Here is a 72,089-nt window from a genome sequence, read left to right on the forward strand (position 1 = left end):
GTGTACAATTGAACGCAACACCATGAACGCCTTGGAGAAGAGCTGCAAGTGTGCGCCATTATCCACATTTTCAGATTCATGTGTGATGGCAGACAGACAGAGATGGCACCGTGTAGCCTTTAGATGCATGTGGACAAGACTTTGTGCATACTGTACTAGTTCATTTGAAGCACAACAAAACCTTTATTTACTACCGCAAAAGATTATAGGAGAGACAGACAGAGAAGAAATATAGAGGAAACTCTAAAATCAAGCAACAGAGTGTAAAATAGGAAACTGAAATGAAACTGCAAGTACATTCTTTTGCAATTCAGTTGAGTTCTATGGTTTGGCACTAAATACGAAGGAACTACAGCTTCAACCATCTCTTTCAGACACCCAAGGATTATCCTGTAATAATATACAGTATAAAAGGTAAAATGCGGGTTAAACTAACTTTCAGTAAAGCGCGTCATATGCGTGTCACCTGTAGGAACGAGCATTAATATTAATAGCTTAATGCAGTCAGATGGCGTTTTGTATGCTGTAACTAATGAACAGTTCAGAGGGCTTATGCATATTCATTCTTCAAAGGCATGCCTTTGAAGAATGAAAGAGACACATGTACTTAAAAATAGCATCAGTGCTGCTGTCTCAGCTTTCATACTATCATAGACAAAGACAAAGAGTTACTCAAACTGTGTTTTCTCTACTGCTGAACCACAGCAAAGGGAGGTAAACAATAAGGTGCTACTCCCCCTCTCCCTCTCCCCAACACAGTGAAGAGTTGAACAGTGTAAAGAAGAACAGAGGCACAGATTCAAATGGCAACATATAAAAAATGTATGTTGGAGACAAACAACAGGCAGGTAAAAAGTATCTGTGAAGGAAGTGACAGTTTGCTGCCGGAATAAAACTCTCGATGTATAAAAAAAAGTCAAAACTGATTTTTCCCCCCGACAGAGCTAATGGAGACAAATCTCACAGTCTGACTCCACGCGGTCCGTCTTCATGGCTTACATTTCTTCTAACAGTGTTACACATTTTTATTGTTCGAGGGAAGAAGTGAAATCTGAGAGTGTAGGAAAGGGAGGAAAAGAGAATTAAAAATGGGTTAAATAGCGTAGGCAGGAAGAGGCCTCCTCTCTCTTATTACCACCTGAAGAAAGGCCACTGCCATTAGATTGAAATTTAATTTACGAAATCGGGTTTTAATGCAACTGTTCACCAGCAGCCCATTCGAAATACGCTTTCTGTCAGTGCATTTCCTGAGGGCCTTTTAATTGGGCTAATGAAGAAAGCTGCTAATGGCTGGGTTTATCTCTGGCAGCACTGGTGACATTTTATCAAGGCATGGTGGTTTTGCAGGCATTGTTTAAGCTCAGTGTGTAGCACTGTGTAGTTGGCGAGGAAAAAGGGCAAACGATGAAAAAACGTGGTGGGAACAATGTGGGTTTGAGGATAATAGATGATTCAACTTCATTCGAGATCAAATTTAATTATTTTTGACACATAATTATATATTATATATATTCTTTTAAACACCGGGCTCATTGCTACTCTGCATTTTGTCTCAGGCTCTATAAGTGATGGAACACCTACATGACCTGAAGACTTCAGAGGAAGGTTCACTTCGTGAACAAAATATGCATACCATTTGAATAAACACACACACGCGCGCGCGCGGGCACACACACACACACACTGTATGCAGATAGAGACAGTGATGTGACATTTACCTTCATCAGTTATCATCATCTTGACATTGGTACATCAAACCTGCTGTTTAATAATGAGCTGCGGTCGCCTCCTGACTAATGAATGGTTCTGACACTCGTGTCATTCCCTCCTGTCAGAGATAAAGGTCAGAGGGAAAGTCAAAGAGGTTGGGGCCGATGTTTATACATGGATAGACTACACGATTATACCGAACAAAGCTGACATATTGAAATAGCAATACCAAATGAAGGGCATCGTTAAACTCTGACAAAACCCTATGACAACAGTCAAGTCAAAAGACGACTAAAGGTCCTCAGGGCCGTCATCTGACAGTATGACTTATGATTTATTTTGCTAAATGATTCAAGTACGGGTGGCATGGTGCCTCAGTGATTGTCAATATTGGACCAAAGCAAGAGGATAAGAAAGCTTTCATTACTGTTTGCACCCTGATGCACTGGGAACCTATCCAGTGTGTAAATACAATAATCTGTTGAACATATTCTCCGTTAATTGTGTGGTTTTAACACGCCCATTACAATTTCTTAAGTCCAAGATTACCTCATCAAAGTCCTTGATTTGTCAGACAAACAGTTGAAAACAAAAATGTTTAATTTTCCAAAACATAGGACAAAGAAAAGCTTCAAATCCTGATCTGAGTGTGAAGCTAAATCAGTAATGTTTGTCTTTTTTGCTTGAAAAAATTGAATTCATTGATTGCTAAAATAATTGCCAAGTACTTCAATCAACTATTCATTTCAGCTTTACTTCCAGTGCTGGATAAAAAACTTCCCAACAGACAGTTTCTGCTGTTTCTTTCCTTTAGAACGAGAACTACGAGAGACAACATGAAATTAGGTTTTTTCAAGCTATAATTGTGAAAGTATAATAGTGAAAACTACTATGAGTGATATCGTTGTCACTTCGAATCAATCCTTTGCTCTAAAACTTTCATTATCTTCCATCATAATTTCCCAGTTATCTAACACTGTTAATTGACAACACAATGATGCAGGACAGTTGTATGGCACAGGGACTTGTTGATGAAACGTTCGTTCAAACACAAGTCTCTAAAGGAGATGGCTGCAACACCTTTTAAATGAAGAATAACACTACAAACTGGGGCGATGTGTGGCACATACAAACACACACAATCCTACAGTTAATAGTCTTAATTACCTACAATTATATATCTAAGAATAATATGTAATCTGTGCTCCTCTTTCACATTTGCCTCAACGGTCCGTCTCTGCTCTGAGCACAGTTGAATGAAGTCCAGAATAAAAGGTTGAGAACGCACACCTTTATTCCGTTTCACCGAATTGAATTCATTTCCGTTGAATTCAAACCGTGCTGTCTGTTTGGGATAAATGACCTAACCGACATTTCAACCGTCTCCAGCCTGGCCCCTTTAATACGTCTCTGACGAAGCTGCCCAACGCACGGGTTCCCTTTATTGTAAACAACAATGAAGTGTGATATTTGAAAAAACACAGATGCACCACCGGTGAACTGCGAGCCACCAATCATTCGTAGTCTGTACCCGAAGCGGCTTTTGAATCCCTCCTTCTCATCCCACCTCTTCAAATCCATTGGCTGCCAGAGGAGCAGCGACAGTGTTGAATGCACCATGCGGTGTACGGACTTCAGTCAGTGAGAGGAAGCGTTCTGTGTGCTTAGGGCTGTGTTACGTGCAGGGAATACTAAATAACCACTGTGCGTATATATTGAAGAAAATCACCCTTTTTATTCTGACAGCTACAGACAGACTTGTGCCTGAATGCGGGGCTGTTTGCTGACCACCTCCTCAGCAGCTGTCTCTCCGTGAGGACTTTGACTGCGGGACGGCGGACAAGGACACAATGCCACTCCGGGAGTCAGTCACTCAGCGGTGTTTCGGGACAGGGTAGACAAACACTGTCCGCCTTTTTAAAATATCCACTTTGGATCTACCTTTCTACACATCTGGATTTTTTTCCCCCCTTCTTCTTCTCCTCCTCATAGAGTACAGTTTTCCGTTTCTGAAGAACGGTGACTCACTGCAGGCAGAAGGCGAGCCGCTGCATCCTAATCAGACAGCGGAGAAGACTTCAGCTCATTGACATTACAGTCATACTTTTCTGGAGCACTTTTTTTTATTTCCACTGCGCCGCACTGTAGCCTGTGCGTGCAGCAGCGGAGGCTTGTCGCTTTTTCCCTCCTGCGCGGCGAAGGGAAAGAGGAAACGGGCGGCTGCCCCACTGAAGTGGTTATATGGGATGAAACTCTCCCTGAGCCCCGGCTGCAACTGACTGTTTTGGGTTTTGACAGTTAACCTCATATATCTTTTTTTTTTTTTCATTTTGGACTATTTGGCACGCGGTAGTTTCTTTTGGTAAGTTTTCGTTTTGTCCTTTATGTTCTTTATGTGCTGTGTGATTCTTCACTCGAAGCCCCATCCGTCTGTTGCTCATTTCCAAACGGTTGTTATTTCGCATCCCTGTGCATGCGGAAGCAACAGCTTCTTCCAATGACAGTTGAATCTTGCAGCGAGAGCGAGAGAGACACGGAGGGCACCAGTGGCGAGAATTACACGGCTGTGCTGAGATGCTTGGCAGCTCATTTACGATTTTTTTTTACAAGGCTCATTGTAAATATCCGGATTATGCGGATTTGTTAATGCGTGTAAGAGGCTCATTTTATACACACTTATTCAAATAGCCGCCGCGATAGACCGTCTTCAGTTGTACGCCTGCAGTGTGACCACATTATTAAAGTTGCCCTGTTACATTTTCAGTCGACATTCTCGAAATGTGCCGTCATCAAGCCAGGGTCAGGTCGTGCATTGCACATCAGAGATAGCTTTTTAAAACGGCATCCTGTCTATAATGGTATGGTGTAAATAATCTACAAGGGGACTCATTATTTCCCTGATCTGTGCCGCGCCGAGTGTCTTCCCAAGGTTAACTAATTGACAAGCTTCCCCCATAATTGTGGAGATGAATTACACATGAGCACTGTTTCATTTTTGGCTCCGCGGTGGATCTGATTTCTCACTGGCAGTATGGTTGGTGTACCTTTTAGTGTGTTTTTATTTGGGTGACTAATTGACACATATATATATATTATAACAAATATATTTTTTCTGTTTTCCTTCTTAGGTGGCATGACTGAACACTTACAATGACTATTCTGTTTGGAGACTGGATCGCGTTTATTGCTCAGATGAGTCTGGGCGCTCAGCTGAATATAAATTAGGTGTTCAGCACCACAGATTGCTGGAAGAGAGAGACAGAGCAAAGACAATCCACAAAGACGAATGCCAAGGCCTCGCATGATGAACAGAACTCTTTATTTGATCCCGATTAATAGAAACACCAAATTTGAACAAAATATCAACAGGTCAAAGGAGGCGTAAACACAACACAGATTATAGCAGCTTTTACGGAGTGGGGATGTATCTTTCTATTTTCTTTTTCCTCCTGTTATGGGCTCAAGCCCTGACATTGAAAAACTTGAATTACTCTGTCCCGGAGGAACAGGGTCCGGGGACAGTGATTGGGAACATTGCCAAAGATGCCAGACTCGGACTCGATCAGGTTGGGCCGGGAGGACAGGGTAAGAAAGCCAACTTCAGGGTGCTGGAGAACTCAGCTCCGCATTTCATCGACGTGGACCCCCAAAGCGGACTGCTGTACACAAAGCAGCGCATCGACAGGGAAATCTTGTGTAAGACAAACCACAAGTGCCAGCTCTCCATGGAGGTGTTTGCCAATGACAAGGAGATCTGCATGATCAAAATAGATATTCAGGACATTAACGACAACTCACCCATCTTCCCCTCGGATCAGATTGATATTGAGATTTCTGAAAACGCAGTGCCAGGGACACGCTTTCCCCTGACCAGCGCCCATGACCCAGATGCAGGGGAGAACGGCCTGAAAACCTATCAAATAACACGCGATGACTACAATCTCTTTTCCTTGGAGGTAAAGTCCCGTGGGGACGGGACTAAATTCCCAGAATTAGTTATTCAACGGTCATTGGACCGAGAAGAACGAAACCATCACACCCTTATTCTGTCAGCCACAGATGGGGGGGAATATCCTCGGTCAGGTACCATGCAGATAAATGTTAAAGTTATTGATTCCAATGATAACAGCCCTGTGTTTGATCAGCCCACGTATGTTGTGGAAATTCCTGAAAATTCACCTCCAGGTAAAGTGGTGATCGATTTAAACGCCACTGATCCTGATGAGGGTAACAATGGACAAGTAGTCTATTCTTTTAGTGGCTATGCCCCAGAGAGAATCCGGGAGCTCTTTTCCATAGATTCCAGAACAGGGGTCATAAAGATTCAAGGTGAAATCGACTACGAAGAGAGCCCAGTTATTGAGATTGACGTCCAGGCAAAGGATCTAGGTCCCAATCCAATCCCAGGTCATTGTAAAGTCACTGTTAAAGTGCTGGACAGGAATGATAACTGGCCGTCTATAGGCTTTGTGTCTGTGAGACAGGGAGCCATCAGCGAGGCAGCACCTCCAGCCACCGTCATTGCTCTGGTCCGTGTCACAGACAAGGACTCAGGCAGGAATGGGCAGCTTCAGTGCAGAGTACTGGGTAATGTCCCTTTTAAACTTGAGGAGAATTATGAAAACTTCTATACTGTGGTGACAGACAGACCGTTGGACAGAGAGGTGCAGGATGAGTTCAATGTCACCATTGTGGCAAAAGACAATGGCATTCCTCCTCTAAACTCCACAAAGTCCTTCACTGTGAAGATTCTGGATGAGAATGACAACGTTCCTCGCTTTACCAAGTCCGTTTACCTTCTTCAAATACCTGAGAACAACATCCCTGGGGAGTACCTCGGTTCAGTTCTGGCACATGACCCAGACCTCGGCCAGAACGGCACAGTGTACTACAGCATAGTCAATTCCAATGTGAGTGGGGGTGATGTCAACACCTATGTCAATGTGAATGCTGCTAATGGAGCCATCTATGCAGTGAGATCTTTTAACTATGAGCAAATCAAATACTTTGACTTTAAGGTTCTTGCTCGAGATGCAGGATCTCCACACCTGGAGAGCAACGCTACAGTACGCATCAGTGTTCTGGATGTCAATGACAACATCCCCGTTATAGTTCTGCCCCTGCTCCTGAACGACACCGCTGAAATCCATGTGCCGCGCAACGTTGGTGTTGGCTACATTGTCACCACAGTGAGGGCGGTGGATAATGACTATGGCGAGAGTGGGAGGCTCACATATGAGATCTCTGATGGTAATGAGGAGCACCTCTTTGAGATTGATCCAGTGACCGGGGAGGTGCGAACAGCCCACCCATTCTGGGACGATGTGAATCCCATTGTGGAGCTGATCATCCGAGTATCTGACCATGGCAAGCCAACGCTCACTGCCGCCGCCAGGCTCTTCATCAAGGCGTCCAACGGACGTCCTCCAGATGGACTGCCTCGCACAATTGACAATCAGAACTGGGACATGTCCCTTCCTCTTATTGTAACTCTAAGCATCATATCCATCATGCTTCTGGCAGCCATGGTGACCATAGCAATCAAGTGCAAGCGAGAAAACAAGGAGATCCGTACCTACAATTGTCGCATTGCAGAGTACTCGCACCCTCAGCTCGGGAAAGGCAAGAAGAAGAAGATTAACAAGAACGACATCATGCTGGTGCAGAGCGAAGTGGAGGAGCGGGATGCCATGAATGTGATGAACGTGGTAAGCAGCCCTTCCTTGGCCACCTCTCCTATGTACTTTGACTACCAGACACGCCTGCCACTCAGCTCACCAAGGTCAGAGGTTATGTACCTCAAGCCCACTGCCAATAACCTCAGCGTGCCCCAAGGCCACGTGGGATGCCACACCAGCTTCACAGGCCCAGTCACCAGCACTACAGACACACCTACTAACCGCATGTCCATCATACAGGTAAGATAAATTGCACTCCTCTCCTTCACCGTTATGCCACCATTTCCACGTCACAACCCTCAGAAAGCTCCCATTTTCTATGTCAACATTTGACCCCTGTTTTGTAAAATGAAAGAAAAAGAAGATAAGGACAGGCAGAGGCAGAGAGGCCCAAGAGCATAGAGGGAAAAGAAGGGAGGGAGGGGTGAGCATTGGAAGGATTAAACCGTCATTCTGGTGCTCTCATAGAACAGAGCCAGTGACATCCACACAAATCAGTTGTGCTTGAAATATGTCAGGGCAGGCTTTTGAAATCCGTTTTCATGTAGAAATTTTTCATTCATCGCTCAATCACTGTCGTTTCAGTCTTGAGGAACAAAGAGTTTAGCCTGCGGTTATAATCAGGTACAAGTTGTTTTTTCGGACCAATTCCATTTTAAACTACATTAAAAAGCCCACATAATTATATGTATGAATTATATTTCATGTTAATGTGATAGGAACTAATAACATATTCAGATAGATTTGCACAACAGTTATCCAATGCAATGTTTCACTGCATTCATAGCTGCTGCTGATTTGAAATGCCCATCCCTAAAACGGCATTTAGAATAACAAATATAAAACATGTTCCCACAAAGTTAAACTACGTGGTATATTTTGTTGACCTCATAGAAACGGCAGTACGACCTGCTGGCATACTCGTGTATATATATCCAGTATAAACACAAACAGTGACAGATGCGTGTTTACTGTATGAAGCCACCATTCAAACTCATTTCACCATCGAAGTCTAGAGCTCCTCCTGGTTAATTCTGACGATTTTCTTTTTAATCCCAGAGATTAGCAGATTGTACCTATTTTCAAAGCTTCTTTACGTGTCTTTGTGTGGAGTACTTGGCTGTCTAAGCCTCGAACGTGATAACTTCTGTGTCTTCAGCCTTAAGCCCATTAAAAGTCTGTCGTGTCAGAGAAGGATTAAGGCCTGCTTAAGACAGTGGTATGTTACACGAGGGATAATGGGCAGCTGATGTTTACCTATTCACATGTAAAAATATATGTTCCAACTATATTTGCTAAAAATATGAAACAGTACGTGTTTTTAATTATCATTAGGTTCTGCATATGGCCTTTAACTCTTCGGCACAATTGGAGAATGACATTCCTTTCCGTTACATCCCAATGGACCGTAACTATCAGTCTCTCCATTCGGCTCTCTGCTGTGATCTCGATCCCACTCTTTGCGCTGGACGTGGATGTGACGATGACTGTGATCAGATGTGACGTGTTCCCACCAGGGAGGAAGGCCACTGTCTGTTGTTCCCACTCACGGTCTCAGCCATGCTTCTATTATTATGAGCCAGTTGCAAAGGGCAAGGGTGAAAGAAAAGACCGTTAAGGCTTCCTAATGAGAGGGACAATTTAATTGCTGGCCTATTCTGCAGGCTGTTTCCCTGCTAATGCAGTGATGATGCCTGATGATGTGTGAGGGTGTTGCACAGCCATTTTGTGCACTTACTTTTCTCACCCGCCCGTCAGACTGTCAAAGGGAAAACAAGCAAGAGCAGCAACAACACATCCCTTAGTGTCTTGTTTACAGAGGGACCCCTTGGCATGCAGGGTGCTCTATTGTATTATTCAACAGAAACCTGTGTAGAGGGAGATGGCCTGAGGCATTAAGTTTCCTCAGAATCTGAACAGAGGCATATCACTTTCCTACCCCCCCCTCCCATGCTTTTGCCTCCTCTCTCTGTTCGTGTCGACAGTAAGTAACCTGAGTCAGAGGAGAGTGGCTATGGGAAAAATGTCAGGAAACAAAGACAGAATTCCCCATCCATCGATCCCAAGGCCTCTCAGCCCATCTGTCACTACAGTTGCCACGAGGAGGAGAGGCTGAATAGGAAAAATAAATAAAGGGATGGATGAAGAGGGAGAGCATATCGCCCGCCCAGTCAGTCTCACAAGGGCACCTTAGCGCTGCTGTCTTCATCTGCATCTAGTGGGGCTACTGTAGCTGCCAGCAACTCCCAGACTCTGCACACTGCTGCTGGCCTCTAATGATGTTTTATAGTGGTGCACTGGTGGACAGTCTGGGCTTGGTCTCGAGCTGGGAGAGGGGAATGATATGAACATATCAGCAGAGCTCTGCTGGGCACCCGGCCCGGTGGTGAGCTTCATTTCATCTCTTAAGAGAGTTCCTGGGATAAGGGGATGGATGATACGTAAAGATGCCTAATTCCGCTTAAGGCGTTGGCTAAGGGAATTACTTAGTGTGGAATCAAGGTTAAAACCAATCTGCTGCAAAATTCCTCAATGCTCAGGAAGAAGGGATTTCAGTAAATTGCTCCAAAGAGCGAGCCTGCACCCACTCTGTCTTGAATACCTTTTAGGATTTTGTCCCACATTGTGTTTAGCTCCAGCAGCTGTGCCAGGCTGTAGCCCACCGACTGGTTCATAAGTTTCTCTGTCGCTTTCTTTCCCACCTTTTTTCAAGACGCTGCCCTCATTGTTACCAAACATGCACAGACTCCTGTGTTATTACTTTTAAATGGCCCACAATTTATCATATTGATTTGTTTTGATAAGTTTTGAGTGTGGTCATTTGAATCACCACGAAACTCTAATTAAACCGAATCCTGTCTCGGTGGGAGACCATCCGTGTTAATAAGGTGCAGGTGGTACAGAGACAAAGGGGGAAAGGCTATAAAAGCTGCCTTTAGGTGGCGGCATTCTGCCTTGTGTTGGGAGACATTGAGATGAGGGTGTCAAGGAGAAAGGGGGCTCTCGTCTCTGCTGACTAGACATTGTCACTTGGTAGGGAGGCTGCTGCTGCTCGAATGAAAAATGTCAGACATGAATACGTGGAATATAGATTACTTTTCTGGATTTGCCTGCATGACACTATTTCATTAGAAAGATTTTTAATGACAATCACTGAAGCAGACACGGAAATCCTTGATATGTAGAATGCGCACACATTTCTGCATATGAACTCGAAAAGCAAGGCGGATTTGTCTTGTAACAATTGATAACAAACCAAGGTCTTTGATGGCGTTCTGAAAATCTATGCCATATCATATTGAGTGACTTTAAGGTATGACCTTGATGATGTAAGTGGTGCGTATACAATCTGAGAGATAAAATGTTCACTCCTTTTGATCTGTTTAGGTTGAGCATGTGCATGCCAACAATGTAGCTGGAGCAGATGTTGAAAATGGGTGCTTCCAGGAATGGTCATACTCTGCATAATTTAGGGAGATTGTATGTATGTGTGTGTGTGTGGGTGTAACGTCATTGTGTATTCCAGGCATGTGATTTAAGCCTTTAGCTGGCAGGCTCCGTGACAGAGCCCCTCTCTTTTATGAGCGGGACAATCTTGCATTTGTCCGAACCTTGAAACACCCTTCCTCCAAGACACACACTCACGCACACACGTAACCGGGCTTGGGTTGTTTTTAAGGATTCCACTGACAAGTCTTATCAAAGCCTCTGCTGTATATTGTATTGAAATTGCTCCCACACTTCAGTGGCCACTGAGGTAATGAATAGGAAAGCGCTCTTTATTTCATTTCTCTCCCTCTCCCTTCATCTTTAGATAACTGCTTTCCTCTGGAGCTTTCTATCGAATGAGTTTGGTAAACCTGTATGCACTGAAGCCCGCTTGCTCACAGGATTGAGCAGCTCAGCAAAATCAGTCTCAACAGTCATTTATAGGAATGAGAGACAGTTCAAGTAGCCATGAGTCATTTGTGTACTTTTGTCCCCCAGTTGAGCTCTCCTGAGCCACGAGGCCAGATTTGTTTTAGTTGAGCATGCCAGTACATAAAAAAATTTGAATTATCAACTTGCCTTCGGGTGCATCTTCAAATTTCCACAAATAAATCTGTTGCTACTGTACATAACACTACATGCTGACATTCTGAATTATTAATAGGCAGTTTCATTCTTTGTCTCCCGCAAGCTAGTGTGATAGAAACCACTTAGAGGAGGCGCAGTCAGACCACAGAATGTTGCACTGGGGGTGAACAGTAAATTAAGTGACCCCTGTTCAACCAAAATATAGACATTTTGTCAATGAATGTTTCCTTTATTAGCTGCTATTAGCGCTATTTGAGTTTGCAGAGGGGCTTGTTTGCACAACACAGCAGCTATATTTGCATCCTCCTTCATTAATAAATCATAACATTTAACAAATCAGAGGGAAGCGGAAGATGTCACGATAAACATCAGAGGTCTCTCGCTCCACATTTGTGAACATGGAGGGGGCAGGGCACGGGGTAAGTGGGAAACAGAAGCTATCTACTTTCTAATATGAGCAGCATTTGAGTATTCATGTACTTTTCCAGGGTCTGTTTGCACTTTGATGATGCATGAGAGAAAGTGGGGATGACTGTACTAATGTCAAGGAGACCATTCTCCTCTCTTAACATTGACATTTTCAAGAAAAACGGTAGAAATCTTCTCTGGTAGGAATAAAACCCACTGATATGTTAATATGTAATCTTTAACCTCACTTTTAATGTTTTCTTTGGTCACCGTTTCCATGAAAAACATTAAACGGAGCCAGGCTGGAAATTCTTCAAAGATTTACACAAGTAATAGTTAATTTGCAGAGTACCGGGGAAATGTGTTTGAGATCGGGGGCAGCTGTGGAAGTGAATGTTTTATTCTCAAAAATCCTACTAACCCTGCTAAATATTTAAATATATATATATATATAATCATGACTATGCCCACCACTAAACACAAGTTCCCCCTTTAACTTATAAATAAATTCAACAGGGTCAAAATATCGATAAATAAATAGATTGATAAACTGAAGACAATCATGTATGTATACATTACAATGGTCTCATTGCCCAGCTACTAGAGGTCCTTTCAGCCAGCTGTTCATTTGGAAACAGCACTTATCTCTGTGGCATAATTTCATTATTTTAACAGACTTCCCGATCTGGCAATGCAGGGAAACAAAGCGATTTTTTTTTTTTTTTTCAAGTGTAGTAAAAGAGACAGGATATGAGAAGTGGACCTCTGTGATACTATCCAGATTGGCCGGACACATTAAACCAATTTGCGTCATTCAATAAGAAGCAGCCTATTGGAGACGACACGGGCACAATACTATATTGTCATTGGACCTTCGCTCTCGAGTTATTGTGCGTTTGTGTGTGCATGAGTCTGTTTGTGATCGCTAGGAAGTGGATGATTACAACTTGCAATAATTTACTGGCACCAGAGCTTCAAAATATCATGTCATGCTGTCATGTCATTTAGTTGAGTAGCAAGTGCCATTGTTAGCGTACTTTAGCTTCCATAGCCGGACTGGCATTTAAAGTGGTTTCAGATCAAGTCCTATCAGACTTAGTAATTACTTTTCTATTGTGTTCTAACACGGCTCTCTGGAGCCTGACTTGTGTAATTTGCCAGTCATTTGTGTCTGTTTGTGTGACAGTGTTTCTTGTTTTCGTGACCCCGCTGATGCTGCTAGTTGCCCATATTTCTGTTCAAGTGCACGCCTACGTTAGGTGAATCTGTGCATTGCATACCCAATCCTTTCATTGTTTTCTCTTTCATATAAATTCCTCCAATACACACAGCATTTTTGTAGAGGGAAAACACGATTGCGCCAAAAATTCTGTGCATGGGCCGGTAGATTTTGGAGCATTTACCTTGGTGCTGCTGGCATTGTGCTCATCAAACAACTCAGGCACAAGGAGCCAACCCAGCATCAACAGAGGTCACAAAAACAAGAGAACAAAACATAACCTTCACAGTGGAGGAATCTAAGATTCAGCTGCCATGTCTGTGCGCGCGCTCATGTACGTGCACGCGCACACACACGCACCTGTGCTCCAGCTGTGCTCTGAAGCACCGGTCTCGCTGGTTCTCTCAGATTGGAATGGGCTTCCCTGTGGGGTCCGCCTGCCCCCTGAGGGCTGTTAGATCCCTCCTGGGGTCTTTTAGACTTAAGGTTTTGAGCTGCAGGGTGCCGGAGCTGCAGCAATAGATGGGGCTATATATTAATGTGTGTGTGTGTGTAGGAGTGACCTCACAGTAATGTGCACTGCGATGCGCAGCACACAGAGGGCCACATTGGCGTACATGGCACGGCGATGTATTCTTTGAAGCGCCAGCAGCTGGGTCTCCTTGCTGTATATCAAACACTTTCAAAGTCAAACAAACTGGAACTCGCTCTGCTGTGTCTTGGCGCCAGTCCAACCCGCGAGAGCTTTTATTTCCGCCACATCTTCCTTCACTGTGCCCCCTAGGCATGTGCGGTAGAAACACGCTGCTCAAAGAATGAGTTATGTGAATCTGTTCTCACCTTCCATCTCATTAGTATAAGAGAAATGATTTCTCCCTTTCTCCCCGAGTCTCTCTCTCTCTCTCCTTGTCCTTGCCTTCTACAGTTCAGCACTTCTTCAGCTTCGTCAGTAATGTGATTAATTGATTGGAGGGATATACCATGAAAACCATCAAATTTTCTCTCATTTCACCGAACTACATGTCAAAACAAAGCCGCTGTTAAACGGGCTTCTCTTTCCCCATACATTGCAGTCGCCAAATCCGGAAGCAACGGTTTGCTTTGCCATCCCAAACAATGTAATCCTGCCAGTGTATCTTTGTGTGTTTGTGCGTGAGAAGATCCGCCACTCTAATAGGAGAGATCCCACTGTCTCCACTGTTCCTGCTTCTATCTGTAGCGCAGTTTGACATCGGACTCCCATGTCTAAAGCCCTGTGTGTCTGAGGGGAATTGACAGCCACTGTGTTCTGCAGTGGCTGTTATGTGTTTGTGGCAACGGAGTCGGCACTCTCCGATGTTATTGCCTAAACAAAAGGCCCACTAAGTGGCGGGCACACAACATTTGTCATCAAACGTTTGACTTTGTCTGCTCTTCAGAGTGCTGATGGCATAATGAAATTGGTATATTTGGCCGATTGTATCTTTTTCTGTTGTACTCAATTGGCCCCTCGCTGGGTTTATGTCTTAGAGGAGAAATCTTTTTGGGGCCTTTAGCATTCAGATCAATTGCTGGTTTGCGCCGTTCCTTATTGATTTTTCCTCTCGTTGGTACTGAAATACTGTATTTCATTATCTATCGCTCTGAGCATTGTTTAGTAAAAAATAAAGAGAGCGAGGGCTCGCTCGCTTTCTTCCTTGCTTCCTCCTGCTCTTGCTCTGACTCTCTCCCATTTTCGGATTCCCTTTCTTTCTCTCTGGTCTTGTCATCTCAGATAAGCGATGCAATTGCTCATGTTACTGACGACCCAAGCCAAATTCATAATGATGAGATTATCTTGTCAACAGTACAGAGTGTATATGTCTGCCGTATTGATCTGCGCGCAGTCTTAATAAATGAAGTTGGCTCAATGATAACACTGCACAGATCTTGCAATTTGTAGACTCTCAACACTGCTAAGATGATGAATGAAACTTGTGTATTCTGCCCTTCTCATATTTCTTCCCTTCTAATCTCTTCCTCTGGTCTCCTAGTTCCAGATTGATGGTGTAAAACAGCCCCTCTCCCCACACACATTGTCTGAAATTCGTCCTCGTTGAGGTCAAGTTGACATGCTGAGTCGATGTACTCCCAGGTGGAGAGACATGGGTGCTGCTGTGGGGGGAGCCAATCAGATGGACTACAGGGAGAGCGGGGTGGAAAAAATGACTCGCGCCGGAGCTTGGGCCTGAGTGTGTCTTAAAAATGACTTCGGTTTGAAGGGGGGTTTATCAGTGCATTGAAGAGAAGGTCAGCAGGGTTTAGAGCTTGAGATTACGTGTGATTGTTTCTTCTCTGGGCTAGCTGATTAACGCTAAAGCTGTTCTGACAGATACTTAATGCACCACAGACACACTTAAAAGAGACTCTGTGCAACTGGCGTCCAACACTTTGACAACAGAGCATTATCCTGAAGCCTTGACTGTCAGTTTTTACCCAGGTGTGTGGACACGATCCTTCCTGTCTCATATTCCTCCCTTTCCCACCGCCTCCTTTGCCTCTATACCTCTGACCTCATACATATACAGCGGATAGGTCACCTTGAAGTGAAACTACACACAGTCCATGTGTGCGTGTGTGTATGTATGTGTTTGCTTGGAGAGACACAGAGGGAGAACCTAGGTGTGTGTGTGTGTGTGCACTTGTGCATGTATTGATATTAGACATACAATATGTGTGCTTGCATTCTGTGTGTTTATGTTTGTGTGTTTATATATCTGCGTCTGGCCTCGGTTCTGGGCTTGGGGGAACTATCTAAAATCCTTTCATCCACGGAACGGCTTTTTTTTTTCTTCCATCAATTCAAATAGAATCATTTTTATCTTTTATTGTTTTTGTTCACAAGCCCTCAGCTTCTGTCTTTATAAACCTGCAAACCAGACCACATTTATGGATTGTTTGTTTCAACACTAAATTGTAAAATGCTTGTTTCAGTGGTCAAATTTGATATAAATGTTGGATAAGAGAGCTTTAAAATATCAGTATGAAAGTTTGTTAAAGATGAGCTTCTAACAGCCAGAAAAACAAGTTTATGGCACTCCATATTTAGGATGCAAGACGCTGAATTTCTGAAAAACTTAAGAGTATTGCTTTTAAAAGCAGAATGAGTAGGGTTTAAGTTGCGGCTTGGTGTTTCGTCTTGCCATATTTCCCCAGAAATGTCCGGAACACAGCTAAAAATACAGGAATCAGGCAGGGTCATTCTGCCTTTAAATGTTGTTATAGGCTTCTTGCTCAATAAGCACACTACATCTGTGCTTGTTTGTTTGCATTCATGCACGTCTGTCTTAAAATGTACAGTGCGCCTGTTACCTCTGTAACAGCTTTGGATTTTTGGGCTGAGTTGGCTTTGGATTAATGAGGGTGAAGCAAGGTCATTGCTGACTCAAGACTTCAGTTGACAGCAAAGTTGTTGTAACTATCGATGAGCAAGAATGAATAGTAGCTTACACACCGAGTTAACATGCTGCACCTTTTCCTTTCTTTTTACTCTTTTCCCCACAGTTTCAACAGTGTATGCATAATTCAACAATAATTCAAGAAAACTCCTCTCTCTCTCCCACTCCTTATTCACTTTCTTTCCCTTTATCAATTATCATAAAGTTTTAGAAATACATGTGTTGACTACAACCATATAGCTTTCTTTGTCTTGTTCTTATCAGATAACCCTTTTTAGTTCCACCTGCAGCCCTTTCAGGGGATTCTAACTAGAACCCAGCATAAGAGGTTATACTTTCATCGAGAACACACCCAGGTTTCCTTATGATACTCCTAATGGGCCAGGGCAGCCCACAACAATCACACTTCACAATCATCATTTTTGGGGCTGTGTCGACGGGGAGGATCTACAAACTAATGCTTTCAATAATCCTTGATGATCTCTATCTTCCAAAAGGGGTTCTTTGAATGAAAATGGTTCGTAATGAAACCATTAGTCTTACAAAGAACCCTGAAAAGAAAATCAAAGCAGTGTACTTCAGAAGCACATGGTTCTTGGTTGTACCTCAGCCCTTCAGGAAGATCCCTTATTTCTAAGCGTATACCCAGACCAGCTGGTTATATGTGTCTACACAAAACTTCCCAAGTAGTGAGGGAAAACAATACTGCTATTTTAAGAGAGCTACCAAACTGTTGTGTTAGGTTTTTTTTTTTTTTGTATTTGGATAAATATATATACCAAAAGCCACATTTATCTTTTACTCCTGGGGCTAAACTGCCACAGAAGTGGATTGTGTTGATAGGAGTACAAATGTGCAGTCTTGTGTTGCCCTTTCTCTTCAGAGCAGAAACATATTTTTTCTCTGAGACCTACTGCTGAATAGTCAGCTAGGAACTACAAACATACAGAAGTAATATTGCAGAAATAATTGCAAATATAACGGGGCCTATAATACTTGAGTTATATTAGAAAGAGGAGTACTTCCTGCCCTTTTCAACTGCAGACCAGTGGGGGGGATAAAGATGGGGTCACAACCTCTTCCACTCAGACTCTTTGTGTCTAGTACACTGTGACTTAGAATGTGTTTTTCATGTCTGGTGTATTGTTGACTGCCAATGCCTGAACAGGCTGCCTCATTATATTGCACTGCATACATTATGTGACTGCACCTCATAGTAATGGCTCAGGAGTAACACACGTACACACTGTCCCAGACACCAGTGAATTCGTGTCATTAAATATACATGTGTGCTGTTCTCCATTGTGTCCTGCTGGTGAAAATTATGACTTTATTATTTTCCTTTCTTATTTAAAAAGCAAGATCTGAAAATATTGTTGATTTTTATTTTTGATGGAGAAACATGCCAAGAGATAATTAGTTTATAAAGCTGTAATTTACAACACAGAACCTCTTCATTACTGGGAGATATGGCATCATTGACCTGTTTTCCACTGTCACCCCTTATTTTGATATATTTAGAAGTGGTGGAGATTGGCAAAGTAAAGGTCACGAAGCCACGAGCACCACGTCCCTATTACTTGTTGCAAATCCAAAACTGCTGTATATCGGACAATAGAGCAGCCTTAAAACAAACACCCTAACCTCTGGATGTCACAAAGACAGTGAAACTGTATAATTGTTGACATAGTTTGGGGGATTGTAGCATATACCCATTCGATCATTTGAATCCTATGGTTAAGAATCACTGCTATAGAGCCTGTGTGTTTCCAGCTTATTGTAATCTTTACCCGAGGGGATGTTGGTCAACATCATAATGCTCTATGGATAATGTCGTCCTTTTTTAGTTAGATAAGATGATGCATTCAATAATAGCTTAATCAGTCCATTAATAAATCAATTACATGGAAGAAAAACGGATTACGATATATTTTTTATAATTTGTCCTAAACCGATTATGCTGTTTTACTTCTGAGCCATTGTGTTCATGCAGGATTCAGTTCAGCCCGTCATTTGATTCCTCATGCATCATGAAATAGGCTAGACTGTATGATATCCAGCACCTGTAATGCTATGTGTGTGTGTGTGTGGACTGTGTAAGTGAGAGAGAAAAACATGTTCAAGGATATGCACACTCTCAGGAGGTTTGCATCTTGTTTTGCATTTTAACAACGCTTTGTTGACCAGCTCTCCTCTCCGACTCAATGACAGACATTATTACAAAAGATAAATGTAGCTCTTTTTGCAAACCCCCCCCAAAAACCCACACAGACAGACTCTCTCATAGCTGCTTAATAAGGAACAGTGTGCAGGATTCAGGAGGGTTTACTGGTAGAGACAGAATATTACATTCATAACTATGTTTTAATCAGTGGATAATTACTTAATACTAATAATTAACTTGTTTGAGCCGTCTATATACATAGCGAGTGAGTCCCTTCCATAGAGTCATAGTCATATAGCCATGTTGCGCCGCCAGGTTTCTGCAGTAGCCCAGAAAGGACAAACCAAGCACTGTGCTCTATCGAGGGCCTTTCCCATTTTTTACCTTAACTGAAGGCCTCCGTAGTTCCCCGACACCTTTGGAAAATGAGGGGTATTCAGTTGGCTGCAATTTGAAACTTCACCACTAGATGCCACTAAATCGAACACACTGGTCCTTTAAAGGCAACTCTAGCTATCCCACTTATACATAATGTAACTACCTTAGGAATTTGACCAAAGTAGTCATTTGTAGACAAAAGAGAAAATTATAACTATGCTTGCTCGGGGTCTTCCTCAAAAGGAATACTAAAGTAGCAGTAACCGCAGAGGTTGAAAGAAATCTGCTTTGAAGTCGTGTCTCGTCTCTCTTGATGAAAAGAGGCAAGCACAACCACCTCAGCCCCCCCCCTGCCGTGCATCCATTTTTTCTGTCTTTTCTCTTTTGTATTTCACCTATCGAGGATTTCAGTCCCCTGCCGAGTGTGTGCTTAGAATGTCAACTATTTCATTTGTGTGCCTTTTTCTCACTATATGAAGTGGCTATGTTGAGACTGAGGGTGATGAAAAAACAGAATAGTTGTGCCACAAAGACAACTTGATGCTTTCCACTAGGCTGCTAATATACATCTCTAATGGCACTGTATGGTCAGGCAAAATAATAGGCAATCATTGTGAGTGGGTCCATATTAATTATGAATAGTGTGTCTTTGCTCTTGAGCAGTGAATACGCAAGTTACAGGTCATGCTTTTTTTGCAACTGTATGTAAAAGCCTCCAAAGTGCTGCTTAGCCCTATTTAGTAAAGGGAAACAATAACCTCATTGCTAACCAAATGAACACAGCAAAATAAAAAGAACGTGGGTATGAATCTTGGCAAAGTGATTAACAAGATGAGACGATGAAGTTGGATTAGAGCTGACTGCTTCATAATAAGCCGGCAATTCTTACAAACAGCCCATAGTACTTCTACAATAAACACTGTCACAATATGTCAACTCAGTGGAAAGTCTAACACATGTGTGGATGGGGGCTTCTTTATTCAGCTTGAGTGGTATTTAGATTTGTGGTACTGAAGTCTAGTTCAGCATTAGAGATGGGGAGGAGATGAGAGACCTGACCCTACGAGAGATACTTTAAACTACTTATCACCAGGGATGGGACAAATAATCGATGCAGTCTGGTACAGTCTGCAGTGATATGTTATTATTACACTGGCACAAACTCCTCAGCATGATTTCTTGCCTTACTGAGGTACGTTCTTCCTTTCCTGCAGACATTTCTGAAATATTCCATGGTAGATAGTGTCCTATCCATTAAAAATGAAAAGCAACCTTTTCATAATGCCAGACATTGTACATGCATTAAGTCCATTTAGGGCCATCAGTCACATGGAGTGTCAGCTCACTCATTCATGTGACAGTTATGGTTACCAGCCATCCTGTGACAAACATTGTGGTATAGAGGAAAATCAACAAAACGTATGCAGGTGACTCACTGTAGCCAATCATTCTGCACAAAACCCTGCGGCAAGGGCTTTTTCATCTTCTGTTGTGGTGAGACCAGTGAAGAGCATTTGAAGTCAGTCAAGGCACCCACTGGGCTTTACAGATACCAAGCAACAGGAGACGATTAATTCTTTATCTCAAAATATTCCATTAACGAGGGCTGTAACTCAACATAAAATACCAGTTGAATACGCAGGTTTCAGGGTCAGGTTCCAGTATGTTTTTCCGTACAGCTAGGAAAACAAAACACAGAATTTCTTTTCATTCATTTCTGAAAACACTAAATATCGGCCCATGGGCCATAAATCAAAGTAAAATAGATGGATGGGTCTAAGATCTCCAGCTGAAACTAACAGAACTAAAAAGCTGTACGGTTCAGTTGAGTAACCCAATAGAAAACTGGAGGTGTGAATGCTCCTTTGCTGGTAAATTCTCTGGACTGCAAAACCAAATCTTTTATCGTCTTTTTCTTAACTTTATCCAGCGCATGCATGCTCAGTTCCATTAGCTGCACTTGGTCACACTTGGGAGATGCCGGTTTAACTACCATTTGTACCTTTGTCCACAACACAACTCATCAGGGAACCTTGGAAAAAGTACATTTTTCTTTTTAATTAGTTATTTGTCGGTGGACATGTTTTTGAACGAATTGGTGCACAGGTTGCACTATTTGTACCTGTCTTACCACATCTTTCTTTTCAGGATAATTGTGTGCGAATGATGTGGTTCAAATACAAATCATCCAATATTAGCCATTTATATTTGTCCTCTAAATAAATCAGACTTTTTGAGACAAATTCATTTTTTATATTTTTGGTGGATGACACATAAGTCCAAGTGCAGTACACCATCTCATTGACAACAAGGGATGCTTTTTACCCTCAGACAAACCACTTCCTCATCACATGAATATGATAAAGGAATTATAAAATACTTCGATTACATAAATATTAAACAATGCCCAAACCATCCAATGTCACCTTGAAATCCAAACTTGTCTCCAAGTCAAGTCTAACGCTCGTTTACGATTTAAGTACCGTCCAGAATCATTAGCAAGGTGTCCATCTGGACTGATAAGACCTCACCGTGACTGAAATCTGTCTAGTCTCCATTTACCGCCATCAGTGGCACTTCCTTACTTCTCAGGAATTCACTTGGACCTGACCTCTTGTAAGTTATTTGGAAGATAGTGGAGGATATTTAGCAGGCAGTAGACTGTGATGGCTTTAAGTTCACTTAAGCCCATTGATTGATTGCTCTGTTATCTCCAGGACGATGTATAGGACCAGCTAATTAGATTTGATCACTTACAATTGCTACTCAGCCACTAGGTAATCAATGCAGTCTAATTATTGTCTCGTTTCGCCTCCCCTTTTCCCTTACTTCCTTTATAATCCTCTCTGTTTGCCGTTTTGCTCACCTTTTTTTCTTATTTCCTGCTCATGCGGCATCCCACTTCACTGGTGGCATTTCTTTCCATTTCAGCTCAATGTCGCTTTGTTTTATCCTTTACCCACCCTTCCCATTTGGCTGTTGCTGAGCTACTTTGACAGTTTTCCGAGAGGAATAATCTAGAGCTCCATTGGTGGTAACGTTGCACACACATACACAACAGAGACATAGTTTATCAAATTAAAAACTGCAGTCCAGATCTCTTTGGCTTACTGACAAGGTTATGGTGGATTTGGAACGGCTCACACCTTCCGACACGGAGAAACGCATGCACTCACACGCATACACACGGAGTGAGTGGTGCTATGTGTGTTTGTGGAAGACAGTAAAGGACAAATGCATGTATCATGCCTAGGTAGAGGGAGGGGGTGTGCTCTTGTTCTTGTGAATAAAAGAGAGCTGTCCAATGATGTGTGAAAGAGACGCTGCAATTTGTCCTCTTTCACAACCCATACCTAAGAAATATCGAACACACATGTACACACAACACACAAGCAGATACACGCAAACATAGCCTCGTAGAAACGGCCAATGCACCAAAATGCACCAGCAAGGCGTGAGAGCACGCCGATATGTTCTTCCCATTTGTCTCAATCGGCCTTCTGTCTGCCCGGTCAGCCTTAGGGCCTCAATGGGAATACAGAATAGAGTGCATCTTTTTACACTTACTCAGCCTCATTGTATTCAGTATCTCTCTGACCTTTGTGGCCTTGCTGCGTGGACTTAAACACAACATATCATTCATTTGGCCTACAATTCAACAACAGGCGTTTGCACTTTTCATCCACGCTACCAATGAAACTGACCTCTGCTGATATCTACACAAAGTGCATTGACCCTGAACTGCTGGACTCATGTTGTGATGAATAGGTCAAAGTCCATATGCAAGTCAGACTCTAAAGCCTCGGAGGCCAAAAACACAGATTCCACAGTTCAAGTCCGTTCAATTTAGGTCAGTTTAGTTCAGCTCAATTCATTTCACTCTGGTTTAATTCTGTTCAGTTCATTTCAACAAGTCCCACAAGGGGAAATTAGAAGGCCAGTAGTGCAAGCATGCAACATGAAATACTCAATGATACTTGCGATGCTAAATTAATTTATGTACTGTATAATTCAGTGTCTAATATTAATATCAAACCTACTGGATATCTAGCCAGGATGTACGTATCATTCCCCTCTCAAATTATCCTGTATGCATTGTTGGCTCTGACTGGCTAAGTACAAAGCAGCGCATACTGGCCATTATCGATCCATTAATTGGAAAGTGGCCCATTGTAGTCAAAGGGCTGGGCAGTTATAGACTGAAAGGAAGCGATGGAGGCTTAAGATCAGCCTGGACTCTAATTGGCAGGAAAGAGGTTTCTATGAAGTGGCGTAATGTGCTTTTTATTGGCTTGTAGAGCTGGTGGGCGGTAGATGGATGTAGAGCACATGCTACTTTACTTTTTTTTTTTCTCTCTTTTGGTAAGAAAAAAACTACAGCTGTGAATACCATGCTACAGGATATAGAGGTGTATATTAAATTAACACTAAAGTACAGTAGACCATTGCCATTTCAAGTTTAGTTCATCAACTACGGTGGGTAAAAAAAAAAGAGTTTGTAGTTTGTGCACATTATATCATTTTGATATTTGCTCTGTGTGTACAGCTGCGGCAAATATATTAAATCCTGTAACAATCAAACCTTTTTTTCTGCTAATGTTCTTTCGTTCCTTGCCAACAGTGCTGAGTTGATTGAAAAGCATGTCCAAGGACGAGTTGCTGGTCATAAAAGTACAGAAGGGGCACATTATTATAAATACTTCCATCTCCCCTTTTTTGAGAAAGGCTGTTATCATTTCAATGCCAAACAATTTCAAACATCCATTCTTCTCTTTCTCCGTGGTTAGATTCCAACCTTTGATATAGTCAGTGGCTGTATTTTTTTTTTTTCATCTTGGTGAAGGCTGAGTTGGAATAGAGTGTTTAGATAGTGATAAAGGGGTTGGCAAAAGCATGGAATGTCAAAGTACTGAGGTGGCCTGTCTGACCTTCACACAGTCTTTCATACTGAGCCACCGCAGAGCACGGATGACATTGAAATACTCTATTGACTGTGAGTCAAGCTGTGCATGTCAAAAAGCCTGGCTCAGGGACACATTACTCACTAAACATGACATTTTACTGCTATCAATTCAGGAAGCCAATTGTTTTCACCTTTCCTATTAGGGCTGGGTAATATATCAATACTATATCGATATCGTCATTTGAGACTAGATATCGTCTTCGATTTTGGATATCTTGGTAATGTAATATGGCATGTGTTGTCTTTTCCTGTCTTTTTGTTTGTCTTAAAGGCTGTACTACAGTAAGTATCACTGATCAGAGTCACAGATCGGATCAGCACAAAAGAAAAAAGGGAGCAAATATAACTTTTAGAGAGCCCCGATCACGTTATTTTGCCACCAATACCAATTGCCGATCATTGATAATCCATATTGGCAGATACGGATCTCTTTGTTGTTTGATTATAGCAGCTGGTCTACAAGGCTCCAAACTCATTTTTTTTTTGCCACCATCTCTGAAGTCAGTGTAAACCATCAAAAATTCAAGCTGTTATCCTTTTACTTTGTTATAGTTCTTACGTTTACGTTTTACGAAATGACATGTGAACACATCAGGATAATGTTATAATTTGCCTTTGCCCCAATACAAATGTTCATTAGTGGTGCTGCCATCGTTGCCTCTCCTCCGATAAACGTAAACACAAATTTGTTGTTTATAATGAAACATTATCAGTTTCATTACTGAGTTTGCCGACGAGAAAAGCGTGAATGCTGATGTCCTGGTCGCATATTTTACTAAATATTGGCGGATAACGATTGTCAGTAAAACTTTATTTCACACTGTGATGGTTAACGTTAAACTGTGTAATTAATCCGTGGTTCACATGCATGCTGAATCGCAAAGGGGGAGTCCGTACACAACACGGATTGACAGTGCTCCATTACACCACTACAGTAAACTGATGTCATTTTCTGAACTACTAGACTCGTCTAGCTGTTCTATTAGTTGCCTTTATCCACTTAGTCATTATGTTCACATTACTGATGATTATCTATCAAACATCTCATTTTGTAAATATTTTGTAAAAGCATCAAATGTCAACCCTACAATATCGTTGCCATATCAATATCGAGGTATTTGGTCAAACATATCGTGATATTAGATGTTTCTCCATATCGCCCATGCGCTCTCTACTCAACAGGGACTTTGAAATATTCCTGGAATAATTTGAACAAAAGATAAACACATTACTTTCTTTCTACAAAAGTTCTTTGTGGTTTACAGCAAAGTCTGTACACATGATTGCTTTTACATTAGTTGTTTTCATTATTAGTCAGGTTGACAGGCACTTCTGTAAACGCCAGGAAGAAACTGGGATCTCTGTGACCTTTTCGATCAATTGACATGATTAAAAACCCTCTGTATTTTGAGAGAGACGGTACATTCCAGTGCCCAATGTGATTGATACAGTTTGTGATGCACTGCTGCATACTGTGCTGAAGATTGAGCTGTGTTTGTGCAGTTTACGCAGTATAGGCTTTGTACCAGCATTCCATTATAGTGATGTATTTTGTCATACATGCCATACGGTGTCTTTGTGTGAGTGTATGTGTTGGACATTACTGTCTTAGTGTCTCTTTCTGTGTACACGTGTGCACAACCGTGTACAGTATGTGTGTTTTTTCTATCGAACAACATAGCATGAAGCCCTCTGTGTATGTAGCCCCATATTGAACTAACACCACATGGTTCAACACATACAAGCCCCAGTTCCTCACAAACAATTTCTCAGTTTCTGGAGCAAAAAAAAATACAGTGGTGTGGCTCAGAATCAACAGATTCTCACAGTAATGTCGTGTAAGGAGCGAGCAAATTGCATTTAAATTTCTGTACAAATAGTGATGTAATGCTGTTAGTAGATGTTTAGCTGACACGTTTTCCATGCTCAATCAAGGCTTTTCTCCAAGCAGTTATTGATTATGTCTGGCAGATTTGATGTTCAGCTCTGCGGTTTACTCTAGACAGGCTAATTAGCCTGCTTTATGTGGTTAATGAAATGCTCAAACCTAAACAATATGGAGCTCACATTCCCAGTATTGTATTAGCCCTACTCTGTCCCCTAACTCTTTTTTCTCTCTGCACAATTAATCATTTGTCACTGGGAGATCTTGTTTCACAGCAGCACTCATTCCTTTTAGAGTCCACTACATACCTTATTTCTCTCTCTCTTCCTTCCCCACAGACGGACAATTTCCCCACTGAGCCTAATTATATGGGTAGTAGACAACAGTTTGTTCAAAGGTAAGAGTTGGGATCTATAACAATCACTACATCTCAGATCGTTGTTTTATTTTCTCTCATAGTCCCAACACAGTACTATAGCAACAGTAACTAAACTGACAATTAATTGTTTTGTGTCATAGCAGGGAGATTTAAAATTATTCGCAAACAGTATTCTCTATAATACATCAAATATAATCACACACAACATGCTAAGCTTTTTTTGTTTCATCTTTAGTCTCCTTTAGCAGATAGTACTGCTGGTACAGTATTTTTAGAAGCATTTTATTGCATTCTAAATCCTATTATAATATATATATATATATATTTTATATACTATATATATATATATACTCATTAATGTTTCACGTTGTGTCTAAACTTTCTCTGAGGGTAAAAAAGGCCTCGAGAAACTCTCTTCCAAACACAGAGTACTAATGTTCTTTTTTCTCTCCGTGTGTGTTTTTTTTTTTTTTTTTGTGGTTCATGTGTATAGTAGTTCAACATTCAAAGACCCAGAGCGAGCGAGCCTCAGAGACAGTGGTCATGGTGACAGTGACCAGGCTGACAGCGACCAGGATACCAACAAAGGCTCCTGCTGCGATATGTCTGCAAAAGAAGCCCTCAAGTTGAAGGCTACAGGCGTGAAACCACCACCTTTGGAACAAGGTGAGCCCAAGCCCATTATGTTTTTATAAGCCCAACTTCTTCAGCCTCTCCATTTAGTCCCCCTTCCCTGAGCACCCGTCTCTGAAACTTTGATAATGGAACATGGAAAATTACTTAGTGAACGGCAGGAAATGTAGCTTCGGAGTGTGGTGATTAAATATGAATAATCATTCTAAGCGCTATGGGTCGGGCAGATTACACATGACATGTGTAGAACAATCACTCCCCAGATATGGGTTGTTGCAGTCCTCCCTACCCCAGCCACCTCACATGATTAATGCAGGGTTAGGGGAGGCAAGAAAGCCAAGATTATACATATTGACGGAAGGAATGGGACAGGAGTTGCTATGGTAAATTTCTCACTGCAGCCTCATCCAGTCATGTACCTCGGCGTGGGCCATTACCTGCTTGGCAAAACAGATATTCCCACAGAAATACAAACTCACTAAAGTCCTGACACCAAGAAGTATGTATCTCACTGACGGGATCCAGAAGTACAGTGCGTTATACTGAACATGGATTCTGTGTAATGGTGCTATTAATCCAGGGAACAGAAGGGCTGTTTTTCTCTTTTTGCGGAAGGACAATGACAATTTGTGCAACACTCTGTGCTGCAATATGCATGTCTGAATAGATAGCTTTTTTCTTTTTCTTTTCATAGGTTTTTCGAATGAAAAAAGCCACACACGTTGGCAAGAGAAATTGGCCAATTAAAAGGCTCCATATGTTTCTTATTTTGAAAATGTTCCTATTTAATTGTCCGTGAGGGACTGAGAGAATCACATGTATACACACACACACACACACACACACCCGTGACAAACGGAGAAAAGAGTGTGTTCGGCAGCAGTCAGTCAGTAAAATCTGTACCAATACAACATAGCTGGTGGATGTATACTGCTACCGCAGCCTGTCCATCCGCCTTTCTGTTTTCTGTGTGTTGTCTTGTGTGTTTGTCGTACTCATGCACCAACAGACACACACACACACACAAGCGGTGGTGCTGGAAACTCAGGCTGCAACCTGCTTTTGCAGGTTTCCCTTCTCCACCTCACCTCACTTCTCCACCTCTCCTTGTTTGGGGAAATCGATTGATGCGAGATTAGACAGTTAACTGGCTGCAGCTGGCTGTGTTTAGCCAATAACATGGGGTCTTAGCTAAGCTGTGGGGGAGGCCAGGGGCAGGAGGCCAAGGCATGGTGCAAGAGCAGTGACGAGTGAGGGGCGGTGAACATCGCTCTGGCAGTGTTCCAGTGTGTCTTTATTGAGTTGCAAAGATACCAGTTGAATGATCCAAAGCAGCAAATCATCCCTCACTTTGAATTGATGACAAAACAATGCTATGGTGTGACTGTATGCCTCTTAAATTACAATATCATCTGCTTAGAAAGGTCTGTTTTACGTCCTCCTGCTGTTTAAGATGAATCGCAAGATGGTCACCTTGTGCCTGGTAAGTCCCATCTGCTACTTTGTCTTAAGCAGTACAGCTCATGTACAGGTAATTTATCGTAGTCATTTTGTGGCTAATTAATGAGGCTTAGTAAAAAATGAAATAGTGACTCGAGGGAAACTGAAACGTGAGCTATTAGAGGAAGTGTGGTGTCTGCTTCCAGGTATTGATGTCTGTGGTTAAAAAAAAAAGCTCCATACATGCACATTCATGAGCTATACACATGGAGGCACACATGCATGTCTATTATCAGATGGAGAAACAAAAAGGAAAGGGAGCTTGTCATTGGTCACTGTCCCTGGGGTCGTTTTCCTGCAGGCTTCTTTTCTTCACATCTCAACACTTAGCATCTACTACCCCCACCGCCCTCCTTTTCCCCCCTTCATCCCATCTTAAGTCCTCTGTTTCTCTCCCAGCATAGCCCTCCCAATTACTATCTGTAGCTCTCTCTGCTTGCCTGCCAGGACTCTGCAGCCTCATTCACTGGCTCAGTATGAACAGAACTACAAGTGCACAAAGCATGTAGTTCAAGTCCCAATCAATCCCCAACCCTGTTTCAGTTCTTAGCCTTTATAGTCTCTTGGTTGTAGCCTAAAGTGTAAACACAACTGTGTATCTCGCTCCTTTTCTTGTTTTTGATCGTGCCATCCTTTTCGGGCTTTTTTCTTCCTGACTTCTTCTTCTTCTTCTTTTCCTCATGCTTGCTCTCCTGTGGTCATAGGCATTGATAGAACAAACGTGCAACTCTCATGTCCATACTTGTAATTCATCTTCTTCTCTGATATTCCGTACGGTTTCCTTCCAGACAACATAATCTGGACATCTTCGCACGAGGGACCGGTCTCAAATTGATTAATTAGCCCTGCAAAATTGTATTAATTAAGCTGAAGTATATCAAATGCATTTTTCTTGCCACTTGCGGCCATTAATTGATGCTCCAACGCGTCTGCAGCAGACGCTGATACGGGCTTGTCTGGCTCTGCCGGAGTGGCTGGCAGCACATCGCTGGCCTCCGTGGAGTTGACTGCCGTAGTCGCTATCACGAACAGACAGGCGGCAGTGGTGCAGGGAGATGTTACCCACTGATATGGCTGTCTGAGGAAATGGAGAGAGAGGGATGATGGAAGAGCACGGAGGGGCCGTGTCTGACAGGGATACAGTTTGACTGTACCAGCTGACCTGTCCTAATTAGCTGCGATTGGAGTGTGATAATCAAGCCGCCTGACTTGTTTTAACAGGGAGACATGTGTGGGACAGAGAAGGACGTGATACTACAAGGAGAGCGTGGATACAGGGAGGCGAGGCAGCATGAGATGTGTTCCTATATGACAGGGCAGTAGAAGGCGGTGAAATTGACTTTTCCCCGTTATTTGCGGCAGGGTGATAGAAAACCCCACACCCACATCATCCCTCATCTTGTGAGTAGCTTAAATAAGTGAAGTGTCATGCCTTGTCAATTGCTCTCGCACACTAAAACTATCGACACACACACACACACACAAAAAATGATGTAAATGCACACAGAGACATATATTCTGTGCACAAATAAAGGATGGTGTTATATATTTAATCCTATACTCCAGTATTTATATGAGGCTGGTCTTCGCTGCAGGTGTTTTAATAATTTATGCTGCTGCGGATGCCAGTGAGTGCACTGGATCTGAAGGCATGTACAGTATATATTTTGAATGTATGATGTTCCTAAGACATGTTGCCTGTTGTTTGTTTTGGTAGCAGGAGATCTTAAACATTATCTAAGATATTTCAGTGTCTTTTATGCAGCACTTGTTGACTCGTATCTCATTTTTAAAAAGTCCTTGGTTCGATGTGACACTTCCATTTCAAGCTGTTTCAATGAAGAAATATCTTCTATTTAAATAACTGGCATGTATTCGGATTTCTTAGCCACGATAGAGCTCTTGAATGTTTTGTAGTTAATCCTTTTTTGGCATTTCTTTCTGGAGCTGCAGTTGATATTCTAGTCCTTGGGTAATCATACAATATTGTCACTCTTTATCCTACAACATGTCAAATATGGAAGTCCTGTTGACATAACGACATCACAGGATATCTTACTGTCAGTATCTCACGTGAATAATCCGGCTGGGAACAAGGAACACCCATGAGAGCCCACTTTATATTAAGATATAGTGCTGATGAATTTCACCATCAATATTATGCTTATGATGAGCATTTTTAATTAAATACAATGTGACACTTCCAAGCAAGGAGAGGGTGCGACTCAACATCTATTCCTCCGTGAAATCCTGAGAAAATGAAGTCTTTATCTGTTGTTTTGTTGAATGCTAGGTTTTCTCTACCAGTCCACTGAGACCAAGCAAACTCAATATTCTGACTTTAATCCATCTTAAACATTCACCAATCTTCCCTCGTGGCAGTCTTAATCGTAAGACTCTGGCATTACTGCACTTTTCCAAAGTGTTTCAAGTCCCTCCAATCTCTTTCCTCTTTCTTTATTTCTATTCGCAGCAATTCATTTTGAATCGCGTCTCAACCTTTTGGTGGTGTGGAAAATTAGAACCATCAGCAATCTGGACCTCTCCAGGAAGCATCACTCAAAGTCAAATAAGATTTGTGAGTGTGTGTGTTTTTGTGTGCCAGATCGTGTGTTCACCCCATTCTTAGCGGATATGGCGGTATCGCACAGCAGTGAGGCGATTTGCAGCTAAGCTAGTGGAATCCTGTGGAAAGCCTAAAATCTTGTGGGGTGAAGAGGGGGGGGGGGGATATCACATTCTTTGGATTTCTTCGCTCTCATTATGGACGATTTATATGGATTAGTCTATTTCCTTTAATACACAAAGTTCTATTAAATCCCATTGTTATGATTGTGGTTCACGAAGGGTAATGTCCATTCTTGTGTGCTCCCACATGTGCTTAGTGTGTGTGATATTGGGCTATAGCTGGCTGTGGGTTTTGTGATTTCCAGCTCTAAACCTCAGCCCGCCCGCATGGCGGCTCACCCCCTGATCCTCATTCAGCCAGTGGAGCCTATCTCAAGCACTGTGGCAGCACAGCGTTGGAGAGGATTGATGAATATCTCGGACTCTTACCAATTGGGCTATAAATCTCTGGCATTATCCCTCCACCCTGGTTGCCGCAGTGAATAATTATGGCATGTTTATGGAAAAATATGTCTTATTTCACTCTAAGCACTATTACGACCTCCCATCATAGCATGATTGGACTTTCATCTTTAAAAGATCTCATTGAGAGCGCTTTTCTCCTGCACCTTCCAACGAAGGCTGCTGCCCCTGAATGCTCACGGCTGGCCAGCCCTTTCTCCTCACACCGCTCTGTAATGAGAACATTACAGGGTATTAATCCAAGGGTGTGTTCACTCATATTAGACGTTGATAAAACACACCGCCATTAAATGCTGTGGAAATGCTGTTCAAGGCCCGTTAAAACACGAAGGCGCACCGAGTATGGAGATTAGTAAGATTAGTCCAGAGTCATGGAGATTTAAAATGAATCACTCTTCAACCATTTTGGTAAAGTTTCATCCACTGTTGGGTCCAGTAAACCCTCAGTGATATTGTAATTATTTTGTGTCTAGCTGGAGTTGCTTTGTTGTCGTCAGAGGCCTCACCTGCAGAGGAATTTGAATGTGTTTGCTTCAATGACTCATTTGTGTGTAATAGAACTCAGAAAGTGAGGCGAGGCAGTTTGATGAGTTTGCATATTTCATGTTTACAGTTTATACACGCACGCAGACTTGCTTGCTGTAAACACACTAGTAACCTACAGTATCCTCCAGAGTGTGTGTTTTCACACAGGTAAAAATAAATTCTACCACACACGTGTAAGATATTTTCCCCGACCGACAGCAGGAGAGAAAATCCAGTGTATTTATCAGCTCAGTCATCAGGAAAGATATGCTTCTGCTCCCAGTTGTTCTCTTTCTAATCACAGGAACAACAACCTTGTAGATGTGGGTCTGTGCTATAAATGAAATTAATTACCATGATGTGCCTGAGCCCTATGGCAGCACAGCCGACGTGTTTCTTCTTCTTTTGTTGTTTGTTTTTCCAGGCATGAACCTCTCGTTGGAAAGCTTTGTTCAATTTGTGATTACAGCACAGGCTGTTATAACAAACTGTGATAGATATTTGACGATAGAAGCTCTGCCACTGGATTCAGAGAGTGGAGATGTTGCTACAGTTTTTCAGCTTATGGGCGGTGCCAAGTGAGTGTTCACAGAAATCAACAAACCGCTTCAGAATCTGAACCAGTGCCGTGCGGCCTTGTGTTTGTGTCTGCGTGTGGGTTAGATCCATAGACTGACGTGAAGAACTCCTGTGGGCAATCCACGACTGATTTGTAAAAGGCTGAGTGGATGTGTTGCAGAGAATGCTGCTGCTGTGCATTTGCACTGTCCTTGGGCACGTCTGTTGGCTGCATTGAATCATGGTGCTTTCTTGGGTTTGATTGAAAGGGCACTCATAATGCAAGTTAGCTTGTTGTCACAGCACCACTCTGAGAGAATGTGTGACAGAGCAGCAGAAGAGCTGTTCCAGTGTCTGCTCTCAGTGGGGGCAGCATGTTGTCCGGCACAGCAGTAGGGAGAATACTACAGAGCAGATTATAATGATACAGAACATCGCCACTTCCTGGACCAGAGCCACTCCGTGGCCATCTGTCCTCTGTCGATGGACAGCCGGGCATTTGTGCATGTGTATGCTTGTGTGTGTGTGTGTATGTGTGTGTATGTAACCACACTCTTGCACCGATGCTTTTATAACGTCTTTTACTTCCTACATATCATTTTTAAGCCATACACATCACCATTCTCATCTGTTTCAGCATTGATTTATGTGTCTTGAAAATGTAATAGTTCCCAAATGTTGGCGATTTGTATTTTCACTTGATAAATAGCTTAAACAGTCATATGTATTGCAAAAATGTTGACGAGAATAAATGAGTTGGTTAATTGGTCCTTATTTGCTAATCTTTCACAGGCAAGTAAAAGTTTAGTTGATTAATGGGAGAAAAAAATGAATCGATAAACAGAAGTTGCAGCTCTACCGTCCTTGCAGACTGCTGTCGGTATTGTAACAGTCAAAGCAGTGCTGCCATCTGTAGTTCTTTGTCTCTTTAGTTGGATCCATTTCAGTTCAGATGACAATAAACTCATCTGCTAGAGTCCATACATTAAATGAAACATTGCAAACAACTGATTATGACACATTAGGGTTTCATTTTTATGTTTAAGGCTTTAAAAACAAATTATTGCTCTGTGAATGGGACTTAAATGTCGTGTTTTTTTACATGTTCTTGTTTGCAGGAAAATGCTGTGGAACTGGTATTTTACATGGAGTTGCACAGTATTCTCCATTCCTTTTGTGTTTTAATGAACAAAAATATGATATCAAATCAAGCACCTACACCATTAGACTCATAGACAATAGTTTAGCTTTTCAACAGATGTAATATATCTGACAAATTCATACCTGTAGCCTGTTCTTGCAATTAGAGAAGTGGATTCTCTCATCAGCTGGTATGCAATATTGTGGGAGGTGAAATCTCGAGTGGCACAGATATTTTATTCACACAACGTTGTCTCTGATCTCACCAAACACATTTCCCTCGCAATCCCACTGCCTGCTTATTATAAGTCTTGTCTTTTGAGTGATTTAGTGTGTGTGTGTCGGTGTGTGTGGGTTTTATCTCTATATTTCACTGCCCTTTTTTCAGTACTTGGAACAGTTACTTTGAATTGGCAAACTGGTTGGCACACATATATATTTTGTGTTACTCAATAGCTGTGTCCTCTACGCTCGGTACGAGTGGCATCTTTGCTACTGACAATGTACAATTCACAAACCTAGATCCAGTGGGAAAGTGGCATAAGTAAGCATGCCGTTATATTATATTATGCTTTTGTATGGGTTTGGTGGGACAGCCACAATCAGCTGATTCTTTCTGAGGTTTGGATCACACAATGCTGTCGTTTGTCAAATATTATGCCCAGTATTGCTATATTGTACGCAGCAACATTATTAATAAAAACAAAATCCAAGTGGCAGATTGTTCAGCTTTGATTATGTGAAAATGAAATGCCTGGTAAAAGTCCCCAAAGACAGTGAATTCAGCACAACTTCCACTGAATCAGTAAGATACAAGCGAAGGGCCGCTTTGTCGAGTCTATTTCCTTTTCTCATGTGAATGAATATTTGTGGTGCCCTGGGGCATTGTTTCTCCATGTTACACTGCATCAGGAACCAGAGAGATAAATGGGCCTGGCCTGTCTCAGGCATCAGGACTTCTTCTCTGCTCAACCATAACTAGTAATGTCCTTTCATCCACTGCCTGCAGTGCTATAGATAATGGCGTATTTATTTGAAGAAGAGGAATTGCTAAAACAAAGAGAGGGGGGAATGTGGTTTATGCGATTACAGTTGATGGAATGCTCAGAAATGTCAGAAAAAGAAGACAAATTGGATATATGAAAAGGTATGTAGAGCAATAGTGATAGGGCTTGCATGTATTGAACAAATACAAACTTGATAGGTGGATTGAAGGAAAGAAAATCAAGGAAGGAAGGAAGAAACATTGCAACCCGTTGATGAGCGATCAGATGATGAGTAGAAAGAGCTCATGCGTGGACGGGTTAATGAAGAGGGGCGGGACAGCAGGCAGGCTCCATGGGTGATTGGCTTAAGTAGCATGGTGCCTCGCTTCCTGCAGTCACTGAGCCACCAGTTCAGTCAAAAGAAAAAACTGTCAACCGAAACACCTACCCTGCTAAGACACGCCTGAACCCAGTCGCACACATACACACTCGCCACGGTGTGTACAAGTATGTCATAAGGCCAACCCCTGCAGGCAGCTGTACTGGATATAGCATAAAGCAATGAAGCATTTCCACCATAAATAGTCCTTTGCAGTATCTGTGAGGATGGCAATACAAGCTAGCTGTTTGAATTCTTCAAATAACTGTGTGGCACTGTACCATAGTGACGGTGAACAGGAGTGAGAGAGAATGTGTGTGTGTGTGTGTGCCATGGTGAGTATGTGAGGATGGCGACTGGGAGTGTTTTTCTCCGATAACCTCAGTTTGTTACTTTTTGATCCTGCTAAATTAAGATAAGGGGCTTGGTTAATTAAACTGTCACATGGCAATACCTTGAGGAATTGCGAGGCCAACACAGCTTTAATTGGGTGGCTGCTATTCTCCCTGCGCTACCTCCCATCCCGGGGAAGCAGCCCCACAGAGGGGCGAACGCATCCTCGTGGCTACTGGCAAAGGATGGAAGAGTTGAAGGAGTTATGAGTTTGAACATATCAATGAAGAAAGGGGGGGGGGGGGGGCGTGGAAAAAAAACCAGGGTGATCTGATCTTAAATGTGTAAAAGAAAACACAGTGGACCCGCTCAACCTAAATATAATTAAAGCCACTGAATACATGATACACAGAGCATGTGATGTCCACAATAGCTCCATGACAGGGTGAAAACCAGGTTTGACTTAAGATGAGGCTTTTAAATAGCTTTTTTAATATGCATGAATGGGAGATGTGTCATTTTCTGAGCATTGCAGTAATCTATGCAGTGCATTTGTTGCAAGGCAGGTCTCCAAAGCCCCACGGACAATGGCAGCAAGCTTAAGATGCATCTGTAATTACCAGCAGCCAATTAACAGCCGACCTCACCATCCCACCCCAAACCACAACAAAGATCTATTATGGAGATTTCAAAAGCTTGCAGTGTAAACAAGTAAGTGTGATGGATCTTCATACAGAGCTTATGGGTGTTTGCAGCTCCTCTTTTGGTTTACACACACAGGCACTTCATTGAAATTCAGACCACGGTCAGTTAGACGTTTGAAAGTGTTGCAGATGTGCAGTTTTTTTTCTGTAACAGGCTTTAAAGAGAACACCACTCAGAACACCACTCAACCTACACATATATGTTACTCCCACTAGCATTCATTCGATTCACTCATGTTTCTGTTGCTGCCGTTAGTTGGGAGCAAGTTGAAAATATTCATGAAAGCGTCCTAGAGTGTAGCAATGCATTATTGCAGCTGCATTTTATTACACTTTACATAAAATGCAGCACATACATTTGTCGGAGGCACCGCACAATGCATCACATTAATTGAAATGTCGGCAGCTGTATCTGATGTAGTTTGGGGTTTTTTAAACAGTTACTGCGATTATTATGGGATTCTTTAGAAACATTGTGAAGTTGTTGCTATTGGTGGAAGTTTCCTCGATAGCATAATGCCCATTCCGGGAGGATGTTTTGAAAACAGTTTCCCATCTGTCCCTGAAGGTGATGAAAATCTCCCTTGATTAACAAGTGGGAAATCTGGTTGATGGTCCCCTGTGCTGCCTCTCATCCCTTCCCAAGTGGGGATCAGAGAGGATGAAGTTTTGAGCCTGGGGATAATCTAGTTGCCTAGATTGTGATAATGCTGCTCAGGATGATCATGTGGCTGAGAGCTGGTTTGGCTGTGGGTCCGTACTTGCGTATACTTGTGTGTCTGTCTGCTGGTGCTCCAAAGAGAAGAGGCAAGCGACAGCAGAGCGAGTCAGTCAATTAATACACACAGACAAGAAACACCCTTTTTGCTGTTGCTGTATCCAGCCAACCGCATCAGAATTCAAGACATATCAAACAACAGGTGATTGCCGCCATCTTCCTTTTTCAGCTTTGAGCTGTAAAATTATGAATAAGAATACAACAATTTTAAGATGGCAAAATTAGACAAATCCTACAGTATAAAGAAGCTTATTTCCTTTTGTGCACCTTGTTTACTTGAAAACCCATTTGCAATGTAGTCAGAAAGGTTTGAATGCAGCGAATTTCTCGCAAATAACTGAGACTTAGCTTTGTTTGTGTACTTTGTGAATTTTTCTGAGACATGACAGTGAGCTTAAGCTCTGCTAAATCTCATTTTAGTTTTCCTGTTGTTCCGCATGGTCTCTTCCCACCCTGATCCGTGTCTGGTGTTGGTGTCCAGCTGTTCCATCAGCACGACAAGTGGTTCAGGAAACTCCCTCATTGTTCACTGACCAATCACTAACACCAGAATGCTTTCAACGAGCATTTTCCACCCAGTGGTTTGCATTTGCCTGCACCTGTGATTTTAGCCCAGAGGGCAGGGGATGCAGGAGGAGGGTGGCAGAATGGGGAGAGTGTGGGCATTGGGGTGGAAAGACAGTCAGTGTTGGGATTTCTGTCTGTCGAGATTAAAGGAAATAGATTCATTGTGCGTTCCCCCATTTTGTCGTGTTTTCCTCCAAATGCATCAGAGGACAGCTGAGCCTTGCCACCAGAATTTGCATTTTTGTAATTTGCATGAACTCATTGGAGCTCGGAGGCAACTTACGGTTGTGTGTGCATGTATGCATGCAGTCGTGTGTGTGTGTGTGTGTGTGTGTGTGTGTGTGTGTCCGGGCATGTGCTTTGTAATTTGACAAGCAAAATAAAGAACTTGTCCAAACAATCTACCACACACGACTGGAAAGAGCCTGCGCAGCTTTCATGGAAATCTAGCTCTCGAACCAACTAGACAGTCGAAGCATTTTGTTTTCCAGCATTTACAGGAATGTTAAGAAATTACATGAACTGTCTTCACTGGCTTCCAACATGTTGTAACACAGTGTCATGCTGCAGTAGAGGGTCTACTGTGGAGAGTTACTAGAATAGATATACTCTGCAGTGCTTTGCTAGCCCAGGTTGTGAATCTTATCAGGCAGGGTTTTGGTCGTGGATTGTGTGTGTGTGTGTGTGTGTGTGTGTGTGTGTGTGTGTGTGTGTGTGTGTGTGTGTGTGTGTGTGTGTGTGTGTGTGTGTGTGTGTGTGTGTGTGTGTGTGTGTGTGTGTGTGTGTGTGTGTGTGCCTGCATGTGTGTGTCCAGGCCCCTCTGGAGTCCATTAATCCCAAATCTAACAGACATACTGCAGAGGCATCCTGTGATGTGTGCTGAATTCCTCTCTGGAATATTGGATGCTTCTTCCATAATATTCACTTCCCTTCCTCTCATCAGGAATACATTGCTTCACCCCTCCAACCCCACCCACCCCCCACCCTCCATGATGCCTGGACTTTGTAGCTGATGCCGAATTTGTTCACAATTCAGGTGTGTTTTCAGCAGTTCTCTGATCTGTAATTATGCATCTCTGAGCTCTTTTAATCCCATTCTTATCTTGTGTAAACCTTCTAATCTTTGACCCTAATCTTAAAACACCACATAGAATGGGGCAGCGTGGATTGAGTTGTTTTTCTCACCTTCCAATTCAATGCACGCATTTGTCAAAGACAGCGAGAGAGGGAGAGAGAGCTGGGGTCCGCGAGCCTTTGGGGTTTCGTTCTCACAAGCTCAATCCGCTGTATTTATTGCTATACATTTCTATTTATTTGTGTTTCATTGCAGTGCGCTGGACTTTAACCCAGTCTATTTTAAAGCCTTTTGCTCATAACCAGATGGAGAGGCAAAGAAAGTGTAAATTAGATCGTGAGATGGAAAACGCATTTCTATTTGAAATGATTATCCCTCCTGACGGGTAGACTAATAGACCGTTATTGCATTTCCGTGGGTTTCTTTTAATCTGATCATGCTCATAAACAGACGAGGGAGAGTGTTAGTGTGTGCGCATGTTTATCCATACAGAGACGCAAGCAACCAGTGTCTAGACGGCAAACACCAATTTGGCTGTGGAACAGAGGAACATCGATGCTAAAGCAATGTCGCTGAAACACTAGGCATGTTCCTCAGTCTTGCATGGAGTGGTATGGACAGACAGACGGCGATAGCAGGAGGAGGAGGAGGTGCAACAGAAATGGAGGAGAGGTTGGCAGAGCTCACTGTGGCTAATACATCCAAAGTGTGTCAGTTAGCTAAATGCGTTAGGCCCCAGGGCTGAGAAAGCCAACACCATCGACTCAACCTACCTCTCTCCACCTTTCCACTTTGCCTCTGTTCAACACCCGCCAACAGCCTTAGGGGAGCTACACTGCTGTTCATTGGCACAATTGATCAAATGCCTACATGCTAAAGTGTGCCGTTTTCTTATTGCATGTGTTAGTCTCATGAGGATTGGAGGATTCATTTAGAGTGGTGTGCCGATATGCAGCACGGCAGGTAGCTGCACAGGTTGTGTTTAAGTGTTACTGTTACTGCTTACTGTTGCAGTAAGTGACGATACTAGTACTTGGTAGTTCGAGACTAATAATGCATTAGCTGAATCAATGTGAGTGAAATAACATACACAGTGGAAATTCCTGATTTGATACGCTCCAGTCTGTGGAATAAAAATCAAAAAATATTTGCACACACTAGTAATCAGGCTTGGTCTGTCTGTTTGAAAACACTGGACTGGTGTCACATATGTGCGCAAGCTCACACTATTTGTACACAGCTATGTTTCTGTTACTTTAGCTGAATCAATGTGAGAGTGACACAGCTGTGCTCAAGAGAAATACTGGTGGCGGTTCTGGTGGTGGTGCAGTACAGTATGTATCACAATCTGCATCATTTAATCTGAAAAGGTATCATTGCAAATCCTCGGCTAGATTCCTTTACTGAAGCACATTACTCCCAAACCCTGGATAAGAATTTCGATGAGTTGGTTCGTATTTGTCATGAAAACATGATTTCTGCTATTTTCTGTGTTGGTTCATGATGTCTGAAACATCTTTACGTATCCCCACGTCAGCACCATCCGTGACGGATTCATTCTTCTAGCTTCTGGCCCCTTCTTGGATTGCATTAGGCTCGAGTGTCGAGCCTCTTGACATGTTTCACCTACACACTCTGTCTTTATTGAGTTTGACTGGTTTCAGCCAAAGGGAAGCTATTGCTTGTGGCAGCAAGCTGTCAAATAAGCATAAGACTTTCAGAATTGGCCTTTCCATCTATTTTTGCATGATCTTGATGAATTTATATTTTCAGAGCTTAGTTTCATTCTGCATACAAACTCTAAAGTGGCCACGGTTGTGTGATACCGCAGAACCCTGAAGCAATAGTGAGGACAATACGATGCCACTGTAAGTGTATGTATTGTTGTATCACACTGATAGTTCTGTTGAGACGGAGAGTCAGAAACACTTTCCCTAATCCTGCTAAAGCAGCACACGTGGGAATGATTACTTGCACAAAGCCGTCGTTCAAATCCCTTTTGTTCAAAAGAGAGCGAGAAACAGTGACGCAGACATAGAGGGAAAGAGACAATAAAAGAAAGGCATTTAACTCAACAAACATGAAAGGATTGTATGATGGCTCGTCCGAATGAAGCCTCCGCCATGTTGGATTTGTTTGTCCCCGTTGTTTGAGGCCAGCTATCAGGACAGCGCCTGATTGTAGGCGCTAAATCAGTTAAAGAAGCGATCTCTCAAATCTAGAGTATTGGAAATAGCATCATTGAAGTAATGTGGCTAGAATGTGGAAAGAAATTGCTGGAGTGAAGCGCTTCAAAAGATGACCCAATTCGCAACAAAAGGTTTCCCTTCATTCTTTCCTTAATAGGGTGTTTTAAACCTGTTTTCTCCTTGGATAGAAACCGGATTTCTGTAATGAGGGCTGATTTCTTTTCTTTTCTTCGTCTTTTTATTCCCTTTACTCTTTCTCTTTCCTCCTCTTTCTCACTTCACTTATTGCGAGCAGCGTTTCTCTAAATGGGCCAAGGCAACTTTCCTTGCCGTCTACTGGGGGAAGGAAGTAGATTAAGGCTGTTAACACGCACAAGGATGCTGATCAGCCTTTCTGGTCTCAACTCTGGTCCATACTGTGCTCCCTCTCCTAAGGCTCTTCAGTTATAGCCACCTTTTGAACATGGTGTGTTTGTATTTGTGTGTGTGTGGTGGAGTGTTTGACTGAAACAGCCCATTTTGATTTCCGCAAATATAATCTAAGGGTGTCACACAGCGACCAAAGCAGCACAAAAAAAAGAAGTGCACTCTCGTTCACATCTCCAAACAGTAAGTAGTCGTGAGTAGAAATAAAACATGGCGCAGGCATGCTGCGTCTGTTTATGTTGCTTATGAGTGAGCATGCTGCGATGCACACACAATAAAGACACCAGCATGCTATATTTAGATGACAAACTGGCATAAACCCAAGCTAAAGAGAGAAGAAATCAACAAAAGAGAAGGGGGGAAAAAAGCAAGGCGGTCCAGAAGCATCCCCTGTCACGGTGCAATCCCCCATGTCCTAATTACACAGGCTTAGAGGAAACGGAGGATTAGCGACTGATTCAGCATGCTGCTCTCTCTCCTCATCTTCTAATAAGTCCCCTTCTTGTCTCCTCGCCCTCCTTTGTGCCGCCCTCCATGTCTCTCTCCAGGTAAAGGGAGCAAGATACGATTGACCAATAGCTTTTTGCGTCCCTTTGTTCCTTCTTGCTTACATGTCTGCCTCAAACAACACCACCTAATCCCATTTTAAAAGTAGGCTGTGCAGCAGGCATGTTTTGCTTGCGCCTCTCCTCACTTTATGTTCAATATTTGGATATAGCATATAACGTTTTATTTTTTATTTTTTTTGCATCAGTGATATACTGTATATCGGCTCACATTCTTATGTGTACATGCTTTATTTTGCACGTATGCGTTTCCATGTGCCAGTGCAGGTGTTGGCACTGTGTACAGTGCGCCTGCTAATTATAGGATGAATGTTTTTTTCGTTTTTCTTTTTTTACCCGCCATCTTTAGCTAAATGTACCCACTGAAGTCTGTCATTGGTGAATACACTGAGCACATTTTGTTAACAGCACAATAACTGTATTTAATTATTATTTACACACGAGCGGAGGAAACCAGTTGACATTTCTGATATTGGGCTTCCACGTGATATCTCCCCGTATATTTTTTTTACAATGGCATATACTTTAAATGTAAAAGGCACACAATTCGTTGGGATCAAATTGACACGTAACTAGAGTGTATTATGGCTGTATTTCTTACAGTTTTCTGCTGGGAAACAATATTTTCTGGAAACTTAAACCTGTCTATAATTATTTTTGAGTGATTATCTGTGAAGATTGGTCCATTTTATATTTGCTCTTGTGTCATTTTTCCTGTATTTTGCGTTCTTAGCAACTTTGGCCTTTGTTGAATTCACCTGGATTAATCGTGTTGGTTTATTTCAGCTTTCACATTAGTTTCATGTCTTTATGGCAAAGTGCAGGATGTGATTTACAGATATGGTAAGAATGTATTGTAGCGGACTGTTCTGAATGTCAATCATACAACATATGCTGCAGTATACCGCTTGATATTTATTCTTTTCCATGTTAAGTGTTTGACAGGTATAAATAGCTTGATTTTAGCAGGATGATGTAAGGCTTGTTCCTCTCAGACATCTATATCTAATAGCTTGCTTGTGGCTGCTCTGCTGCAATCGCTCCACCATTAGAACACTTAAGGAGTGAAAGAAAGTGGGGTTGAAGAGTGAGCTGTAGCCAGAGGAAATGTGAATTATACAAGGTCTTAAGTCACAGGTTGGAAAAGAGGGTTTTGGATTGGCTGAAGCAAGGATCTTCTTTGACTGACATTGCATTATTTATTGAGTGTCTCTGACTGCTGAGAACAGCGAATGATCAGAGTTTTCTGAAAACACAATGAGAAAAAAAGTTACTTTCCGTGTTGGTTCTGTTTTTCTGTCGCCAGCAATAAAACTCAAAAGACTCAATGAAGAACCCTTGGAACGTGGTTGAATAGGCTGCTTCAACACAGCAGTGGGAATGTTCTAAAGAGTGTTGTCACACGTCACAGATGTGGTTACAGATAAACATTGGTTTGCCTGTTCTCAGCACTTTTTGGCCTTGGATAGGTTCCCATGGCCGTTCATTACAGTTAAACCTGTTTGTTGAGGTGAGTGTTTTATTCTGAGGTGCGATTGTTAACAGATAACAGAGAAACGGTGAGATCCCCCTCCACACGCCTTTTTTCACACAGTTGCCTCAAGGCCGACCTTCACCATCAATTAAAGCTCAAAGAAACCCTTTGATGATTCACATGGCTAAACTGTGAATGACAAGTCTGTAGCATGTAGTGAAAACACACGTAATGCAATGAAAAGCTGAAAATATGAATGAAAATTCATATTTTAATGCAGTATCTTTAAATGAACTTCATGAAAATAAAAAAAATCAATATGCCCTGAAGTTGCAGACCCTGGCAGAGTTTACGTGCACATTGTGTTCCGCTCTATTCACAGAAACAGGCAAACACACCACTATATTCGTACACGGCGGCCTTTATATGACCACGTTGTAAACTAATTTGTATTTATAAGGACCACATTGTGCATTTTAGGGCCCTCATTGCTACTTTATGTAAAAGAGAAAGTGCTGTTTGAGAACATCCACGCGGCTTTCCAGATGCCCTTCATCTACAACCCACAGACCTTTCTCGTCACCCACAGCACACAGCTCTGCTTGCTCATCATTGATTAGGCTTTGTGTGTTTGTTTTTGTTTGAATATGAGCTTATGCTCCTCTTCCTCCTCCTCTTGGGGTTTTTTTATCCCTCACTCTCCCATGCATAAATACTCTCTCCTCAGGGTGTTCTTTGAACAACTTAGCCAGGCATTAGTTGACGGAGAGGCCTGCAGTTTGTGAGGGAACGCCTGAAGAGAGGGCGTGTTTGATCCTGCGATACATGTCCTTGTTTCAGTCTCGGTATTGCCAGCCACCGGGCACCCCCACCGCTGCTGCCAAGCTTTTCCTGCCATGCGTCGGTATTCTCTTGCCTCCCACTGTGATGAAAGCTATTACACTGGAGAGAAGTATCCTTCTCGTTGTGCTCAGCCACCCACTGCACAAAACAATCCAAACCTGTTCCCTGAACGAACAGCTACACTCACAGCTAACCAACAATTTATCACATTATATTATTGTTTTATCTTGGATACAGCTATATTATCAGAAAATACAGAATACAGCTATGCTACCAGAGAGCACTTTACCAGAAAAATAACTATTAATGCATTACTCCAAATTAGCCTTTATTATCACATCATGGGCACCAGTAACTGCTGTTTACTGATTTCATGCCGAGCAGTAGGCCAGTATAAGTTGGTGAATTTGGTGAATACACCGCAACAGCATTTTCATGGAAATACTATTGTATTGTAATCTCTTGAAATAATGTTGACAAAACAGACTCGCCAACTGTAGAGAACAACCTGCTTTCCCCCGCACCGCGCTGCTCTAGAACCATAACAATATCAGATTCAGCAATGCACCAGAGTAATGCGCTCAATTTCACCGCAGCAATGCTGCGCAAGGAGAAAGACCTGTAAAATAACTCGCTCGACATCTGACTTGATGAGAAATATAACATTTTGATTTCTTTGGGTCTGTGTCAAGGTAAAACTAAATTCACAGCAGAATAAATCTTGAGTTTCAGAATAAAACGAAGAAAGATATTCCAAAATTCAAAAAAGCGGCAACTGTAAGATGCATTAACAGAGAATACAACATTCGTTTTTTTGTATTTCGACCGGGTACATGTGTCCCTCCTGTCTTAAACTTATTGCTTAGAAAACAAAATCTGAAATTTCCAATGCACACTCCGTTTACCCACACCTGAAGTTTTTTTTTTTGGTAGACTGGCAACCTGAGAAGCCATACGAGACTCTCTCGTCTGTGCAGTTCAAATATTTAGTCACCCTGATTGTGGGGGGGGGGGGGGGTTTGCATGGATCAGCTGGGCTAGATGGCAGTAGGCAAGGAAATTAAATACACAATAACACACACATGCATGCACACATAAACACACACTGTGAGCTCCCTCAGGTGAACAGGTGCAGTCATGGTCTGTCACAGATGCTCTGCGCAATTCGTCAGCTGCCTTTCCTCCTGTCCACCTTGGCTGGGTTGGGGGATATTCACGACAACACAACCTCGACACACAAGTACACACACAGACACGTTATCTTGGATCATTCCCCATTCTTATAGGCCAGGTGTGCATGATGGTAAAAGGAATCACCACCACTGTGATGAGTGATACATTATTATTATGTGTTTATAGCTTTTTTTATTTAACTTTCCTGCACCTTCTTTTTAAACTTACTGAACACTCTGCCACACTACGGGGGTTTGTGTGTTCAGCTCGCTGCTGCTGCTTTGCTAGCAATACATGTGTGTGCAGCTCTCTCTTGGTTCCTCTCTCCCTCCCACCACAGGAACCACAGTGTGTGACAGAGGGACATTAATCACAGGGCTGGGTAATAAAGCGAGGAGGGATGCAGGGCCAGGGGGGCAGGCGTCTGGGGGGAGAAAAGGGTGTTTAGGGAAATCACGGCATGCTTTATGACACACGCTGATACACAGGCACATTTTTACACTCACAGGTTTAGGTACACATCCTTCATGCACTGTACTGAAAGCTTCCACCCTGAAAGTTTGAAAAATTCAATCTAGGAGAGGAGGAAAAAAACAACTCTGGATTCAAGGAATGGTGACCAGTTGCTTTCAATTAATATGTGTTGAGGGAGAGCCTCGTGCCTTCTTTCCCACCTGTGTGTGATTCTACGTGGCCCTCGTTAATTAAGTGCTAATTTAGTAAAAGCCTTTTTTTTTGGAAGGATAACAGAGGGGCATTTTTTTTACAACGTGGAAAGAGATGAGAGGCGTTTTATGGCTCAGTACAAGAAGCATCTTGCTGAGATGGCTGCGGGAGCTTTTCATGACACTGATAACTCTCATGATATGAGATGAAATAAAAATGTGGCTGTTTGTACATGAGTATGAGCCAGCGTCGGAAATACACAAGGGCAAAAATGCCCCGAAGAAATATCATTTTGCCCCTGATATCACTAGGAGAGGGGCAAAAAATGCCCCCGAACTTTCTAAACAAATAAAAAAATGGAGCGCTTCTTAATCAGACCTACTGCGAGACTGCGGTCAACTCAGCAGACACTTAAATTGGAGTGCACCTATATGCTGAAATCCAAGGTAAACTCATTCAAACGGCGCAGATCGGGAGCGAGCGAACGACTTTGAAAGTTAACGGAAAGATTAACGTGAGACAACATCCGGTTTTTAGAATAAGAGGCCAACAAAGTATAAATATTGCATAATGGAAATTAGATTAAATGAATTATATTCACATTAAGTATAAAACATGCTACCTGCATCTCGTGAGTTAAAGGGAAAATACACGTAAAGTGTCTTTATTCTTTGATTTGAGGGTTGCTGGAAATGAATAATACCTGACTGACAGTCAATTAAGATATTTTACGAAGCAAAAACTCTGAACTGAATTTGTACCTTCAAATGGCACTTTTTTTGTTATTTTTAAGGTGCTATAAAATTGTTTTTCTCAAAAATTCCACACAATGGCTAATGCATAAGTTCAGGACAAAAATGGGTAATATCACAATATTTGAGGTGCTACAATAATATTTTTTACAATAATTCCATACAATGACTGTATATGTAATCAAGGCATCGTTGACTTAATAATTGTTAAGTTAAAAAAATGTAATAATAACAATAAATAACCACAAAGAAATAAGAATAAAATTGAATATGATTGTCTGATTTATGTTTGATTTTTGTTAAAAAAATCGAAGAAAACACTTTGAATCTGTAGACTACTGCCTAATAGTCTTATTGCCATTTGATGACAATTGCTCATATACTGTAAGCCTAAATAACTATATTTATTAGTTTGAACAAAGGTTAAATGTTATTTCACAAGTTTGAAAAAGTGCCCCCAATTTTTTGAAAATGCCCCTGGATTTCAGTCAGTGGGGGCAAAAATTGCCCCCAAAACAATATGTAAACTACCCTGGTATGAGCTAAATGACAGCAGCACACACAATTTAATAGTCTGTTGGGTTTAACTGTATTAAGTGTTTGGGTTTTTTTCAGCATTTATTCCTGACCTCTTTGGGTTATTGGAGTTTTTTAATATCAACCTCATTCCATCTTGACATTTTACAGTGGACGCTGGGTTTTGAATCATATCAAGTGGAGTTGTGATCGTGGATATTGAGTGTGTGTATCTGTGTGTGTGTGTGTGTGTGTGTTGTGCATTTTTCTCTTGCATCTGCCCTTGTATGGGTTTCCTGTTCTTGTAAATCAACCAACTATAACAAAGGCTCACTGCTCCAGGTGCTAAAGATCAGGGCATTCAACTAAGAGAAAGCAGAGACGTCAACATTGTGAATCTGACCTTTTTTTTTTAAAACAAAAGGAAAACTATATATATTTCCATAAATTAACTCATACATACACATCCGGTGTCATGCTTACAGATACAATTTACATTCACAATAGATGTAGCTTTCTGTTGTTTAGTCTTTGCCTTGGGAAAGCCATCACACACTACATTTTAGATGCTCTACTCTGCTTTTAAATGGAATTCTTTCTTCAAATTCTTTATTCAAATTCTGCAGAGTTTATTCTGCAAGAACTACCTCTAAAAATGCCCGAGTCACTTAAAAGAGATACATGTAGCGGCTGTTTTTTTGCATTTTAATGAGGCACCTCTTTGGTTCAGAAAGTAATGAACAAATCCTTCATTCATCGTCTTTAGTTTCCACTCGTCTATCTCACCCCGGGTGCTGTTACGAGGTGCATCTGATGTTGACAAATAACACGGTGAACCCAGATAATTTACTTTTTCTCCTTCTTTTTGCAACGTTGCTGTATTAAGGGACTTTCTGGATGTTTTTCTGGATGTTTTTCTTTGACACCGTGTGTCCTTTTGCTATTTCGCACAGACTTCTTAGAGCAGCGCAACTACTTTTATATCTGTTTCATGTGCTCTTAGCAGTAAAGATAACTGGCAGCTACATAGCCGTCCTATCTAACTCATTGTTACCCAGTCTTGCTATTCTGCCCTAAAGCAAGGCAATTAACCCTGTCAGAGAGGTGGTACGATATCTCGGGTTGCTCGCTGAAAAGAAGTATCAAAAGAGTGTGTGGAGTTAATTACACTTTTTGGTTGTCAGTAGAGGTGTAATAAATATCTGATTTTAATCAGGGATCCAGGTCAAGTGTCGGCAATAGAAATTCAACGATACAAACTCCTGACCGGGCAATTCAGTCAGCATTTCAGTGACACTCGACTTGTAAGTGAAGCAGAATCTTGCCTCTGATGTTTTGGTCCCAATTTATATGGATTAATTCAAAATTCTTGCTGCATATCATTGCACCTTACCCTGTTGTTTGCATTTGTTCCTATTTGGTTCAGGGCCAATGTGCTTAAAATGATGGACTGTCCTTTTCAAGCCTTGTTTGGAAGAATAGATTCAAGCTGAACTTTTTCTTTCGCCGTACAATATCACTGCCCAAGATCGCAAACATGATTTAAAAAACAAAACAAAAGTGACCGCTGAAAGATAAAAAACAAATACTGCGTGTCTGTTGTAAACACAGATGGATATCTTGTGGTTTTGATTTTACAACAAGTACAAATAATGTCATCTGAAAAATGAAAGCAATAATGTCGCAAAAAAATAATGCAATGATAAATTGAGGGCATCTACTAAAAGGATATCAACATAAAACATGAAATAGATTTGCAGTTCTTAGCTGATGGAGAAATAGTAACGCTTATTTGGCAATAGTTAATATGGTAATATGATTATTCTTCTCAATGATTTATTACTTATTCAGATATAATGAATAAAGCTGATTATTAGTGTGCTTCGTCATTGTTCCATATCAAATCATTGACAGTGATTGCATGTTTGAGTGTAGCCATCGGTGAAATTTATCTTGGACCATACACAGAGCTGAAAGGGAAACTGGACAGCAAAGCAACTGAGCCCCGTCCCTGGTAGCCAAATTATCACAGGCAAATGTGTCCTTGGTGGAAGCTTCTGTTGCCCGTCCCACGGAGCTGGTGGAGCCATTGTGAAGAAAGACAGGGAGGGAGGAAGGGAGAGAGAAAGGGAGGGACGGAGGGAGATGAATGTCACCCTTGCTCTCATATGTCATATTGTTAACCGTAGATACGAGAACACCTCAAGGTTGAACGTGCAGCAGAGACATAAATAATCTATCAGAGGTTTCCACCGACTAAATAGAGGGAAATATGTCTGCATGGATTATTTATGCTTTAATATGCACACGGTGAATGGACAATCACCTCTGAGAGCATGAAGACATTGTCGGGGCCAAGTTAATTGTGTGTGTCTGGAATGCATGCGAGATGGGTGCGTGAGGGGCAGTGGTTGTCGAGCTGTGAAGCTCGGTTACACGTAGGGTCTATATTTCGTGGCTTGGTGATGGATTATGGCGCGCTCTGGTCGGAAAGTGTATTCACGTTTGTATTATTCATGTACAAGCTTCCGTCGCAATCATCGATCTTTGTGCTTTTGACATGTTCGTTCGTTCTTTCTCACTCAAATCTCGAATCACTTGTGCGCAAACACAGGCAGACACACACACACACACACGCGCAAATGTGCTTCTGAGTGTGTGCGGATTGAAATGTAGTCCATCTCAAAGGACAGCTCGCCTTTTTCCCTCTTCAGATGACTGCCTCGACGTAGGAAATGTCAGGCTCTCTTTGCCGGCGCTGTGTGGCTTCTTCAAACATTTGTGAAGTGTTAAGCTCATCTCGACAGCTTAGGAGGGCAGTCTCTCAGGACTCTGGGCTGCCGACCCGCAGCCACAGCAAAGACAGCCGAGCCAAGTGCGCTCAAGCACGGACCACTCTGCCCGCTTATTTGCATCAATGAAAGATTGTATTAGTCCCGCGTTTGTGGTCGTTACAGCGGCACACCCGCCGTACAGTAAAGGTCCAGTCGCGTCGCTGTCTTCTCACATTTAGTTGGAGGATACAGCTTTGAGTAGCCTCATTCCTCAGTCCTTGCATGAATATACCACTCACAATTTCACCCACTGACTTCGGTTTCAGGCTTCAAACAGGCTTGTTACAGGAAGGCAAATTACACTGATTTAAAATGTGGTGTTGGTCTTACGCTCAATACACGAGGACAAAGACTCATCGTGAGGAATCTAGGTTTAAACTTTTACCAGCAGGGGAGAAGAAAGGTGACAACAAGCTGTTTTCTGTTCATTACAAAACATGCAATTGCGAAACATACGACTTTGTTTTAGCTCAATTATTACTGTCGAAAATCGACAATGCCAGCTGAATCGACTTGCGTAATTCCTCTTAACAAAGAAAGCTGCCTCAGTTTTCTCTCAGTTAATGTTCCAAAGAGTGTATTCTAGCAAACAAACAAGTGTTTGTCTTCACAAACCGGCATATATGCATTGCATATCTCAAAACCAATATCGGCAAATTGGCCTGAGCTGCTGCATTTGTTCAAAAGCAACCTTTGGATTTTACTGGAAAACATTGTTGAACGCTGCTGTTTTCTTTCATTCTTGGGTTTGTCTAGCCTGTACCTTGTTGAGTTTACACTGTTTTTAACTTGAAGGAATGATTGATGGAGGTTTGTAAAGGCTTCATACCGAAATGCTCACACGCCACTGCAGAGCCAAACATGCTCTCTGATGTGTGGATGAGAATGAGAAACAAGGAACTCGTTGCAATTTCATTAGTATCGTCCCAACTGTCCCAATCCCGGCTATTTGGGCTCTCTTGGTTTTCTTCTCTTGGTTTCATCCCACCTGGCCAATGGAAGAATTTCATTTGTGGGACAACAGATGCTCCGTTTCTTTTCTCTTTTCTTCACTTCACGTCCACGAGGAGAAAATAAACGGGCAACTCTCTTTTTTTTTTATTATTATTTTTTAATCCAAGTTTGGGATCTGTTTGACACAGGCAAGAACACTCCAATCATCAGCCAGAGATTGCATCTCTCTGAATAGAGATGAAAGAGGGGAACACAAACACACACTTATACACACATGCATGCACACACAACAACAACAACAACAACAACAGGAGCACACAAATAAACAGGCACATACACATGGGGAGGAAGCACAAGCCATTTGGCACAGGCTCTCTGTCTCGGGAGGTCTTCAAAGCCCACTGACATGAATTCATGATAACGCCACTATGCCTTTGCCAAACCTCAACTGTTGTTGTTTTTCTCTCGCTCCCTCCCCAACCCTCCTGTATGCTCTGCCATCCCCTTGATCAGAGCTTTGAAAAATGCTAGCAGGTGTCCCCCAGTCCCTTGGAAAGGGTGTGTGTGTGTGTGTGTGTGTGTGTGTGTGTGTGTGTGTGTGTGTGTGTGTGTCTATGAATTTGCATGTGTGTTTGGAATGAGACATCCTTAGCTGGCTCTTCCCTTTTCATATAATTTCATTCGATTTGGCTCCGCTTAACTTTGGGCTCCAACTCTTTGTACAGTTCAGTTTCATCATGCCACTATGATTGTATTACCCTCTCGCTGTGTGGTTTTACACTTTCCTATTCTACACTGCTGACCTAAATCTCTCTTTCTTCTCCATCCATCCCCTCCCTTTCTTTCTATCTGCAGATGAGGACTGTGTGAATTGTACGGAGGAGTGCCGGGTTCTGGGTCATTCTGACCGCTGCTGGATGCCCCAGTTCCCCGCTGGAGGAAACCAGGCAGAAGGTGTTGACTACCGCAACAATATGTTCGTGCCAGCGGGCATGGAGACTGTGCCTGAGACAGAGACCTACGAGACTGTCAACCCCAATGGCAAGAAGACGTTCTGTACATTTGGAAAAGAGAGGCGTGACCACACCATCCTGGTCGCCAATGTCAAGCCCTACTTGAAGGCGAAACGAGCCCTTAGTCCACTGCTGCAAGAGGTACCTTCAGCCTCCAGCAGTCCTACCAAGGGCTGCTCCACCATGTCTCCCTGCTCTTCAGTCAAAAGCCCAGCTGACGGAGCTGAAGGCAAACCGCCTCCTGCCACCTGCTCCGGCCACTACGGGCCTCCCGATGGTCAGTACCTGTCACCAACCAAACAAAGCAGAGACCAGGGGGTCTACCCACCCTTGCCTCCCTCAGACCCAGTGGCCAAGGTGCTCGCGGAGGCCCGCTCTCGGATCAGCCAAGAGGCCACAGGGGAAATGGAGCGTGTTCTGGAGCAGGTCGAGCCCGACGCGAGCCGTGATAGAATGGACGCTGACCAGGTGGTGAGAGACATCGACAAACTATTGCAGGACTGCAGAGGAAGTGAGGCCACTGGAACACTCAGGAAGTGACGCAAAAAAAGAATTATGGAGGTAGAGAGAGGAATATAAAACTCTCATACCAAAACTGTTACCAAAACAAATGAAAAAGGTTAAACGGCTCTTCTGTTATGAGCTCTTTTCACTGTATTTGTTGTTGAAAAATACCAACTTTGGATGGACGATGGGAACATTTGTTATGTCAGTCATTTGGCACCAGTTTGGTGCTGGGATCTCTACCAACAAAAAGGAACTGGGTGACAAACATCTGAATTCTGCTGAATTTATAGACTCCTTTTGTTTTGGATTCTTAAGCAAATTGCAGAGGCTTATGCCTCTGGCACCTCGCAGGCTATTATCTAAGTGCCCACCAGCTCATAAGTGTGTTGTTCATGGTCTCTCGTGAAATCCTATACATATCTAAGTGTGTGTAGGTGGATTTCTGTTATGTGTGATGGCCATAGAAACTGAATGAAAAAGGACTATTCATGGTCAGACATGACAATCGATGCGAAAACAGTGAAACAAATTCAAATCCGTTTTGGACAGTGAAAGACCTAAATACACAAAACAAACTTATATCCCTTGACTTAAATATAGGTGTTTAATTAATATGTGATGGATACTGTATCTGAACATGAAGCGATTGGTTAATCAGGTGTGTGTTCGCAGGGATTGGTTATGGACTTGGAGACGGAGGAGCTTAATTGCTACGCGGAAGGAGAATTATTAACAGTGTAACCATGTTTCACTTGTCATTCGTAGCCACATGTGTAAGCTGTGTCTGTCTCACGCCTCTATTTAAACATTCATGTTGCTGACTGGTGTAGTTGCATTCACCAATTGTACACACATTTTACACATGTGCACTACACTTTGCTCATACACGTGCTGACACACTCACATGTACTGATGACCCTACAGACACACACACACACACACTAATGCTTACACACAACTGGCCATCTGTGTAATTGTCTTATACATGGACATCATCAGCTTTCTGTCCCTTGTGTACAGTGAATTATCATGTGTGTGACTCTGCCTTAAGGCAATCACAGGTTGTATAAATAGGGACATTCTTTCCTCAACTGTGAAAAGATGAAATCTATATGATAATATAGATGACTATATGTTTGAATTCATGTATAGTGTCCAAATATTAACTACATATTTATACATTTTGTAAGAAAAAAAATAAATGAGGAATCTCAGTAAAAAAGTGTCCTTGAGTTAAGGTCAAGTGGGGGGTATTAACTCAAAGAACTGCAAAGGACACTGCCATTGTTTCGAAGACAAATATCCAAAAATATAAATAACAAGAAATTGTCCCTTCACATTATCACTATATCACACATAATATCATTATATGTGTAAATGTATTCAATTTAGATGTTTACATCAAAAAACTGACATATTTTTATTGATTTTACTGCAATTTCTGTGCATTTGAGCCAAATTGTTGTGTACAAAAGCTATATTGTGTATTTTATTAAATTAATATATAGTTGTGTTGCAATATACATGGGCTTATATTGTATTTGGCAAACGTTGCCTTAGTAGCTGTCGAACTCTGTGAGTTTGCTTTTGTTTGGGTTTCTGTTGGTGTTTCTTTTCCTCTCTATTCTGCGTCTTTACAGGCTGGCTTCAGTGCTTTTGAGATGTCGCCTCTTTTTACCCGAAGGTCCAGCTGGATCAAATACAATAACTGTTGAAGCTTAATGAGCCAGCTGATTTAGAATACAATTCAAACCAACAACAAAAAGCAACAACCGCAACATAACAGTTTGAATATTTTTACTGAGCAAATTTTTACAGGGCAGCTATTTTCTTTAACAATAACTAGTATGCGTATCTCTTGTGTCCCATATGTTTTTACTTTTTTTTTCCCTCCAAAAAAGAAACCTGCCATATTGAAAGTGGAGTGGTTTCCTTGGTGATCATAAAACTGCCTTACTGTCTCTGCGGAGAGCTTGTTGTATCTGTGGAGCTTGTGACTGCGTATAAAGCCCTGGTCCACCAGAATGTGCATTTTCAAGGACTAAAAGAGGTTCTTTTTCAGTAGTCTGTGTTGTTTATGTATGTACTCCTTCCTTCTCGATACATGTTAGAATTCTCATATTTTGCAGAGAAACTTGACATCTGAAACTCTGATCAAAAGTTACTTTGGATTTGATGTCTTAGCTGTTTAGGTACACGGTTTAACCAAGTGTCTTCACATTCAGGCTTTCTTAAAAGAAATGATACAGACATTTATTTTTGAAAATTTTGGCACATTTCGGCCACTCTCTGAAATAAGGGAGGTGCTTTTTCTAATATACTCTGATCGTAAAAAAAAAAAAAAGCAGAACAGTGTTAGACTAGATGTGTTTTGGAAAATATGACTACAATCACCAAATCTATGTTAGCTGCAGCCATGAGAGGGAACAGTGACTTGCATATGGCCCTGGTGTGTTTATCGTGAAGTGTTTCTGAGCCGAGTTGGAATCCTGACGGCAGATAGAACGCGTTCTATCTTGCAGACATGCCACATCTGAGTATTGTGGTATTTCTGTTCTTGCTTCTTTTTCTTAATCGAGATACATGTTTGGACATTCTCCTGTCATTCTGCCATTCTTCTGTATCTTTTGCCGACTTGCCATCTTTTTTTCATTTCACTATTCATTTGCTTACTTGTCTTCTCTTCAGCTGTTTGCTTTCTGATAGCTTTTCTCTTCTCTTTCATCTGCAAAGTATTTGGTTTCGGTTTACCCTTGCTCTTTTCCTGGGAGACGACAGAGGCTGTTTTTAGAGAGGGCCTGAAAGAATTGACAGAGGAGTAAAATATGGATGGTCATTTTTGAATTAAACTTTTTTTTTTTGTTATCTCTCTCAAATATCTGGATAAATCAAGGAAGACTGACATTCACATCATACAATCAGTTTAAATGTGCTTTTCAAAGTGCGCACTGCGACTGTGAGCTTGACAACAATGCTGTTATATGTGTGCACATGCACGCACACAAACACTTGCACTTCAGCAGCACACTGCCTTTCATTTAAATGCATAGCCCCTTAAAGGTAATGTGAAGGCTGAAAGAGAGGTCAAAACAAATGTGACCCTTTCACACTTTTCTTCATTGTTTATTTTCTTTTTTATGTCATTGCGCTTCGTCTTCATGCTGGATCAAGCATTCTCTACTGTGTGTGTGTGTGTGTGTGTGCTTGATGTGCTTTCATGCCCCTTATTGTTTGACTACGCCATTCTTTTGTTATTTAATTTATGTTACACATGTACTATAGATTCAATTCCAACTCACAGAGAAATGATATTGCCGTGGCTTATTAATTAAAACAAAGTGCAGCGGTCACCCCAGGACTTGTGTCTGTTGCTCAGTCTGGCTGCCACAAACAGCCACTGTCACACTTCAGGCACATTCAAAGTGCTGTCCCCTTGAATGGCGATCCCCTGGCCTAGCTGCTGTCTACCCTCGCAAACTGTGGGCAGGAGATGAGCTGGGTCCAGTGGATGGAAGGTGTTCTTTAAAGCCATGGCCCCTCTCTCAGGCTATTTGCTGTCTAACATGTCAACACATAGTTGGAGATTGAGCATAATGCAAGGCCTCTCATTATTGTCCAATTACACACTGTTGGCATCATACACTGTTTGCAGTGCATTACTCAAATCTAGAGTTGGTTATTTTTGCCCACTTGAGACTGTTGATGTTACCACGTGATTAGGACAGGGCCTTGCTGAATGTGGCTGTCCGCCTCTGGTCTCTGAGTGATGCAGGTGCACACAGACAGCCACTGCTTTACACCTATAGAATAAACATGTCATTTTGGTTAGTTAAAACAAGCACCCAATGTTTGTCAGTGTCGTCCCGTCACCCCCCCAAGCCCACACTCATAGCATAGGGCTCCACGCTACAATGGGCAACTGGTTTAAAGACCAGAGACATTCATTTGTATGGATTATTTCAACTGCTATCGTCTAAAGGCTGTGTTCATTGTGATCAATCTGAAAAAAAAGATGAAAAGATCAAATAAAAAAGCAATTACTAATAATGTTTGCTCTTGTCCTTGTATGAGTTGGTTGAGAAATGGCTAGTCATGGCTTTGATTTAATTTCTCTTCTCCCAAGAGATAACCTCGGGCACCTGATTTTTTTTTTTTGTTCTTTCCAATTTTGCCTTGTCAAATAGGATTCTACTGTTTACTTTCGCAGTGCCTGGATAAGATTAAAAAAATGGCTTTTTCTATTGTGTTTTAGGTTTTTAAATGGGCGTGTGCATGCTCCTTGTACCCAACCAGACACACACTTAAAATCTTGCTTTTGGCAAATTATTCTTCATTCATTACATTAGATCACATTTTTGCCACACAAAAGATTACTGCCATGGCTTTTTTCCCCTCCTGATTGCTCAGAGGCAAACAAATTGGTGCTTGAAAATATGTGTACTAATGTTTCTCAGATAACATGTTGCACTTCACCCTTCAGCTAGATTGTCACGTCCAACTTGAAGGTACTGAGTGTAGATACAAAACGCCGAGTTCAGGAGCCAAAAAGAGGTAGACTTTAATAAGATATCCCACAGAGGGAAAACACAGGAACAGACGTGTCAAGAAAACATGAGGCTCGAACGAAGGGCAAGGTACAGACACGCCTTAAATACACTTGAGGCAATTACACAGGTGAACCCACTTAAGGTGAGCCAAGTCCAATCAGTCCACAAAACCTAATTAAGGCGCACTCTGCCACCATCTGCTGGATGTCCTGGGGTCCTACGGCGCAGTCCTGACAGTACCCCCCACCCGACGGCCACCTCCAGGTGGGCCAGGCTGGAGAGGGTGTGCACGGTGAAAGGCACGGATGAGGGCAGGATCCAGGACGTGCCGTGAGGGCACCCATGAGCGTTCCTCTGGGCCGTAGCCCTCCCAGTCAATCAGGTACTGAAGGCCTCGCCCCCTCCGCCGGGAATCCAGCAGCCTCCGGACGGTGTAGACAGGGCCACCAGCGACGACCCGCGGAGGCGGCGGCAGTGGGGCAGGCCTGGACAAGGGCGAGGAGAAGAGAGGTTTCAGCAAAGAGACATGAAACACTGGTCTCACCCGGAGAGTCCTAGGAAGTCTGAGTTTGTAAGCCACCGGGTTGATCCTCCTCTCCACAGGAAACGGACCGATGAACCGGGGAGTGAATTTGGAGTCCGTGCGCAGAGGCAGGTTCTTGGTGGAGAGCCATACTCTCTGTCCAGGGCGGAACGTCGGGGCGCGCCGTCTCCTGCGATTGGCCTGGATCCGATGGGTTTCGGTGGCGCGCGTAAGCGCAGCACGGGCCTTCTTCCAGGCCTGGCGGCATCTGGCCACCGCAGCATCCGCAGAGGGGACCGCAGACTCGGACTGCTGAGAGGGAAAAAATGGCGGGACATATCCGTACTGAACCTCAAAAGGCGACATACCGGTGGAGGACCCACTCAGTTGGTTGTGGGCGATCTCAGCCCACACCAGCTTTCGACTCCAGGCACCCGGATTGGATGATACCATGCAGCGTAGGTATTTCTCCAGCTCCTGGTTCACGCGTTCCGTCTGTCCATTACTCTCCGGATGGTAGCCTGATGAAAGACTGACAGACGTTTCAAACAAGGACCAAAATGCACTCCAGTACTTGGACATGAATTGGGGCCCTCTATCAGAGACAATGTCACTAGGGATGCCATGGTGACGCACCACCTCTCGGACCACCAAATCAGCGGTTTCCTTCGCAGACGGCAGCTTAGGTAGTGGGACAAAGTGGCTTGCTTTGGAAAAACGGTCCACAATTACAAAAATCACTGTGTTACCGTCAGAAGGTGGTAGGCCAGTGATGAAGTCCATTGAGATGTGGGACCATGGCCGATAAGGAACCGGCAGGGGGTGGAGCAGGCCCGCCGGGGCTTGGTTTCCTGACTTCTGTGTAGCACAAACAGAACATGCGTGAACATACTCCTCAATGTCAGTTCTCATGCGTGGCCACCAAAAGCGGCGGCTGACTAGCTCCATCGTGCGGGCAGCCCCAGGATGGCCCGTCACTGGTGAGTCATGCCCCCATTGTAGAACCTCAGAGCGGGCGTTGAGCGGGACATACAGACGGCCCGGGGGTACTCCACTAGGACCTGGATCCTCCTCTTGCGCACGCAGGACGGCGTCCTCCAGGGCAAGCGTCACCTGTCCCACCACGCAGCTGGGGGGAATGATGCACTCAGGGACAGGGTCAGTAACGTTGGCGTCATACTGGCGCGATAAGGCATCAGCCTTGGCATTCTTGGTGCCGGGGCGAAACGTGATGATAAACCTGAATCTGGTGAAAAACAGGGCCCACCTGGCTTGTCGGGGGTTCAGGCGCTTGGCCTCACGGATGTACTGGAGGTTCTTATGATCCGTGATGACTGTGAATGGGTGGCGCGCTCCTTCCAGCCAGTGTCTCCATTCTTCAAGTGCCCTTAGGATGGCCAACAGCTTCCTGTCCCCGGCGTCATAGTTCCTCTCAGCGTCACTAAGCTTGCGAGAGAAAAAGGCACATGGGTGCGTCTTGTTGTCCATACCTGATTTCTGGGACAGCACAGCTCCAACACCAGACCTGGACGCATCCACCTCCAACACAAACGGAAGGGCAGGGTCAGGGTGCCTCAGCAGTGGGGCTGACGTGAACTGAGCCTTGAGATGCTCGAACGCCGCTTGCGCCTCCGGGGTCCATCTGAGTTTGGTTGGGGCTCCCCGGGCCACTGCTGTGATAGGTGCCACTATGGAGCTGAAGCCTCGAATGAAACGGCGATAAAAGTTAGCAAACCCCACAAAACGCTGTACCTGCTTGAGAGTGGCGGGAACCGGCCAGTCCAGTACAGCCTGCACCCTGGATTCGTCCATGATTACTCCATCGGGGGAGATGACATACCCCAAAAAGGAGGTGCGGGTAACGTGGAACTCACACTTCTCCAGTTTGACGAAGAGCTGGTTGTCCAGCAACCGCTGGAGGACCTGCCGGACGTGCTGGCGATGTTCTGTGAGGGACTTGGAAAAAATTAGCACATCATCGAGGTAAACGAACACACTGCGGTTGAGGAACTCCCTGAGCACTTCATTTACAAAGGCTTGGAACACAGCAGGAGCATTGGTCAGACCAAATGGCATTACCCGGTATTCATAATGTCCACTGGGGGTGCTAAAAGCAGTCTTCCACTCATCATTCTCTCTGATGCGGACCAGATGGTAAGCATTCCGCAGGTCTAGTTTAGTGAACACTGTAGCTCCTCCAAGAAGATCAAAAGCGGAAGACATGAGTGGCAACGGATATTTGTTCTTTACTGTGATGTTGTTCAGTGCTCGGTAATCTATGCATGGTCGTAGACCACCATCTTTCTTGGGTACAAAAAAGAATCCTGCTGACACTGGTGAAGTTGAAGGGGTAATAAGCCCGTTCTTAAGAGACTCGCTAATGTAGTCCTCCATGGCCTGAGTCTCGGGCCTGGAGAGAGGGTATAGTCGTCCCCGGGGGGGAATAGTGTTAGGCAACAGGACACTTCATCACAGGGGTAACATGTTTGGCTGAGATACACTCTGGGCTCCATGATAAAAGTTCGCCAGTGGACCAGTTGAACTGGGGATTGTGTTTCTGAAGCCAGGGAAACCCTAGTACTACTCTATCATGTTGGGATTGGACTAAAGCCAAAGAAACAGTCTCTGTATGTGACCCAATCTGCAGTAGTAAGGGGTGTGTCATGAAGTCAATTTTACCGGAGCCTAGGGGTCGTCCGTCGAGCGCCTGGATTCTCACAGGATTGGGAAGGGCCTTGGTAGGTAGACCGAGGCGTGTGGCCAGAGCAGAGTCCATCAGGTTTTCCTCTGAGCCTGAATCGATCAGCACCGTGATAGGGATGTTCTCCGGGTTCTCTGGGGTCCAGGTGAGTCGAGCCCTCAGGCAGAGGCGCTTAACTGGGTTGGGGTACTGAGAGTGGACAAAATTGCTCACTACGCTGTCCCCTCCTCCTAATGAGCATCCTCGTTCTGCAGGTGTAATGCGGTACCTGCCTACCTCCATTGCCTCCGCTTGAGCGGGCTGAGCAGTGGGGCCCGACGCGCCCAGTGGTGAATGCGCTTGGGGAGGTGCCGAATTGGGAAGCCTGCGCTCACGCCTCCTTTCGCGTATGCGCTGATCGAGGCAGATAGAGGTGGTTATGAGCTCATCTACAGTGACCCCCCACTCCCGACTAGCCAAATCATCTTTGACCGCCTCCGACAGGCCATTGTAAAAAGTGGTCAAAAGTGCTTCATTGTTCCATTTGCACTCAGCTGCCAAGGTGCGGAATTCTATGGCATATTCAGACACCGGTCTAGCTCCTTGGCGGAGCGAGCTGATGCGGCGTGCTGCTTCTCTGCCACTCACTGGGTGGTTAAAAACCTGGCGTAGTGTCTTGGAGAACTCTACTGCATTAGCACAAAGTGGGGAATTTGCCTCCCATAGGGCAGTAGCCCATACTAGAGCTCTACTGGTTAGCAGCGAAATCATAAAAGCGACCTTAGCTTTTTCTGAGGGGAACTGATCAGGCTGCATGACAAAACACAGGTCACACTGTGTCAAAAATCCCTGACAGGTCTCTGGAGTGCCGGCATACCGCTCTGGTTTCTGTAGGAACGTCTTGGCAGCCGGGGGGTTCGGCTGGTGCATTTGCTGGGTTATCCAGGCTTGGATCTGCTGGATCGAGGTTCCCTGGGATTCCACAGCGCCGAGCACCTGGGCTAGGCTGACGTCTCCTCCTTCGGCGCCTGTTACACTCATGTTGGTGGTTCGAGCCTACTGTCACGTCCAACTTGAAGGTACTGAGTGTAGATACAAAACGCCGAGTTCAGGAGCCAAAAAGAGGTAGACTTTAATAAGATATCCCACAGAGGGAAAACACAGGAACAGACGTGTCAAGAAAACATGAGGCTCGAACGAAGGGCAAGGTACAGACACGCCTTAAATACACTTGAGGCAATTACACAGGTGAACCCACTTAAGGTGAGCCAAGTCCAATCAGTCCACAAAACCTAATTAAGGCGCACTCTGCCACCATCTGCTGGATGTCCTGGGGTCCTACGGCGCAGTCCTGACATAGATAAGCATTCGGAGACCAATTTGAAGTCTCTTCAATACTGGCCTGTGGTTAGAGAGATAAACTATATGCTTCCCATTTGCTCAGTGAAATGTCGTTTGCTTAATTTGTAATTAACGGTTATTAGGTGTTAGATGCTCAGAGTGGAACATACAGTGGCAGATGTGACCTCGCTGATGGTGTTTAGTTCCTCATGAAGAATAGTGAACAAACCTTTTGGACCACTGCTTAGAGTATTAGTGCTTTGGAACGGGTTTCAATCTCCTTTTTAGTGTTTTCCAATACAAAATGACAGACCATTACATTTATTTCAGGCAACTATTCCATCATGATTGCAGAAGTACATATGGTGGTATGCTCTTGTGACTCCACGCATCAATCGGCATACTGCTGTCTAAGGATTAAAGTTAATTAATTTCCCAGACTGCAGTCCTTCTAAATGCTCATTCAGGACTATCACATCCTAATTACACAAAGACTTCCAACAACCTGCAACTGGATAGTTTATTGGTGGTGAAGAGATTTGTTTTTAAGAAAATGAAAAAGAATATTAAAACTAAAATAATCTTGATGGATAACTCATGTCTGTCGTGTTTGTAGTTGTCTCAAGACCCGTCTTTACACACTTGGATTTTCAAAATCAACTGGGATGGTATTATAAGTGCAAAAATGTAGTACCAAAAGAACCCATTAAAATACGTCAAGATAACTTATTTGTGGAATTATTATTTGAAGAGGACTCAATCAAATTAATTTTTATTTTGACCATGGAGGGAATGTGTTACCCCATACTGGTATGCACCAAGGCTTTTTCTGTTTGTATCTAACTAGTCGCCTGAAGGCAGATATTAATTCAAAATATTGCAGAGGATTTCTCTTAAAAAATAAATGTTTGGCCTCCTGGTAAGAGTTTCCATTAAACCTACACCATAGCTGCAACGAAATTAGAGGCTCTCGTCTTGTGTGTGTCAATCACCTTCAATAGTCTCTCTGAACATAACAGATCACACAACTGGGAAACTGTTACAAAGTGTGAAATATGAATGGTATTGTAGACTGTGTGGTAGGTAAAGAGCAGCAACAAGTGCACAATGGGAATCAAAGTCGATTTGTATGTCACTGGCAAAACATGACACAAATTTGACACCATGCATGAATCGGCAACATATTTATGCAATAGAAACAAATGTGATCATCATTATGACAACATGTTAATTATAAAATACCTAGAAGAAGACAATTTGCATATAGTTCTGATGGATACTTTAGTCCACTTTTTATTTAGTTGTTTAGCTGCAGGCAAATTGAATTACATATTTTAGAGTAACATTACATAGGAAAATCATATTTTTGCATTTTTATCAAGGTCCTTGATTCAAATACCAGTGCTAATGAGATTTAATCAAGTACTGCTCCATGTTGACTTTGCTTAAAAGGCAAACAGAGAGTAGATATTTTCAGCACAAAGAGAAGGTATTCATCATATTGTCGTCAAGGACAAGGGTTCTCCCTCCACTTGTTGTGTTCAACAATGTAGGCAAATTGAAAACGTGTGTGTGTGTGGTTGTGTAAAAGAGACGTAAGAGACACGGAGGTTGGAAATATGTATGTACAACTCACAATGGGATTCAGGAGTCACAAGCGACAATTTTGATTTGACGCTAACCCCCAACCTCCACCACCAACACACACACACTTTTCATCAAACAGAGGAAGAAATGATGGCATTTAAATCATAATGCATGGCACTATGAATGTGCCGTAGTGATAAGAACTTTTTTCCCTCTCTATGTTAATGTGCATCCAGACTCTTTTGAAAGAGATAGCTGTCCTTTAGCCTGTATTAACTGGAAACTGTTTGTATGTTGGAAGCTTTTGAGGACATTTGAAGACACAATAAGCATGTTCTTATTATATTGAACCATTCAACAAGTTTGTGATTGAATCTTTCATCTTTAATCAGTCACCTTTAAGAGATGCAATGTGTTAACTATTCAAGTAGCAGAATAGAAAGCACCGAAATAATGGTTCTAGAGAGCTTCTGTGAAGGAGCCGGTTCACATCATGAGGGATAGCGCGATAATAAAAGGTAAATAACCAACACTGGAAAAGTAGACAGTAAATTCCATCACATGAATTAGAAGCCCTGGCAAAGTGCAAGGATGACTGTCACTGCTGAATCGATCACAATTAAAGGTTCAAGAAGCGATGAACGGTTCCTCGCACTTTCCCGTGCGTCGGGGGTACTGACATGTGGGATGACCCACACCAATGACACAGGAACTCTTCATTGAGTGCAATGATGCCTCCCACAACAAACTGTTCATGGGTTATGAAAGTGGGAGAGGCTAAAGTATAGGGGGGGCGGAGATGACCCGCACCAATGTCCTGCTGAGTGCCTCCCACAAGACACTACTACAACCTGTTCATGTGTGTCATGAAAGAGGTTAGGCTAAAGAGTAGGTGGTGTATTAAAATGTAAATGGCTGACTTTGTGTCTGGTTTTTGTCATGCATCCAAGAGGCTTTTTTGTGCGTCTCCAAATGTTACACCTCTCTACCAAATGTCATACATGTAGGTGAAACTTCAATTTTAGCAACTTTGTGGAGGGTGCTGTCAACCCAATTGGGCCACTTAATATCAGATGTCTAGTGTTTAAGACACTCAAGAGCTAAGAGGACCCACATTCGGTGTGCATTAGATGAAATATTCAAAGCTAGTGGGTGACATAACAGCTATTTTAGGTCAAAACCTTTACTGTGGAAACAAACAGACTTAAACATTCGGTCATGAGAGCCTGAAATTGACAGGGACTCCAACTCCATGCAACTGCCCCACACTCAAGTTAACAAAAAAATGTCACAATAGGATGACATGGAAATAAGATCCGCTCATGCTCCCATTACATTACAGTCATTTAGCAGACGCTTTTATCCAAAGCGACTTCTATCACAGCTACGGGAGCCATTTTTGGGGTTGAGTGTCTTGCTCAAGGACACATCGACGTGCGACTAGCGGAGCCGGGAATCGAACTGCCGATCCTCTGATTGAAAAAGCCACGGTTGCTCCCAGTCTTCTTCCGATTCCCTCCCCCCTCCTCTTATGATGTTCATTCAAACCAATTCAAACAGTTTTGCATCAGCCTCTCCACAACCAGCATTGACACCACATTTTCTCCAGAGATTGCCTTTTCGATTCATGATTTGTAATTTTGTGGACGTCATAATCATTTTTATTCAGTTTATCACCTATAAGTTGTTTTAACATACAAGTGATTTCATTGTTAGACTTTGATAACTTGTCACAGAGACCATCCCAGAGAGAGAGGGTGTAAAAGAGAAGACAGATACCTAAATGGCTGTGCAACAATAACAGGATGTTATTTGGACAGAGGGAACAGGAAGGTCAATGTTACAGAAACAGAATATGACCTCGGAGACAGGTTTCTTACATTGAACCTGTTCTCCTTTGGCAGTGCTGCTCCATTGATCCTATCATATCATATCAATTAGCTCTGCCATCATTAACTGAGCGACACCACAATGTCATTATGAAAATGCTCTTTGGGATATATCCTGAGCTACCCACTTTGTCTACTCTCTATATAAAAGTATTTGAAAAGGGAAGCGTGTGGAAGTGTTGTAAAGTCATACGGTCAGGCCTTAAAGCAGAGTTTGACATCTTTGCATGATATGTCAAATTGAAAGATTCATTATCCAGTCTGAGGTCAATGCAACTCAATATGAACAGTGTGTTGTGTTGTTATTTTAAAATAATTTTCACTCATATCAGTATGCATGCAGAAATGTGAACACACACACACAGGGGCAGACATGCACCCCCACAATCACCAATTACTTTTGCTGCATGATAAATCTCTTGATAGGAAAAGTAAATTAGAGGGGCAGTCAATTGAATTTACCTTAATAGCTTGTGCTCTTTATCTGCCATATTGACTCTCGTTGTTAAAATAAGAACATAAATTACATTTCCGAGCAATTATGTGATTCAGTGCCAGGAGTTCTGTCTGTTTAGGTTTCACATCATCAGTGCTGCTGTCGTCTGACAGGTTGTGTCCAGTGAGGTAGAGAACAACACACCTGTATCACAACATTAGACAAGGATCCATTGATTCTATCATGGATGTTTTTGTAGATAATTTAATTCATAGTATTCTACACAAGTGTTTCTTACAAAAAGAAACGTAACAAATGCTTTATAATCTCAATAAACACTCATAAAGTTATTCAAAGAAAGAAAATGCATGTTCAAATTTGTTGATGTTTTTTTGAAAAAAAATGAAGCATTAGATATTCTTTTTATTCCCCTCGTTCTCCCGCTATAAATAGGATTTTTAATCCTTTAGAAGAAACTTAGACATGAAAACTTATTGTAGTTTGTTGCAGCTCATGAAAGGTTTGACTTTTTGAGAAGGGTTGAACACATATTGTGTTTAAGGTGAAAGGGTCGACATTTTCTATCAGCTGTAGTGAAGTTATGACGGCTCATAAAGAGGCTACTTGATTGAAATACCTCTACCATAATAATACTTCACTTTGGGGCTGAAGGCTTGGGATTTAAGAGTCAATTGACCACAACGAAAGTCTGCGAGACATTTGTCTGTTGGAGCTTTTCAAAGACTCAGTCTTGGGCGCACCAAACTTTTGTATACAACGTCCAGCAACGGCAACTGGCAGCTTTTAGTCAGATCAAAGAGTTGTGCCTCTGCTTTCCTCTTTTTGTTTTCAAAGTTGATGTGTCTCCAGTATGAACACAGCAGTGGGTATCATGTAGGGATGCCGGCCCCCTCTCAGAACTCAGAGACATGGCTGACAAAGGCGATTAAAGCGTCAGACAGCATGCCTGCATGTGATTAGACCATTCGTTCGCGCTTTGAAATGGGAATCAGCAAGGAAAAAACAAACAAAGAGTTGCTAAATAAGCTGAGCGACATACAGAGGCCTTTTCCTCGGCTAATGGCTAGTGCAAATAGAATGGGCCATGAGGGATATAAAGTGCTGCGGCTGACAGTTAAAGCAGTCTAAAGCTGATCTACAACAAAGTGAGAATGTGATGCATCCGCAAAGCACCAACCTAGACGGGATGAGAGGGTGTAAATAACAGGCACTCCCCGGAGATGTGTGCCACATACCGCAAAGACTCCCTGGTTTGGGTGTTTCATTTCTGACATTTACCTAACCAGCATCAGGGATATTATCTTTAAGGATTCTCAATTTCACTCAACAATGGTACAAGCTGTCGCTCTGTCTCCATTTGAGTTGCCACTACACAAATAAATCAGTACTAATACATTATTATTACATTATATTTTGCTTGTCCTCTGTATGGTGCAGTAATACAACCTTATATAATCATTCCAGCAGTAAAAAAAAAAAGTGTTCCATTTCCATTCGTGTCTCTTTCTGTTCTTATCTGGTCCAACATTCCTGCCATCACATCTCTGTTACCTTAATGGAAACCATAAGAGATTCTTCTAATGTTTCCCCCTTCAGATATACTGCTCCTTCTCTGCCTCTCTTTGTCTGTCTCTTCCCCTGGACCACACAGACTGTCACAGCGAGTGACGACAGTGTACGTGTGAGTGTGTGTGTGTGTGTAACTGTGTGTGTGTTGTGAATCTGGGCTTTTGTTACAGCTCAGATCACAGCCCAGTGCACATCTAAACATCGTGTTTTCAAGTGTCAGTTGAGTGGCAAAAGGACAGTGACAGTGCTGTCTCAAACGTGTCAGAATGCGTCTGACACAAGTTTACAATAGGGTGTCACAATGTACATCAAATAATATGGCTACAGGCAAATTACTTTTTTTTTGGAAAGTCAGTTGGAGATGTTATTTGATTGAGTTATTAATGTATCGATCAACTGACTGCTCAAAAGATTAAGCTATTGATAAAATAATTGATTTACTTCTCACCAGTATCATGCACCAAAGGTGTCCAATGAGACATATCCATATTTCATATCAGAGCTGGAATTCAAAAAGGGACAAAAAAAATCCTTGAATGCTAAAATCATAAACTGCAGCGTAACAATAGTATTCTGCCACAACACATCTGGAACCTGGAACCCAAAAGCACAACAAAGAGACAGAGATACAAGGATTGTTCAGTTTACTCAGTGATCAGGCAGGTTCAGTCACTCGGGCAAACAAATCCAAAAGTGGCAGGCAGAAAATCCAAAATCCAAACGGGCAAGCAGGGTCGGAGCAGGCAGATCATCTTCGTAAACTAGAGATACGCTGGAGAGCTTTGTAGTATCACACATGACAATATGGCATGGACCAAGTGCAAGTGGACTGATATAAATACTGAGGGACTAATGAGAGAATGGGCTGCAGGTGAGGGGAAGGAGTGATTGTATGGTGTGAGTGGCAGGACCTGAAATGATAGGAGAGTTAGTGCAACAGGCAGGCCAGATCAACACAAACTAAAGAAGTAATGCCACCTGACACAGGGAAGGGTCGGTGGTGATTTGGATGAATGACGTTTACGATATTGTAACCCTAGTTCAGTCGAAGCCCTCTACTGGACTATATGGGTAATACTATCCTCTAACCACGGGCACGAGTTCACACAATGAAAATTTGCTTCAGCGTAGCCAATCAGGAAGAACACACTGCTGCTAAACATCCTCTTCATCCAACCTTTTCAGCCAGCAAGTAGGAAGGGCGGTGCCTCTTTGGTGAGGACTCCACCAGCGTTCATAGAACTTGCTTGGGTTACAATATAATTTCCCTTGTTTTTACTCACGCAGGCTCCACTCTCTACTGGACTGTATGGGTAATAAATCAAGTCAATAGTAGGGTCATTTTCTCATAGACCCATACAAACGGTTTTCCTTCTGTACATACTGATATTTCTGTGAAATCACGGCTGAATGACATGTGTTTCACACTAATATGTGCTATTATATGATATATGATGTGCTAATATATGATATCAGAGCTGCTGAAGCACCTCTGATATCTTCTCATCCCGCTGCCTCTAGGCGGGGCAGAAACGATGGTGTGAGTTTTAGGGCTATTGCCTGGTGTTAAGATGTATGGCAGTGGGCATTATCTTTATGTGCATGTAATAGGTGAACATGTTTAAATTACGAAATATGTCACTGGTGCTTCATGTCTCAAACTACTTAATGACATGTGCTTTGCCTGTTTACATTCATTTGTAATAGTGACTATATATGAGTTTTCTTTTCTTTATGTTTTTTTCAATTTCAAGGTTTTTCAACTTATTGGCGAATTTGCTTAACGACTGATAAACAAACTAAACTGCCGAACACACCAAAATAAAAAGGAGGAAAAGGAAAAGTTGTTTGGTCAATGAGTAGAAACCAGTTAATACGGGTAGATGCATCAATCACTTGTTTTCTTTGAGAAAGGTTAATTGTTTTAATCAAAACATTTTTCAAATGTTCCACCCAGTGAAACACACTCACAACATCAACCTGCATTCTTGGAATCCAGTAGTTGAAGTACTTAAGTTAGCGTGAAGCCTCACGTTTATTTCGTCAGCGCGTTCACCTTGCTCCGCAAGTTCAATGCGGAGTCTCCGGACCGGTGCTACTTTCAAAGTTCTAGAAGCAGTCTGAGTCAATGCACATGCATGTTCCAGCAGTAAGCACACGCTCGTATTTTACATGAATGCACTGACAGAATGTAGACAGTTCCCATTACCATGTCCTGGGAGCATCTTGTTGACGTCTTGAGAGCCGTTGAGAGGGAAATGTAAATGCTTCCAATCAAGGATCTTGCACATTTACCTATGAAAGTGATCTGTCATGCATCTTAACCACAGAGACCAATATTATGTTTCAGGATCTTAGAAAGAAACGTTACGCAAAACTACTTTATTAGGATGAGGCTATAGTGGAACAGCAGCTAGCATAGATTGCTTCTCTACACCAAGATAACTTCAGTGAAAATAAATATATTGTAATAAGGACAGAGATCAGAGACCTGTCTTAGCCTATGGAAAGTGGTGAACAACCAATGAAAAATGACATCCAAGATACATCAAAGTCGACAATATGACACACTGCTAAAAGCACATAAACTACTTTTATGTGGCAACAAACCAAAGATCAAAACAATTAAAAATGCATATTTTGTACTTATCATGTTGTCCATTTCATCACCTCCAAAGTCATCTTTACATGGAAAAAGCCAGATGGTTCAATCCCTGGTGTACATGAACCGTTAAATTTCAAAAGGTTGAGATGGTGCCACGGGTGGCAAAGCTGCATCTGGCATGGTACCGAGAGGCCTGTGTGGTATCTAGACCACATCCATTCCTGATGGCATCATTCAGGACCACTGGGCACAAACTGAAGCCCACTGATGACTAGCAAGGTCATATGAAGAACTGCCCATGCCTACTAAATATCACGAGGGGACACTGATTATTAAATCACGAGTTCAAAACAAGAAAACAGAGAACAATAACCTCATACATTTTTTGACATTTATTTATATCCGAACCCACGATTTATTGTCCTTTTTATTTTGCTAGGAGAAATAGTGATAATTTTTTCTCAGATAACTAAAATATTCAGTGTCAACTATTTCTATAAGCTTACGTACAGGTCAGATGTACACAATAATACGACTGAGAAACTCAGTAAATACAAAATGATGTAAAAGGAAAAAAAATGAATATGAAAAATGATCTACTTGACATATTTGTTCTCCCTAGTATTCTACTTATCCAAATGTGTTGGCTTAAATTCAGTGTGAAGGGTGTGTTGGATCAAGAGACAAGTGATGTCATTAGTCCTTCTGTTCTAGCCTACTGGACCACACTCCTATGTTGCATGGCAGTTGGTCACAGCGTGAACATGTTGTTTCTTTTAGGTTGGAAATATTGTAATCACAAAATGCAGTAATGCCCTTAGTATTATCCTTGAAGATATGAAAAATTGAAAATGTACATTTGGAAGATTCTAAAGATATTCCAAACACAATCCCTGCTACTTAGAATAGAATGCAGTCGGGAAATGCATGCAGTTGATCATTTTGTTTTGAATTCTCAATGCTTTAAGCACAACAACATTATATTCACCCTCCTTGTATTGGGGTGGTAGCACCATTCTCACTGGCAGGGATTTAAAAACGTTGGCAGAACAACCATACCTATCTGCACGGCTACCACTTGGAAAAGCTGGGGAAACATGTTTAATCGTGATTTGGGTAAATTGACTTCAGTTGCAGATTTCTGTTCGAATGAATCAATTGTTTGGCACATTCAACCAAGTAAAAGATGCCGTGAGTAAAACATGTCCCTCCCTTGGAGAGCAGACAGCACTCAACAGACAACTGCTTGTTGTCACACAGAGGTAATGTAGGTCAGGATAAGTAGACTGGCGAGTACAAAGAAGAGCTCAGAACCAACCCTCTAAAAATGGTTCATGAATACTGCAGGGTGATGCTTTGTCTTTCTGCTGCACTGAACCTACCCTGGCTTATAAGACAGCTGTGCTTTGGCAATGTGCTTTCCAGCCGTAAGCAGCATACAACCCGACAGGCCCTACAATGCTGATGTATTGTTTTAATGTTTAAATGCCTTTACTGCCATGCCTAAACACAGCAATGTACTTCCCCACAAGCTGAATGAAAACATTGAGTATGTGAAGCTTATTTGGAGATTTAAGTTAGAATATGATTGACCAGACTGCACAGGCCTACAAATCTGACGTCTTTACCGACATTATTTATCTAGTTTGCACAGCTGACAGCGTAATGCTTTGCATATACAGAACGGCGCCGCGGTGGAAGTGATGATTGTGTGCTAAGCTCTTTAAGGTCACAGGAGTTTCAAATAGCAGGTGAATCACTCACCAGACACAGCTCATTAAAATTAAACCTCTCCACGGGAGATGTTGGTTCGCTAGAAAAGGTGTAATTTAGAGGAAAAAGTCTGCTTTTGACAGGTGAATGTTGGGGAGCTTTGCATTGCAGCATGAAGCCTGACACTTGTTTACGTAGTAAGTTCAAAGCTGTCCAGCTTACAACCTGATATAGCTGCTTATTTAGATGAAAAGCAAGACCCTGTAAAAACCTTTATTTGCATAAAACCTTTGATTTAACACTGATGAATGCACAGTCGAAAGAAACAGCCGCTTTGTTGAGATTAGAAGAGTTTATTTGTCACATTAGTCAGAATTACCTGTGTTGGTGTCACTTGTATATGGAATAGGAGCAGAGAGGAAGGCATGGGGAGAGGAAAGGTGAAAGAAGCACAGCGAGGGAGAAGCTCTGTTGGGTAGATCGGAAAAAGAAGAAATAAGGAAAGGAAGAAAGAGATGCATTCACTCGCCAACTTGTTGCCTCTTAAGGGGCTCCCTCACCTCCTCCTGGTGATAATAACTAGCTTTGCACACTGAGCCACAGGAGAGAGAAAAATCTCCCTTTGCTCATGCTTCCTACTTCCTAGGAGGGCTCGACAGTCGGACATCCAGCAGAGCAGCTCTGTTGGACTGAACCTCTTCTTCCCGCTGTGTGGTGGCT

The 72,089-nt window shown here is 42.6% G+C and overlaps 1 protein-coding gene across 1 annotated transcript; it reads left to right on the plus strand.

The window, feature by feature from the left end:
- Positions 1-5,132: 5,132 nt before the first annotated feature.
- pcdh17 (protocadherin 17) lies at positions 5,133-53,371 on the plus strand (the record flags this gene model as incomplete). The annotated part of the gene is made up of 4 exons (XM_079295185.1): positions 5,133-7,628; positions 26,237-26,295; positions 26,771-26,943; positions 51,794-53,371. The coding sequence occupies 4 exons, from the start codon at positions 5,133-5,135 to the stop codon at positions 52,489-52,491; spliced, it is 3,426 nt and encodes a 1,141-aa protein (XP_079151311.1). The 3' UTR covers positions 52,492-53,371.
- Between the last annotated feature and the right edge of the window lie 18,718 nt (positions 53,372-72,089).

Source organism: Melanostigma gelatinosum (genome assembly GCF_949748355.1).
Source record: "Melanostigma gelatinosum genome assembly, chromosome: 2".
Lineage (NCBI taxonomy): Eukaryota > Metazoa > Chordata > Actinopteri > Perciformes > Zoarcidae > Melanostigma > Melanostigma gelatinosum.